General features: G+C 35.5%; 5 protein-coding genes and 3 long non-coding RNA genes across 11 annotated transcripts in view; 3 read left to right on the plus strand and 5 right to left on the minus strand.

Moving 5' to 3' along the window:
- The first annotated feature begins 10,132 nt into the window (after positions 1–10,132).
- On the plus strand, positions 10,133–13,182 carry LOC113723955 (uncharacterized). The gene is made up of 2 exons (XM_072079104.1): positions 10,133–10,760; positions 11,412–13,182. The coding sequence occupies exons 1-2, from the start codon at positions 10,376–10,378 to the stop codon at positions 12,308–12,310; spliced, it is 1,284 nt and encodes a 427-aa protein (XP_071935205.1). The 5' UTR covers positions 10,133–10,375; the 3' UTR covers positions 12,311–13,182.
- A 3,639-nt stretch (positions 13,183–16,821) lies between these two features.
- On the minus strand, positions 16,822–19,426 carry LOC113726193 (receptor-like protein 51). Of its 2 annotated transcripts, none has more exons than XM_027249772.2 (2): positions 17,956–19,426; positions 16,822–17,277 (listed from the first exon to the last, which is right to left on the minus strand). In XM_027249772.2, exons 1-2 carry the CDS (start codon positions 19,303–19,305, stop codon positions 17,143–17,145), a joined length of 1,485 nt encoding a protein of 494 aa, XP_027105573.1. In that variant the 5' UTR covers positions 19,306–19,426; the 3' UTR covers positions 16,822–17,142. The 2 variants fall into 2 exon arrangements, with proteins under 2 accessions (XP_027105573.1, XP_027105575.1); XM_027249774.2 differs by having other exon boundaries at positions 16,822–17,173; positions 17,956–19,425.
- A 4,752-nt stretch (positions 19,427–24,178) lies between these two features.
- On the minus strand, positions 24,179–40,136 carry LOC140036115 (cellulose synthase A catalytic subunit 8 [UDP-forming]-like). Its single transcript, XM_072077400.1, has 25 exons — positions 39,979–40,136; positions 39,727–39,826; positions 38,550–38,611; positions 38,207–38,263; positions 37,158–37,217; positions 35,748–35,804; positions 35,354–35,396; positions 33,966–34,043; positions 33,401–33,731; positions 33,162–33,315; positions 32,986–33,066; positions 30,915–30,999; positions 30,620–30,802; positions 30,045–30,124; positions 29,833–29,887; positions 29,589–29,736; positions 28,732–28,998; positions 27,949–28,294; positions 27,661–27,798; positions 27,206–27,331; positions 26,905–27,117; positions 26,324–26,576; positions 25,972–26,171; positions 25,253–25,606; positions 24,179–25,157 (listed from the first exon to the last, which is right to left on the minus strand). Exons 1-25 carry the CDS (start codon positions 40,072–40,074, stop codon positions 24,570–24,572), a joined length of 4,155 nt encoding a protein of 1,384 aa, XP_071933501.1. The 5' UTR covers positions 40,075–40,136; the 3' UTR covers positions 24,179–24,569.
- A 5,643-nt stretch (positions 40,137–45,779) lies between these two features.
- On the minus strand, positions 45,780–46,535 carry LOC113726194 (uncharacterized). Its single transcript, XM_027249775.2, has one exon. The coding sequence runs from the start codon at positions 46,533–46,535 to the stop codon at positions 45,780–45,782; it is 756 nt and encodes a 251-aa protein (XP_027105576.1).
- A 7,041-nt stretch (positions 46,536–53,576) lies between these two features.
- LOC140037197 (uncharacterized) lies at positions 53,577–57,248 on the minus strand. Its single transcript, XR_011841123.1, has 2 exons — positions 57,036–57,248; positions 53,577–56,590 (listed from the first exon to the last, which is right to left on the minus strand). It is a non-coding gene; the product is annotated as an uncharacterized lncRNA (long non-coding RNA).
- Positions 57,249–60,780: 3,532 nt separating this feature from the next.
- On the plus strand, positions 60,781–62,697 carry LOC140036684 (uncharacterized). The gene is made up of 2 exons (XR_011840237.1): positions 60,781–60,973; positions 62,090–62,697. It is a non-coding gene; the product is annotated as an uncharacterized lncRNA (long non-coding RNA).
- Positions 62,698–67,672: 4,975 nt separating this feature from the next.
- Positions 67,673–71,906, plus strand: part of LOC140036685 (uncharacterized) — a 4,626-nt gene continuing 392 nt past the window's right edge. The window contains exons 1-2 of the long non-coding RNA XR_011840238.1: positions 67,673–70,911; positions 71,363–71,906. The exon at positions 71,363–71,906 is cut by the window's right edge and continues 392 nt beyond it. This is a non-coding gene — a long non-coding RNA (uncharacterized lncRNA). The remainder of the gene's footprint in view (positions 70,912–71,362) is intronic.
- The window catches only part of LOC113726198 (uncharacterized), a 1,866-nt gene continuing 1,197 nt past the window's right edge, over positions 71,238–71,906 (minus strand). For all 3 annotated transcript variants that reach the window (XM_027249777.2, XM_072079105.1, XM_027249778.2), the window contains one exon: positions 71,238–71,906. This exon is cut by the window's right edge and continues 227 nt beyond it. In XM_027249777.2, coding sequence (XP_027105578.1) covers positions 71,344–71,906 — 563 coding nt within the window. In that variant the 3' untranslated portion in view covers positions 71,238–71,343.

Here is a 71,906-nt window from a genome sequence, read left to right on the forward strand (position 1 = left end):
TAGATACCACTTACATTCACCATTCAATGTCTAACATGAAACTAACATAGGTATAGTGGAGGGATTCCCTCCCTTAAACAGGCCTTTTTTCAATTATTTTCTTGGCTTCTCTATTCTGTTACCCTCCATCCACTTTGATTTTGATGACTGAAAACAAGGTCATAATCATTCATGATAAGCATTTTGTTACAATTTTTGAGAAAAATAATAAGAGAAGAAAATGATAAGAGTTTATTATTTTGTAAAACTTACACAACTTATAACATGATTTTACTCTATTTATAGAGTTCAAAACAACTCTACTAATTATCCCACTAACTCCACTAACTATCCCACTAATTCTACTAACTTCACTAATTTCACTAGTTACTCCACTAACTCCACTAATTCCACTAACTAGGTGGAACAAAATAAACAAACATGGTCAACTAAAAAATAATTGAATATATTTCTAATAATCCCTCCCTTAAACTGAAAGTTTTCCAAACATTCAATTTAATAGGATTTATCAACTGCACAGACTCCAAGTAGCTTCCTTAATTTGTGAAACGTGGATAACTTCAGTGGTTTGGTCATTTTGTCAGCAATTTGATCTTTACTTTTACAGTAGAGAAAATTAATTATTCCATCCCTTATAAACTCCCTTAGAAGTAAAATTTCACATGTATTTGGTTCTTCTATGGAGAACTTGATTTTTTGAGAGTTTGATAGCAGAACTATTGTCACGGTAAATTGCAGTAGCTCATTCTTACTGAAAATGCAACTCTTTAAAAATATTCCTATTGTCACGGTAAATTGTAGTAGCTCATTCTTACTGAAAATACAACTATTTAAAAATATATCTTAGCCACATTGCTTGACAGGCACATGTCATTGCAGTTACATACTTTGTTTCAGTTGTTGATAAAGTAATAATTGGTTGCTTCTTTGAATACCATGAAATAGCTGCTGAACTCATCATGAATATATAGCCAAACATACTCTTTCTATCATCAAGATTGCCTGCATAGTCACTATCAGTAAAACCAAATAAATATGATTTTTTACTATTCTTGTAGAACAACTCATATTTAATGGTTCCCTGCAAGTATCGAAGAATTCTCTTGGCAGTTAGAAGATGTGTCTCCCTTGGATTTTTCATGTATCTACTAATAAAACTTACAGTATGCATGATATCAGGTCTTGTGTCTATCAAATACATGAGACTTCTCACAATTTGCTTGTAAAGGGTGCTATCAACCCTTTTTCCTTCAAATTCTTTGATGAGTTTTAAATCCACTTCAATTGATGTATTAACAGAATTACAATTCTTCATTTGAAACCCGTTCAAAATTTCTTGTACATATTTCCTTTGAAAGATAAAAATTCCAGCAGCAGATTGCACCACTTCAATGCCCAAAAAATAATGTATCTTTTTAAGATTAGACATATCAAATTCAGCCATCATAGATTTTTTTAAATTTCTCAAACATGGCACTATCATTTTCAGTAAAAATAAGACCGTCAACCTATAAACAAACAATGAGTAATTTACCTCCATCTCCAATTTTTATAAAAAAGTGTATGTTCATATGGACATTTTTTAAATCCCTCTTTAGAAAAATATACGATTATACCAAACACGTGAGACTTGTTTTAATCTATATAATACCTTTTTGAGTTTGTATATCTTATGTTCACTTCCAACCTTCACATAACCAGGAGGTTGATCAATAAATACCTGTTCCTGTAAATCACCATGTAAAAATGCTAATTTCACATCCAACTGGAAGACAGGCCATTAATGTTGTGCTGCCAATGCATTCACTATCCTGATCGTGTCATGCCTTACGACTGGAACAAAAATTTCTTCATAATCCACACCAAATTCTTGCTTATAGTCTTTAGCTACTAAACGTGCTTTGTACTTGTCAACTTCTCCATTCTCCTTCAATTTCATCTTCTACACCCACTTGACACCAATTGATTTTTATCTTTCTAGAAGATCAGTTAACTCCCATGTGTTGTTCGTTCAATAGTTGCAACTTTTTCATCCATTGTCTTCTGCCACTTTGAATCTTTGATAGTCTCTTCAAAAACTATAGGATCACAATTAAAAAATAGAGCAAAAAATGTAAGTGGATCCTTAGATTGGTCAATTTCAATTATCTCATAATCGATTGTCCATGTAGATCTTTTTCTAATACGTTGAAGTCGTCCTTCATTTTCTGCTACTGTTTGGGAACTTGGAACATCATTTAAACCATCTGATGGAATTTGTTCTGTCAGCTGTTGCCTGTTTTCTTCATCAATTTCATCAAAATCAGCAGGTATTTCTTGTTTAATACATTGCTACTTCATGGCCAAAAATTTTTCTCATCAAAAATTACATCCCGACTGATGACAATTTTCTTAGTGATGAAATTGTAAAGCTTGTAATCCTTTGATTGATCACTAACACAAAAAAAAAAATACATTTTTCTGCCTTATTATCTAAATTTGTCCTCTTTTGGTTTGAAATATGAGTATAGGCATTACATCCAAAAATTTTGATATGATCCACTGTTGGTTTCTGTCTGCTCCACGTTTCCTCAGGTGTCATATTTTTAACATTAAGTATGGGACTTCTGTTCAATATATGAATGCTCCAATTGACAGCTTTAGGCCAAAAAAATTTTGAAACACCACTTCTTGTCAAAAAAGTTCTTATCATGTTCAAGATTGAACGATTCTTCCTCTCCGAAATATCATTCTGTGGTAACGTATAGGCTGCTGTAAGTTGCTTCTAGATTCTATACTCCTCACAAAATTTTATAAATTTTTGTGACTTATATTCTCCACCATGATCACTGCGAAAAATCTTTATAGACTTGTCTGTTTCCTTTTCGACAAGAGTCATGAAATTTTTGAAACTTGAAAATGTTTCAGATTTTTTCTGCAAAAAATAGATCCCAGTTTTTCTACTATAATCATCAATAAACATCATAAAATAATGTTTTCCACCATTAGATGGTTGATTTATGGGTCTACATAAATCAGAGTGAACCAACTCCAATGCGTTTTTTGCTCTCCATGATTTTCTTTTGAAAAGTTATCTTGATGTTGTTTACTAACGACACACTCTTTACAAAATTCTGAAAAAATTGTAATCTAAGGTAGACCAGCCACCATATTTTTCTGCTACAAAGTCTTTAATCCACTAAAGTTTAGGTGTCCATAACAAAAATGTCATAACCATACCATATCTTTCAATTTTGCTGAGAAATATGAATTAGTCGAGTTTTGCAAATACAGTGAAAACATACAATTTGCCATCATCTTAACTTGACCAATTAATCCCAACTTTACATTTCAAACTCGACATACTCCATTTTTGATAGAAATCTCGCACCTCTTTTCTAACAACTGACCCACACTAAATAAGTTTATCTTTAAGTTGGGAACAAAAAGAATATCAGTGATAGTGTGAGTAGAATTTTATTTAATTTGGATAGTTACCCTTCCTTTTCTCGTAACAGAAATTGTAAAGTTATTACCAAACTTGACAATATTACGGAATGACTCGTCCAACTCAGAGAATGTCTTCTTATCTCCACACATATGGCTACCGCAACTGGTATCTAAATACCATATGTCTTGTTGAGTTTCTTCACTCATGTGACACATCATCAAAAGAAACACTTCTTTTTCTTTTTCTGCAAAGTTAGGTTTTTTTTCTATTTTATCTATTCAAATTAGTTCAACATTCTGACTGATAATGGTCATATCTATGACATTTGTAACATTCAACATTAGACTTGTCTGCTGACTTTGGCCTTTGAATTGTTTATTGATGGCCTTCTCATCCTCTTTTTCTTTCTTGAAATTGATTTTTTTGATGCTGGTATTGATGTTGTTGGTTGCCACAATAATTACTTCATCTATCTCTACCTCTGCCTCTGCCTCTGCCTCCTCTTCATGTTAAGTGACTTTTTGTTAAAGCTTTCAATACTTGCTCCTCTTTCTTTTGCTGGTTAATTTTTTTCTTATGAATAAGCAAAGAGCTCTGCAACTCATCAATTGAAAGTGTATTAATATCTTTCGATTCATCTATAGAGCATGTAACAAAATTAAATTTTGCTGTCATCGATCGAAGGATCTTCTCAACAATGGTGATGTCCTCCAAATTCTCTCCATGGATCCTCATCTTGTTAGCAATTGCCATTGTTCTTGCGAAATAATCTGTGATTGACTCACTTGACTTTATGCATAAATTCTCAAATTCGGTCCGAAGAGTTTGAAGCTACACCCATTTTGCTTTCACATTTCCTTGATACTTATTCTTCATGGAGTCCCAAATCTTTTGGAGGTATCTTTGCTAACAATTGTTTTCAAGATGACTCGATCAATAGCTTGAAAAAAGTAATTCTTGACTTTAAGATCTTTCAGTTTTAATGCTTTCAACTTCGTTTTCTACACCTCTGACAATACTACTCCGACTGTTGGCTCTAGTACTCCAAATTTGATAACCTGCCAATGCTCCTTTGATCTCAAGAAGTTCTTCATTAGCATGCTCCAATAACTATAGTGACCATCAAAATGAGGAATTGTTGGCTGCACAAAGTTGTCGGTGGCCATCGTGACTCACTAACACAATTTTCACAACTCATTTTTGTTTTCACTTACAAATCTGGCTCTGATGCCATTGTTACAATTATTGAGAAAAATAATAAAGATAAGCAAAGGACAAAAGTTTATTTCTTTGTAAAACTCACACAACTCATAACATGAATCTGTTTTATTTATTGCATTCAAAACAACTCCACTAACTATTCCACTAATCCCACTAATTTCACTAACTCAACTATCTACTCCACTAAGTCTACAAATTCCACTAACTAGGTGGAACAAAATAAACAAACATGGTCAACTAAAAAACAATTGAATATGCTTGTAACACATTTTGCGATTTGTTCAAACAGCTATCTCTATATCTGCATTATGAATTTAATGTTATGATTTCTGACCATAGACATGGAGGGGAATATATAACCTGGTTTTTGTTAGAGGAATGAATAAATGCTAAAAATTTCTTGGCTATGTTTTGGAGTTGCTCGATAAACTGCCACAGGGTCTTTGGTTCCCCCCCCCCCCCCCCCCCCCCCCAACGCAGTTGAAATTGCATACCAGAATTCCTTGCTTCTTGTGATTTCCTTGATGTATCATATACCCAACAAGCATTTATGAATTATTCGAGTTCGGATTTGAGAACTCGGAATGCATGTCCCTCACTATTCTGCACAAGACAGGTAAGCTAAAGGCCAAAAAAAAAAAAAAAAGGCAACCAGCTTTTTATGGGCCCAAAGCATATGACAGAGAAATAGGGTGACACAAATCTTTTTTTTCATTTTTGTTTTTAATTTATTGGAGATCTTAATTTTGCTGTTGTTAGAAGTTCACCAAAATCCTGACTCCAAACTTCCCGTGTTTCCTTCCTCAACACATATTTTTTCATTTAGCAGTCTATATAACCAGTCGTGCTACTGATCTATGCAACGGGGAACTGTTGTTGCTACTCTCGTATTCATTAAAAGCATTTCCCTCTTTTTTCATGCATGTGAAGTGAAAAGATAAGTGTTTTGGGTTCAAATTTGACTGTTATTCATAATTTGATTTTTGATCAAAATTATTAAGGTTAAAAGATGAATTAAATTATTCAATGTTCGATTGAATTTGGCTCATGAAGAGCTTGTTTGAATTTGATTCGCCAACTAATTAAATCAAATTTAAATAGTAATTTGTGTTTGATAAATTTTTAAGATCAACTCGAACTCAATTGGATTAGTATATTAGTAAAGTTTGAATATAAAAAGTTTAAACTATTTAAACTCAACTCGAATTCAGCTCACTAAAAACTTGTTCGAGTTTGACTCAAGAAATAAATAAGTCAAATTTGAACAAAATTTCAAACTCGTCAAAATGATAAAACAAGTGTAAACATTTGGATGTTCGCCTTTTTTAATCTCATTTACATCCTTAATAATGATAGGAATACTTGTCTTACTATTATTGTTGTTGCACAATAATAGGGGAGGTAAACGTATGTATTTAGCAAATTGCACCCTTATCCTCAATGTCATTCCTTGAAACCTCTAAAATACGTCTATCTTGTTGCCAAAAAAGTACAGAAAAGCCAGGGAGTTTTGTTTACTTCTCTTCTTGCTTATGTGGTTAGTTTGTCAGCGAACCATCCCATAATTTTTGTGTCCCGCACAATTTGCAGGACATTTTTAGGAATGAGCTAGTTAAACGCGAAATTTTGTGTGGGTCCAAAGTAATTTGTTTGGACTGTCGTTATTAACCAAAAAATTTTTATTATTTTGCATGAACATATTTTCTAATTATTTTTTTATTTCACATACATGTAATCATATCACCCATGTAGGTAGATTATCAACAACCACTAATGAATTCCTATTTCAGGTAATTAGGTAGACTCATCATGTGTACATATTAGTAGCAGGAGTATTCCTTTCAGGGAATCCCTCTATTCCACATTCTCCTGCATTATTATTATTTGCCTTAAGGTCGTTTCGCCCCTTACTTTTGTGCCAAGTAGATTTAATCATGTCTGTGGGTACATTATCTTCCCTTATCTCTCCCATTAAATGATTGATAATTTTACCAAGAATACTTTCACACTTATCATGAAGAAGAAGTTTTGTCATCTTCTAAACCCATGTTTTAATGATTGTACGTTTCGTAGTAGAAGTAGAATTTTTGTCAGTCTTCTAAATCATGTTTCTGTATCTTGTCGTTAGATAGATATGTAAATCACAATTCAATTGTGTTGAATCTTTCAAATTCGCCCGTTAATAACCAGTTCAAATCCGTTCAAATCCATTAATGACCCTTCGAAATCCAAATCCGTTCATTAATTTTGAATGAATTTATAGGTACCAATACTAATATAAGTGACTCATAAATTTTTACACCTGTCTATAAGTTACCATTTAAAATTTTTACACCTGTATATAAGTTTTACAGGCGTAGTCGTATCACTAGCTTCACCATCCAGCCACTCAATACTATTGTTTCTGACTTCCTTCCATGGCTGCTCTTCCCAAAAGCTCCACAGCTGATCGCTCCCCTCACTCACAACCAAACACCAATGGCAGCCCACTGCCACCGCCAAACACCTCTATCCCCTACTCCACAACACCACCATCACCACCACCCAATCGCCACAACCAACCTCGTAAAGCTGTGAGAATCGTACCAGACAACGCCCTTTACCTCGTCACTTTTGCTGTTTGCGCTATTTTTTTGGTCCCCATCGCCCTCATCTTTACATCCTTGATTATTCTCAACCCTCCCACGTTCCAAGTCGACTCCCTGGCTATCTCCAACTTCAATCTCTCCTCCACCACCCCTACCTTTCTCTCCGGCAATTTCGAAGTCATGTTCACTACTCGAAACCCGAAAAATTTCTCTCTCTCTTGTATCGATCTCGTGGCTGGAATCTACATCGGGAACGAGCAACTTTTGGTAACAACTCTTCCGCCGTTTACTCTGCCGGGGAAGAAAGAAACCTCTATCAAGGCGGATTTCGCTGCTGTCCGGTCTTATATTGACGACAGTGGCAAAAGTGGGAACTTGGTTTTCGAAGTTCGAATTGAAATGCTTGTGAGTTATGAGGTTGCTTTGCCGGGGCATGATAAGTACATGGAGGCCCGTTGCCCGGATTTATCCGTTGCGTTTCCAGCAAATGCATCATCAGCTGCTACTGAAGTTGGGTATTTAGTCGGAGGACCTAGACATTGCAAGGTCAAATGAAGACAACCAACTGATCTGTGGGATTTCATGTAGAGAAAAACTTGAAGTTTCGAAAGTTATTACAGTAGTTTGTAGCAGAATGAAATGGTAGGATATACTTATGAGCAATGTAAATATTTAAACATGTTTGCTGATGGGTACATGAACTTGAATTAGGGGATTATTGATCAAACGGTGAATTGATGACTGGGTGTAGCATGTAGTTTAACTTCTGATACATATGAAACCGAGTTTCCAAGGCATATAACATATTAGTAATATATCTTGGTGCTGATATTTTGACCTTTTGGTTGATGTTGAATTCTTTTCTTCTTCTTCTTCTTCTTCATTTTTTCCATGGTGCCAGTGATGATGTTGTATTGTAGGTTGGTCATGCGTTAGTGTTCGAGTTTTAAGATTTACTTGTTCTGCAGCTATTCTTCTCTCTTGCTTTACTGAACAGGGCGGGTGAAGTGCATATGCTTTCTGCCGCTATGAAGCTGTCAAATACGGTATTTGTGCATGACCCTTTCATTCATGACTCTCTGCGGGGCCGCAAGATGTAATTTGATGTCAATGATTTCGGTTAGAAGTGCGCAGCCTTACCTAGATTTGTGATGTTACAACGCTGGATTTTTCCCCACTTCATATTATGCTAGAATTCATGATGATATCAGTAATTATCGTACTGCAATTAATCATTTGTGATGGTTGGGTAGATACATGCATTTTCGAGTTTTACCTTTCTGGCAATACAGGAATCATGCGGATTATGCTCTTGGAATAATCAGTGTTCAGCCGTACTCTCTGGAATCTGTTCTATTTACAAGCATGGTGATCTACTTTACAGGTAGCTGCTATCAGGGTTAGATGGTCAGGATCAGTGCAGTAGTTGAAGTAAATTCCTAGGGCGATTGGGTGAGGACTTGGTTCTGGATTGTTTGGATTATCTCCAAAATTTTATTTGCTTGCATCGCTAACACATTTTTCAACCACTTTTTTATCCCGCATATATCAAATAAAAAAAAATGTGCTACAGTATTTTTTAAAAAAAGAAATTATCTCAAATAATCTACTATCGAAACTAAGATCTACAACATATAGGAAGCAGATTATGACTTTCGATCCATACGATATTTGTTTGTTCGACAGTGATTACTCTTTGCTCAATCGTTTATGGTATCAAAATAATGTCCCAAGTGACAAAGGGATGATGATATAATATAAGTCAACTTGTGTAATGCAAGGCAGAGTTGGACAGTGCAGACTGCAGAGCAGCAGATTCATGGTCTTAAAGGTAACAATGGCATAAAAGCGATGATATGCTGTTGATCTGGAGAACATATGGCTTTCTTTGCACTTGGCACTAAAGCAATGTACATATGAGTTATGACCAGAAGCCGTATCATTGGCTTGCGAGTTTTCGTTTCATGTTTGGCAATATCTATACAACCAATTAGATTTATTTGGTGGTGCTCTTCTGCTAAATTTTCAGGGTTTGAACCTGCTTCCAATCAGTAAATCCGATATCTGCATTATCAGTTGTTATTGTGATTTTTGGCCATGGACATTGAGAGGGTACAAGAATCTGGTTTTGGTAAGGAGAAGTAACAAATACTAGTATCATGCTCTGGGAGTGCCTTGATGAACAATAGAATGTTCTGCTTCCCATTTGATTTTGGTTCCTTCACAGAAATAGAATCTGGTTGGAAGACCACGTCAGACAAAAAAATTGCTTCTATAAGTATAAGGTATGTTAAAAAAAAAAATTCTAACAAAGGAGGAGTTGAACTTCAAAAGCAGAGAGGAGGTTGGAGAATTTGAATTTAGAACCTATAATGTCATTACGTTTTGATCAATCAGCGAAAATTAAGACTTTTCCCTGGATCCAAATCTCCCTTCTTTCTCACTCTGCTTCTCAAATTTCACATCTTCTCTATTTAATTTCTTTTTTTTTTTTTTTAAAAGAATGATAGGAACATAAATCCTATTATGTGTTTTTTTTTTTAATGACGGATGTTAAGTTTTAGCATTATTACAAGTTCATCAAATTCGACTGGAAAGCTCTTTAATCCATGCTCACCTATTTTTTCATAAATGCTTACATGTGTCTATGGAAATGTAATTAACATTGAGCCTCCCATATCCATTAATAGCATTTTCCTTGATTTTTCTATTTTTCACGTTTAGTGCAACTTCACAAACAAATAATCATTTTTAAATGCCATGAAAAATAGAAGTTCTTTTTTTTTTTTTTTTTTTGCTCTGATTCATATAACCCAAAAATCAAGAAAAATGCCATTTACAAACAAAATGCTTGAAAATGACAATTTCTCAAAAAGAAATACGTTTTAGATTTGGACTTCGGATGCAAAAGCCCATTACATTTCGGTCCTTGCGACGAAGTAGCATTGGAGATTTGGAGTCAAGGGCTACCTACACTACGTCGTTTCACAGGATGGCCTGCTATTCACGGTATAATTAGCTGTCGCCATTTGCCCACCGCCGGCCCCCATTCCACCACCGCCGTCGGAGGGAGAGAGAGCAGCCTCCTCCATTCAGGGACCCAATAAAAGAAAGAAGATTTCTTGGGCGTCGCAATATGAAGAAGACTATGATGGTGAAGATCAATAGAAGAGCTTCTGCTGTTGTTTCCATTGCTCACTTTCAGAAAGCACGAGCTCCACCAGGTATCTCAACTTCTGCTCGAACTTTTCTCCCTCCAAACCCCAACCCTAACCCTAAATTGAAGTCCCAATTTCGATCGCATTCTGCTGCTTCTGTTACAACAATTGCTAGTAGTAGCCATCAGCCTTCTAGTAGTAGCCATCAGCCTTCTAGGAGTTCCGATATCAGCCATGAATCTTTCAAGAAGAAAATTGATGATATTAATGAGCTGGAAAATGCTCTGAGCTTGTACAATGAGATGGTCCAGATGAGGCCTCTGCCTAAAGTTATTCACTTCAATCAACTGCTGAACCGTATTGGTAAGATGAAGCATTATTCCTCTGCTGTTTCTGTTTTCAAAGATATGTGTGCTTCGGGCAACATTCTGGTTACCGAGTATGCCATAGGTATCACCAGTAACTGTTACTGCCTCTTGGGTCGTGTAGATTTTGGCTTTTCTCTGTTAGGCTCCTGCTTCAAGCGTGGTTTGGTACCCAGTTCAGCACTTTATGGCACTCTACTCGAGGGCCTCTTTAAACAAAATAGGATTTCCCAGGCCCAAGAATTGTTCAAGAAAATAATAGACGAAAAACTTTGCCAAACCGATGTGGTCATGTTTGGAACAGTAATTGATGGGCTTTGTAAGGTGGGGAACACTAGCACTGCCATTAAATTTCTCAGGGTAATGGGAAATGGCCGAGATGCTAATGTTCAACCCAACAATGTTATCTACACCACTATTATCGATAGCCTTTGCAAAGATAAAAAGGTCGATGATGCTCTTGCCCTTTTACATGAGATGATTGAAAGGGGTGTTGCCCCCGGTATTGTCACCTACAATTGTTTGTTTCATGGCCTCTGTAATTTGGGAAGAATTAAAGATGTCACAAATCTTGTGAATCAGATGGCTGATTTTTGTATTGCTCCTGATGTTTTTACTTATAATACTTTGATTGCTGCATTCTCTACAGAAGGTTCTATGCAAGATGTAGAAGATATATTCCAGATCATGATTCAGAAAGGTGAAAATCCTGATATTGTTACGTACAATGCAATGATGGATGGATACTGTTTGCATGGTCAAATGGATAAAGCAAGGAATGTTTTTGAGACCATGCTTAGTAGGGGCATTGGTCCTAATATTCTGAGCTACAGTATACTAATGAATGGGTATTTCAAAAAGAATGAAAACGACGAGGCTATGCATCTCCTCAGAGAAATTCCACAAAGAGGTTTGAGGCCTAATATCAGTATCTATAATATTGTCTTGCAGGGTTTATTTAGGATGGGAAGGTATGGTTCTGCAAGGAAAGTACTCATTGAGATGCAAGCTGCTGATGTAAATCCTGATTTTCATACGCGCTGTATAATGCTGGATGGCTTATGCAAGGGTGGAAATATGGACGAAGCACTGCAATTCTTGCATGACATGGAAGTTGATGGATCTGCACTTCATGTGTGCATGTACAACATCATTCTTCGAGGATTGGGCAAAAGTGGGTGCCTTGACTGTGCTCGGGATCTTTTCAATATTCTTCCTCTGAAAGGGATCGAACCTAATGTTGCAACATATAATACAATGATAACTACTCTTTGTCTAAAAGGTAGGCTAGAGGAAGCTAAAGAGATTTTTGTGAAAATGGAAGAGAATGGTTGTTCGGCTGATGGAATAACGTTCAATTTTATTGCTCAAGGACTTCTTAGGAGAGGTGATTATGAAGATGCACTGAGATTTCTTGAGGAAATGGATACAAGGGGATTTTCAATGGTTCCATATACTTTGTCAATTATAATAGGTTTGCTGCAAGTGAAAGAAAAAGATCCTTGTCTTTTGAAGATAATTCAAAAGTTTGGACCTGATGGGTTGTAGTTGAAGTCATAGAGTCCTTGGTGCAGTTCTCTTCTGGGTACTGGCACAGGAGAGTGATACCAGATTCTTCCCCAACTGGGCGGTATAGCCATGAAATCAAACCCATCTTCATTGTCAGGTCCACAGTTGAGAACTTGATCTGCAACTTCTTTGCATACTCAAAGGCATTGTTATAAGCAGCCGGTGACCACAGACACTCTGGAGGACATCTGAAATTCTCGTCAGCACTGGCAGGGGCTGAAGCAGACAAATAAATCTGCTTCAGCAAGCCACTCACTTTGACTTGGCCGAGCTGTGAAATTGCAAGAGCATAGGTTGCAGGCACCTCAAAGGGAGCCAGCAACCTAGGCTTGACTTGCGCATGTCAAGATAATATCTTGACAGAGCGTAATTTCGGATAAGCCATCACAGCAACGCCATTGGCCAACTGATTAGACGCCACTGGTGTGGATTGAGCATCCGTTTGTGTTTGGCATTGCAGGCGGATGATGATCTGTTTCTGCTGTTCAAGGACTTGGGGAAGTAAGTACAGAGCTGCAGTACGAAATGCTGCAAAATCAAGCTCGACGATGGTTGGAACCCCTGTGGTGTTTCGACTATCATGAAATATACTAAGATGACCCTCCAACTTCAGCGGCAGATATGAATCCGCAGACGTCATATGACAATGTTGGTTAGCCATCCCCTCCGGTGAAATCAAAAGGTCGTCATGAAAATGACGGCTCCGCCGGACGTTAGTTCTCAGAGCTCCAATGCTTGGAGGGAGCAGACGTATTTATTGGCTTTATGGCCCAATTTTTTTTCCTCTTTTGTTGTTGAAAGTCGTCTTTGTATATGTTATCTGTGATTAATTAACAGGAGTAATTACATAACCTGACAACTGCCAGAGGATCATCAGATATAAATTAACATCACCAAAAAGACTGGCTAAAAAGCTGGATATCATCAACTACAACTACAGCATCTAAGGGAGAAGTACCCGTATGTCCAGAATAGCAATTATGGATTAGAATTGGCGCCAACTGTTCCTCTACTGCCTTGATCAAAGCTTCTCTAATTACTACACGGCCCAATAACAAGAGGTAGATAAATCAACGATCTGTTTTCTGTTCCTTTTGTTTTTTCCATGTGGTTTTGGACTTGGGAGTTGGAAGGCTGTATTGCTCGAACTTGAAGATGTAGGACTAAAGTTGTATGATTTCTAGATATGATGAAACTTTCACCATTACTAACTTTTGCTTAGAATTTTTGTTTCCAAGAAAAAAAATTTGGTATTATAACAAATAATAGACATCATATTTTAGGATAAAGTATGAGAATTAATCTTTTATACATAACCAGTGTAAGAATTTATTGTGCTTGCAAATTTAGACGTATCCTATACATATATAAAAAGTAGTTTGCTTCTGACTCTTGGGAATTTTTCATCTGTCTTGTGGAGGAGTATTTTAGGGAGTGAAGAAATGACATGGCAGATTTTGTGCAAAGAGTACAAGGTAGTTGATGTTGTAATAATAGTGTGTTCTCTATATTGCCCTCTTTTGGCTTAGTTTGTGACGGACGGTTGGGAAATGAGCATTATTCTCTGTAGGGGTATTTTGGGTAGAGGCAAGTAGGGAGAAATGGTGAGACCTAACATACAACATGATAATACTTTTGCCAATGTTGGTTGCCTATAATGCCCTCTTAAGCGGGCACATAGCTTTTAAATAATGAACTTAATGGCTGAAATCTGACATAAGAGCGATAAAGCTTTGATGGAGAGAGCTTTAAAGGAGGGTACTTGGAAAAATCGTTTGTGTAACCGATGAATAGAGTAAGTGTGTTTGAATTGGTGAATTATCCCAAAAATATTTTGTTTATAACATAAACACATTTTTCAATTCACCTTTTTATATTTCCAACTACTTTTTTATCTTACATATATCACATCATAAAAAATGTTACAGTAATTATTTCAAATAATACTCTATCCAAACACACTTACTGTGTAACGCAACAAGTGAGTCATTTTTGTTTGGATTGTAAATTATTTGAGATATTTTTACTGTAACACTTTTTGTGATGTGATGTATGTGAGATAAAAAGGTAATTGGGAAGATAAAAAGGTGTATTGGAAAGTGTAATGATGATGTAAGCAAATATATTTGGCCAAATAATCTGCTGTCCAAACAAACTTAATTTGCAGTCAATACAAATAATATTGCAATATTTTTGAGCTACCATAACCGATGAATGGTGTCACCGGAGCGAGTGAAGCATTTATTGCAGTACTTTTGAGCTACCGGCCAGTAATGGAAATTCTATACATATTAAACAATCTTGGCTCACATATTTGTGGTTAGAAAGGTATAGTCATTTCATGCTGCAATTTCACCATTTTTAATGTGTAGGAAGTAGATTAGATACACGTTAATATGCGTGGGGAATTTTTTAATATATGCTAACTATATTTGTGAATTGTCAATTTTACTTTTTTAGGCGGCAAAGTGGTTTGCATATATAGGGATTTCTGGTGAAGGTAAGCTCTGAATCTTCGCTCCACAAATGGTGCATGCCAATTGTATATTTATGTATAGGATTCTTTACCCAATGGTGTGACTATTTGTGTAAATATCTCTGCTTATTGTGCTTTATATATTAATTTAAATGCTTTGTTTAGCCTACTTGACAAAGGTGTTGCTTTCAGCATTTAATTTATTTATCATTGTTTTGCAGTTGCTCTTATGATGTAAACTTTTGGGCATCCCTATATTTGCCACCGCTGTGATGGCATATGCAAAATTGACCTCATTTGCACTGCACTGATATTTAGGATGGTTGGATGTAATGATAAATTTATTGCTAAAAAACAAATTCGTAATGAAAGATCAAGGCAGAGATATGGTTCGTCATCCATTGAACAAAGAGAAAAAATTCGTGAAAAACAACCGCAAGATTATAAGAGACGTAAAGCAGTTGAGAAAATTGTTGGACCTCCATTTCAACCCATGATGGGGAAATTTGCTGGTGTCCTTATTGTGAGTGTTGGAAATTTGCTGGTTCTTTTGTTGCAACTACACTTATTGCAATTTTTCTCATTGTAATACCAAGCTCATTCTTCCGCTTTCATGGTTAAAAATTATAATTTCCTACGATTCCTTTCACAATCATACGTCGTAATGCATTACAAATTACATCGGATACAACTACACTTATAGCCACCAACATCTACAAGTTAATACACCAAAACCAACCCACAAGTCAAAACACCTGCGCCATGCGCCGACAGACCCCTAGTGTTACATTATAAATTTACCTTTTTCACATATGTAGCATGCATCTACAAGCACTAGTATAATAGAGAATAAAAAGTTAATCTGAATTATTTTTGCAAGCTGAAGTTAGCCTTTGATGCTCTTTCTTGCTTCCCCTTCCCTTTCCTAGTTGATTCAAGAGACAGACAAAGATGAGGATTGAATAATTTGCATGCATAAAACTTCTTTGAATGTTGAATATAATTGGATTGGTAGCCGATGCATTGGAGGAAAATCTCAGGTCAGCAATACTTGATCATGTGCTGCTCAATTATAATCCTATAGGATGATGATTATCTACCATTAGTGGCAGCTAGTAGCACTCCATTCATACTACTGTTCATGTGCAATATTAATGTACTTGGTCAACCTAGTTAGTTGGATCCAAATTTGAAAAATGTTTTTCTAATTTTATAGCACCAATAAAAATTAACTTGTTCAAAGAAAAAAAATGAAAATCGATCTTTAATTTTAAGGGATCTAAGCATGCGTTGTAGCAAAAATCTTTGTTTGGAAATCTTCTGTGATATAGCACAGACCACTGTTTACCATCTTTGCTTTTCCATCATAAATTACTCTAATCCTTCCTGCAAGTCAAATTGTTATCCATAAATAAACATCGATCATATTTTCTTTTCTTGGTAAAATACAGAACTTGGTACATCAATTAAACATCTTCGTTATTCAATAAAATATACATCATATTTTATGTATAAATTGATACGTTGACAAGCATAAAAAAGCAAAAAAATCTTGCATCTTAAGGCAATTCTAGGCATCAAGATGCCCACATATGTACTCTTTCTTTGTCCAGATTTCTAGTCATATATACGCCACTATTCCCCACAATGCCTAAGAGAAAATATTTTACTTCTTCCTGAAGAAGTCATCATTGCATTTCATTGACAATTTTGCAGAACGTGACTTCAACAATATATTGAAAAAAATATGTGGAACTGAGAACACTTTGACCCCATGTCCTGGGATAATAGTTGAAACCAACCTACTTTAGAAGAATATTAGTTAAGACTAATCATTAGTACTTAAAACATAGTGAAGACTGATTTCTTCTTCTTAAATAAAGAAGCCAACATTTGACATAAAAGAGCTTGGAAACTGATACCTTGTTGACCTAAGATAAGTGGACCAGTTATGAGTTATCCACTCTGTCAAAGACAAATACTCTGATAGACATCATCCAATGAGGGCCAAAAATAAAAATAAAATGACACGGAAACTGGAATATATATATATAAGCCATATACAATGTCAGAAATCTCAGCAGAACGTGTCCTCGTACTGCAGAGATAACAAAATAGGGTGATGGTATCGAAATTAATGGCATCAGCAGCTTTAGTTTAGCTAGCAGATCATAGAAAATTGATTTGCAAATTTCCTGTTAGGAGTCAGGATGAGCAAGATCATATTAGTGAGTCGTGATAATGAAAAAGCTAAATCTAACATTATCAGCAGCAGCAGGGGATATGCCTAGTTCTGGGACTTGATTTTCCTTTCTCTGATGTTATACATTAGAATTCACAGCGCATATGTTTCCTTTGAATTCCTCCTGCAATACTTGTGGAGCAATAGTATCATCTTTTCCCTCATATCCATGTAAAAGACAATCAAGATTTGCCACAAATAGGTACAAAAAGTGCAGTAAAGCTCTTCCTGTGTAAAAGAAGTGGACTATAATAGTAAGTAGAACAGAAGAAATGGATGAAAGCATATCAGCGAAAGCAAAGTTACACCTTTGATGGTTTCCCTGACATCAAGAATAGAATATAAGCTATACAAAAAGAGCATCCTTGTTAACCAATTGAAACAATTGTTCAAGGGGTTTCCATGTCCATAGTTTTACACAATCAGATGCATTTAGGATGTATATTACTCCACAAAAGCACTTCATAAGCATAACATTTCTGTAAAAACAATGCTGAAAAGACATGACCATGAGGCTGATATTATGGAAAATTTTCAAAAGGCAAAACCTCACACTTCAAGAAAACAGCCATTAAGAAATAAAGAATCGTGCACTTTTGTCTTTTGATCATTATCTCACACCCCAAAATCAACCATGGCTCAATAGAAAGCACAAAACTAGAGCTTTCTGCTGCGATAAAAGTTGTAAAGGGAATCGCCATACACAAAATTAGATCTTTCTCTCTTTGTGAATGTAACTATATGGTAAATTAAACAAATCCCACCTCCCATAATTAGCAAACTTTTCCCTAATCTAAAATGAACCATTTAAACTGCTTACTCTCATTTACAACATTTTGACAATAAAACCAAGAAGATAATCAAGAATACAATTGAAGATAGCCCAATTGCAACACCAAGAACAACCTTACTAGTGCCACCATGATGGTCCCGGTTGGGGCTGGCATTATCACCACTATTGTCATTATCATCAGAGCTATCACTTGAACTTTCTAGAGATGAATCCTTAGCTGGAGGAGGGGACATAGGCAATCCATGTTTATCACAAGGAGCAATCCCCATCTTCACTTTCACAGCAAAACTTGAATGATTATAACATAAATTATCATTGCTACCAATCTTGAAAACCTCCAATTTCTTCAGGAAAGAAGCATTAAAAGGCAAAACCCCATGAAAACTGTTATTCTCAAGATTCAAGTACTTCAACTTCTTCAGGTCGGAAACGAACTTGGGAACTGTTCCATTTAGCTGGTTAGACCCCAGATCAAGATGGACCAAGTCCGGCATTGCTGCTATCGAATCCGGGATCGACCCTGATAGTGAATTTGAGGCCAACGACAGATTCTGCAGCGAAGTCAAGTCCCCAATACCAGGAGGGATTTCTCCATCAAGCGAATTGGATGACAAATTCAGGACCAAAAGATTCTCCATAACATTTAAGGAAGAGGGTATTTTCCCTTTTAGCTGATTGCCAGACAAATCTAAATGCGTGAGATTCGGATGCCAATGTTTTTGGAGAAATCCAGTGAGATTTGTGTGTGAAATTGTAACAGAACGCAAGTTTTTCATGCTGCCAAGGATTATAGCAGGGCCACTAGCAATAACAGTCACATGGGAAACAGTTAAATCAGTTACATTTAGTAACCTACTTAGCCAAACTCCAGTGAGTTTCTTGAGGCTATTGATGCATGTGAAAGAGTGAAGATTTGAGGTGAGCTCAGAGGGGAAGCGAATGGGAGAAATGGGGCAGTCAATAAACTTAAAAGAAGTTAAAGTTGAGAGGGTTTTCAGAGCTGTAAGAGACAGAGCAACATCATCTGAGCAATTGGCTAAGGTGAGAGAAACGAGGTGCCTAAAGGGCTTGGAGGAATCGCAAATCATGGTGGAGTTGTGGAGGGGAGAACAGGGGTTTTTGCCAGTTGGGATGTTGAGGGATTGGAGGGCTCTTACTTGTTTTGGGTCCAGTAAAGAGGCGGAGGTGGGAGTTGGAGTGGAAGGTGTGGGTTTTGCTGGGGTTGGGGAGGATGCTGGGGTTGGGGAGGTGGAAGGGCGGGGTGCAGTGGGAGCTTTAGTTGGAGAGATGGTGGTGGGAGGGTGGAGGGAAGTGGAAGGGCTGGGTGCAGTAGGAGCTTTAGTGGGCGAGATGGTGGCGGGAGGGTGGAGGGAGGCGGAGAGAGCGATGGAGGAAAACTGGAGGAGGAGGAAGAAGATGAGGGGGCCAAGGATGAAGAACGGTGGAGCATCTGATGATGCCATTTTTTTGTGTTTTCTTGGAAGAATGTGTTGGAGAAGATTGTGTAATGGCAGTGAAGAGTGAGGAGGGTCAAGTGAAGTGCTGGAAAGTGAGTGTACTGAGAAGTGAGGAGAGATTAGAATCATTATATTCGCATTCGGTGGATGGGGTGACAGTTGTGATGACTCTTTATACAGCCTTGGATTTGCACGTAATTACAAAACTTGCACTGGAAAGAGAGGGACAGACAAGGAGGCCGTGGCCTGTGGTGTGGGGCATATCCGTTTCGTTTTCGTTTTCGTTTTGAATAGTATGTTTTTGTTCTAATCCTGCAGACACAACCTCTTTTGTTTTTTTTTTCCAATCGATCGTCAACTTCTACGTCTTCCACCAAGGAAGGATTCAATTGGACCAAGAGAGCTTGAGGAATAGAATCTCACCTCTAGATCAATCAAAGTGGTACATTACTGTACAATCTTTAAATTTTATTATACTTTATTACAAATGCAGATGTTTGAACTCCTGTCGGGCCTATAATTTGTTGCTTCATTTCATCTGATGGTAACTATTTTAAGGAGAATTGATTGCAAACAGAACATCTGGTGGTGGAATTATGTAGTCACCGACTAGAACATTTTGATCCTAGCACGTAAATCACAAGTCAACTTCAAGTCTTTGAGCATTAGGCTAAGTACGTTAAGGAGGAGAGTAACTAACTCTCTATCACCTGTAAAATTGGTTCACGATTGAGCTTTCTTTTCCTTAAATTTGATAACGCATCCAAGCCGCTGGAATGGTGACACACAATCTTGGAAATTCCTTTGATCAATGACATGAGAAGTAGAAAATAATTGGGAAATTTGCCAAATTGGTCCCTAACATTTACCAAAAACACTTTTTTAGTCCTTAACATAAAAAATCAGCCAAAATGATCCTTCACATTTAAATTATGAGCCAATTTGGTCATATTGCTCGTTTTTGCTCATTTCTCCGGCTAAAAATAGCACCCCCCCTCACGTGGTCATATTTTTAGGGGCAAAACCGGAAAACACATTTCATTACCGGTCAAAAGAAGCCATCTTTCCTTCATCTAATCACCGCCGGAGTTTGAATTAGGTACATAGGAGGAGGCTCGGTTCCCCCAACCCCAACTCCAACTCCAACTCCAACCCCAGCTGGAAAAGGCCCTTGTCTTTCCTGCCAATACGGCGCCGGAGTTGTCACCGGCGCAACCTGCTCCGCCTGAGGAGCCTGGGGTGGAGGTTTTTGCTGGTAAAACTCATCGACTTTCCTCCTGTACATATCTTGATCATGGCCTGAAATTTGCATCTTCTGCAACTCATGCATCTGCCGTTGAATCTCCGCCGCAGGAGGAACCACGGGCTCGCCTATCACCTGCCGAACCATAACCGTAGGGGCCACCGGCGGAGGATCCTGCAACTTCGCCGGCGTGGGATGACCCTTTTCCAAACCAAACAAAAAATCAGGGCTCCTCGCCGGCTCCTCCACCCCAGAAACCGCCACAGACTGCGGAGAAGAGCCCTCCAAATTCTGATTAATCTGCGCAGCATTCAACGCGTCAACAAACCACTGCCTCTCAGCCTTGGAATCATCCGACTCAAAACTACTCACGGACGGCGGTGGGTTGGCATTCAACAGAAATATAAACAGCCTCAGCCTCGTCGGCTTAGCTGAAGACCGATGAAGACGGTCATATTCAATGAAATGTGTTTTCCGGTTTTGCCCCTAAAAATATGACCACGTGAGGGGGGTGCTATTTTTAGCCGGAGAAATGAGCAAAAACGAGCAATAGGACCAAATTGGCTCATAATTTAAATGTGAAGGATCATTTTGGCTGATTTTTTATGTTAAGGACTAAAAAAGTGTTTTTGGTAAATGTTAGGGACCAATTTGGCAAATTTCCCTTTTAAATTTATATATGAAAAAAATGTTAGGGATTCAAAATTTTTGGATTAAATTTTTATATTAACTTTTATAGTACTTAGTTCAAATTTTTATATTCTTATTATTCAATTGTTAAATAATATGTAATTTTGTGAAATAGAGTATAAATGAAAAAAATTGGTAATTAGGCTTATTGAACATTATAAGTAAATATTTAAAACTAATGATGGGTACAAAGAGTGGTATAAATTGATAACTTAGTTTGCAAAAATAAATTTAAATGAATTTACAAAAAATTAAAATAAATGGGTTATAAATGAGTAATTGGGTTACCCAATTCATTTTTTGACTTACCCATTTATACCCATCTAATTAAATGGGTATAGATGGGTTGACTCACTTATACCCATTATCCATTTTACCCAACCCAAACCCGTCCAAGTCACCCATTTTGACACCTCTACTTAAAACGTACGAATCAACCTACGATACTCGTGCGTGCCCGATTAATTATATGAATTATTTTGGAGTCATACTTTTTTTTTTTTTTTTTTAAATTTATGACTCATTTACCGTTCTTTTCATGCATGTAAGAAAAGACCATCTCAACAATCAGATAAACAAATCAGGAATGCATGCCGGCAAATGTAAAAAAATTTTGTAAGTAGATTCAGTTGGTAAGAACAAATTATTTACTTACAAAAGGTGATATGTTCGAATCTTACTATTAATGTGAGAGTTGTATTGGTAGATGATTTATAGAAATTCTTGTAAACGACTTATGATTTCAAAAATTTGCCCTAATTCGTGACGGTGAGCGAAACTGAATTCATTTAAACTTTTATTCTAAAAAAAAAAAGAAAAAAAAGAAAACAAATGTCAAAAGAGTCAAAGGAGTCCAAGCAGTCAAATTTAAGTTCCCCATGTCGGGCAAAGTTACAATGACAATTGAATAATAATTAATCCTACGTTCCCAAGGCAGTTATCCGTTACGGGTATAAATCCCAAAAATTTAGCTGGAAGCAGGTGGGTGCTAACTTTAATATTTCTAACTTTCTTTCTTTTCTTTTTTTTGGTGGGTGCTAAATCCTTTTCAAACTAATGTATCAGGAAATTAACCTAAATCCTTTTCTTGCTTTTTTTTTTTTCAAATATTTCCTTCTCTGCTTTGTTTTCCTTCATCTGTCAGTCTTCCCTATCCATTTCAACTCTTTACAACAATTGACTTCATTCATTATCATCACAATCTACAACCAAATGATTGTTCACCAGCCAAGACTCCCTTCCCTTTTTCTTTACTTTTTTTTCCCTTCTTTTCCTTCACAAAAGTCTCATAAAAGGAAAAATAAAAATAAGAAGAAATAAAGACAACATTTCTCAACCATAATGTGTCATTTTGATGGAGCAGTGTGAAGCACCCATTGAAAAATTTTCAGGGCTGTAATATGGATTATATTAAAAAGGGTATACTGGATTGATTATTCAGATTGAGTAATGGTAGGGTAATTTTTACATTCTGCCTTGCAAATTTCAACAAGTGAAATATAGAATTGTTGTATAATTTAAAATATTTGTGACAAATTATTAGTACTTAATAGTATCATTATAACTTTCGGATCAAATTCTCATAAATTGAAAGTGGGGTTGTGAGGTGCCACAAGCACAATAATTTGGAGGTGGGATTTAGCCCAAACATAATTAACTCGCCATCAGTGTTCTGTTAAAAAAGAAAGGGTAATGATTGTGTCAATTTCAAGTAGCACTGAAAGATAAGTTCTTCTTCTTCAGCACACACCTTGAAAAAAGTAGAAATAATTCAGATCATGAATGAAGATTCTTTGTCCTTTTCACTAAAGAAAGACTATTTGTTTGCTGCCTCTATTCCTGCTTCCACTGAATGGAGACAAATTATCAACAATTTATTTGATGCAATTTTCAAATGAGTCAAAATCATAAGCCCTTCTTGAAGATCAAATTTTTGGGAACAGCTAGCATTAATTCTCATGGGTATTTGATGATTTTATAGCAATCAATAAGTAAAAATCAATTCGTGTTGAAGAAAAGGAAATCTAGGAAGTTGCTTCTATCTTTTTCTAAATCAAAGTGGTTGGTATTCTTAATTTGCATTCTTGTGATATTCCCACCTCTAATTCTAATGCTTTTGGTTATCAAATCAATGGCATGCTAAAATCTCACTTTGGTCTCATGCATGGCAGGAAAGAAAAAGCAAGATATATATATATATATATATATATATATATATATATATATATATATATAAAAGAAACAAGAAAGGAAAAATTATTGCTACGAGTTCTGATATTTGTCAACTGATGTAACTCAAAGATCACACAACTTGCATACAAATTGGTTATTCATACATAAAATCAAAATTTTTAATAACTCACAATACTTGTTGCTAAGATGAGTGGGTGGTCTACTAAGTAGCATTAAAGTACCTGAGTTGAAAATCTTTGAATAGACATTGAAATACTACTTCAGTTGCTTGACCTTTAACAGCTAGTTTGGGAGTTTGGAATAGAAAAGAAAAGGGGAGAAAGCTTAAGTTATGAAAAAAGAAAAAGAAAAGAAAAGAAGAGATTTAGTTTTGACGTTGTTTAAAAGGTTAGGAAAGAGATGAAATGATATTAGATATATTTATTGATAAAGTAGCATCTTAAAAAATTTCGCAAAGTTTGTTTCAACTTTGTCTTGTTTTCCTTCCATATTTGGGTGAATTTTTTTTTTTTTTTCAATTGTAGCTGTTAGAACAATCCATCAAAAAAAAAAAAAAATCCATCAAAATCTTCCTATTTCCTTTCTTTTCCATCGCTCAACCACTCCCAAACATCAGAACAAAGATATCTTCTCTCACTTTTTTTTTTCTTTTCCCGTCAAATCTAAGCAAGCTCCCAAACTAAGCGTAAGAGTTGAATCAAGCATTGCAAACCTAATTTCCATGATGGTAAGAAGTATAAAAGCCAAGCAACATACATAATAATTTCTTTCTTTCTCCTTTACGTAGTGAAGAGACTAGTTCTCACCTAGCAACAACATGATGTTCAAAACCCTGTTCCTCAACAAACATTAACTTCATAATGAAGGCAGAACTTGTTTTCCATTTTCAGCCCAATACATTGAAACCATTTGATATTTTCATGTGCTACAGACATTTTGTACACTCAAAACAATTCTTACAAGTAGAGTCTTCCTGTTACCTTCACCTGCTTCTCTGGAGCTCAAAATTGAAGCCAAAAATCTATATAAGCTGCTGAAGATTTGAGGTTCGCATGTGATATGATTGATGAACACAAAGCTCCCACTTAAACTGAAGCGACAGCTAAAATACTCTTTAACTTGCATTGCAAGAAGCATGTCAAGCTTAACAGTCAATGGAAATGCAGCCCTGAGAAAGGTTAGAAGGATCCTGTTTGCTGACGAATGGATCAATCTTTACCCAGATAAGAGAGAAGACAGAGGCTAATAGCACAGACCACAATACCACGATGGTTGGAGTTCGGTTTTGGCGGCCCATCATGCCCTTGAGGAAAGGATAGAGATGAAGAATCACCCAAAATGCAAAGAAGATTTTACCAAATAAAGGTCCCCATGATTCATATCCACTGTTGAGAGCATCAGAAAATCCAGCAACAACACCAACCAGGTTGATTATGAGAATGGTGGTTGGAGGGATCAATACTGTTGTCCACTTGATAATGTAGAGCTCTCCAAACTCTGTATCATCTGCTGCTTTGGCTGTAACTGTGAAGTTTGTGTCGATACCTGCAAGCATTTTGAGGAATCCCTGGAAGACAGCAAAGAGATGGGCAGATACTCCTCCAATAACCCAAAACTGCTCGTTACGCCACAATGCTTCGATGCTTACACCACTCCATCTCAGTTCAAGTACACTAGTTGCAATGATGGAAAGGAAGAGGCCAAGAAACAGAACACTTGCAAGATTTGACAACTGAAATCCAAGATATTGGAAAATGGTTCAGAGTTAGCTCTACGTTTTGTTATATTATGATTTTGTGCATTTTGATGTAACAACACACAAATTACCGTTGGTATGATGAATTTCCCTGTTAGGAGGCATATGGCAGGCAATATACAATATGCTACCAGAGGAAGAGATGTGAAGGGATAGACAATGGTGTTAATGTACGCAAGCCTTTGAAGCCATTTAAGACGGCCTCCTCCAAATCCATACCACAGAGGACAATGTCGACTCAAGAAAATCTCCACAGATCCTAAGGCCCATCTCAGGACCTGATGCAATCGATCAGACAAGTTAATTGGGGCTGATCCCTTGAATGCAGGCCTTAAGGGCATGCAGTATATTGATCGCCATCCACGGCAGTGCATCTTGAAACCAGTCAAGATATCCTCAGTCACTGAACCATAAATCCAGCCAATCTAAGAGAAGAAGAGAGAGTGAGAGCTCCAAAAAGCATAAGCATTTCTAATGGATGATTGAACAAAAGTTGGAAGTGTAACTGTATGAACAAGAACTCTGGCTTCAGGGAGAGCAAAGCTCACAGTAAGGCGTTTAAAGAGCGTGATGAAAAACGGGAAAATCATATCTTATGATGAAGATTGTCAATGAGTACAGTTCTAATTTGTCATCCAATAGGGACAATGATTGACACCAAAAAATAAAATAAAATAATAAGAAGAAAAGATAACAGATACAGAAAATGTCTAGGTTCTCTAAATCAATTCGCCCATGGACTGAAAATGCAATACAAGAAGCAATCGAAGACAGGAAACAGCTTTCTAACCTCTTTACCCCATGCAGTCTTCTCTTCATAACTGCAACTGATAACCTGAATTGCTTCTTTGATCAGTATGGATGGATGTGCAGACTCAGCTACTCCTCCATTTTCCATTAGGGTTGACTCGATAAAAACAGAAGACATGCCGAAAGTTTTCTCAAAACTCACTTGGGAGATGAGTAATGACCTCTCATACTCGTCATAACCTGAATAAGTCATCACAGTTGCATCTCAATATCTGCTATTATTCTAAGACTACTACTTGAATCTGCATTCTCATAGATTCCACTATTGATTGACTGGAATAGTTTTTCAATGAGAGTTAAATTTTCTCTCTTAGGGTCAAAGAAAAACTTACTTTCAATTTCCCTAAGGTTAAAGATGGCAGCATTTAGATCTTCCCTCTTTGCATCACGATAAAGCTCTGAAGGATCTTTCTCTTTTGCTTGCTTCTTACGAGGGCAACAACAGCAACAGCTTGAAGATGAAGAAGCCTTAGGTAAACTAGTCAAAGATGATGGTCCATAACCATAAAGTGCTTGCCTGTTGAAAACACAACCAGTACCCACATATACAGGTCCTTGAATGCCATCCAACCCTTTCATGTTAACCTGTTATCCAATTTACCGCAAGGTATTAAAACATTAATAGTAATCCCAATTGGAGTACTTTTAACTAAAACTAGCCATAATATGATCCAATGGTAAACTCACTGATGCAGTAACAATGATGTCAAGGCATCTTGATTTGACAATTTTAAGAAATATAATGAGGTCAATATATCTCAATTACCTTACACTAAGGAAGACAAGGTCAGAAATGTATGTAAATAGAAGGAGTAAGTGTTCCATTCATAAAGGAAAGGTACTTTTTGACAGGCTGCATATTTTTTACATTAGTTCTTTAACAGAACTGGATTAACAGCAAAAGGGATCTTACATCAAAGAAAACTGTGTTTCGGTTAGCATATCTGTCACTCTTATCAATGCCATCAAACCTCTGAGGGAACTGGACATAACACACATCCCTGCCAACTTGTGGATCCATCAAGAAACACATTGCCTCTCGAATGGCCTTGCTATTGTTGACATAGTGATCACAATCAAGATTGAGAATGTATGGCGCATTTGTGAGAACTGCAGACACCCTTACCTGTAAGCGATCAATGATATGGAGTCAGTTGAACAAGATATACTGAGATATACACAGTCACCAATCTTATTTGATAAAATACTTGTACCAGAGCATTTTCAGCACCAGCCTTCTTGTGGTGCTGATAACCAGGTCTCTTCTCTCTTGAAACATAAACCAGTCGAGGAAGTTCATTCCCTTCTATGTCTTGGGCACCAGTATTTCCTAAGAAAACCTGAAAATAAGATTGAACAATTGGTTGAGTAACCAGACTGGTCAGATTGTGATGCTGCAGACCTTTGGAACAGAACTTTACCACAAAATTTGATGCAACTAAATATTTTCTAATAGTTGATAATTATTGAGACTTCCAACATATTAAAGAAGTAAAAGTTCCGGCAAATTATACACATTAGAATATACAGTAGGTTGAACTATGAATAACTCGTATCAGGTGCCTTAGCTGCTTACAGTAACAACCATGCAATTGATCAATGTAGTCAATCAAAAGGGACTTTTCCATCAGCATTATACCAAAACAAATGATCATTTAAGATAACCAACCTGAATCATGCCAGGGTGGTCACGTGTGTTATTTCCTGGCCAAGGCGTTCCATCCTGCATTGTCCAGCCCTCCTCTGGAGTTTTTTGAGTTTTGGCTACCAAAGCATTTATTCTTACTTTGAACTCTTCATAATCTCTCTGCAGTTGAAAAACAACAGAAAAAGAAAAAAGAAGACAATCCTTAGACTGTATCTAGAAAATATATCTCAAGCAGTGAGAGATATAGTCTACAATACATGGATGAAATTGCATTCTAGACTTTAAAAGGAACTTGCTGCATATGCTTACTTTCATTGCTCTCCGTTCCTTGACAAAAGAAGGCTGCACTTTATCCTTCAAGTAATCAAACTTCTGCGAGAAGTAAAATTCTGGTGCTCGTGGTTCAATTTGAAACTTATTGCAAAATGGAACCCACTTCCTTGCAAAGTCAGAAGTTTCAACAAGGGATTCGAATGTTAGCATTGCAGCACCATCATCAGAAACATAACAGGAGACTTTATCCACTGGATAGTCCACAGCAAGGATTGAAAGAACAGTATTGGCAGTTATCAGGGGAGGTTCTTTCAGAGGATCAACAGTACTAACAAAGAAATCCACTCCAGCAAGCTGAGGTGGTTCTCCCTCTCTCTCATACCTGTCATTGTATGAAGACAATCATCTTCCATGCCAACTCAAGATTAAAAAGTGCATTTATGCAGATTAATCCACCATCAAAGAAACTTCATTTTTGCAGCATATTCAGGTTGTTCCACTGTTCTGATAGGTGTTCTCTTTCTATTAGTTTAGATGGAACATGAGAACAAGTGATAAAATATGATTCAGTGATAAGTGTTAGAGAAATAAACAGCTTTACTGGTTAGTTATTTTTTTAAAACACTGACTGTGAGCTTTTAGATGCTACTTGAAATTAAAAGCACAAGAATTACTGATTATGACACATATGATAGTAATCATCTGTTCCTGTCAATTAAAAGTAGATTGGCAAACAAAAATTAAGTCTGTATAGGAAAGAGGATCAGGAGATTCTAGTTTAACAATATGTGTTGCATGGATTCATGTCTAAATCTATACCTCATAGATAGCCTGTCAATGAATGTTTCCCTGTTTATTGGGGACCATTTAGGGAACTGATCCAACACCCAAGAAAAAGCAAACCAGATCTCACAAATAACTGAAGTAAGCCAAAGACCGTACGCACTATCCACTGAATGCGTCAGTCTATATTGGAAGAAAAGGCCCAGAATGACCAGCCGCATTATAATTACAATTCTGTACGAGGTCAGTTGAGTTTTAGGTATTGGAACAACTTGAGAAAGTGGCTGTGAAGCGTCTGCCAATCTGCACAAGTATCACATTTTGGTTACAGATACGTATTACAAACCAAGCAATTATATGGGTGGCTTAAATGTAGGAATTATCAGGGATTTGTGGAAGGCACAAATAATGGGATGATACCATATTCTACCAATGAAATGAGGCCAAAAATCAGATATCTCTTTGGTGGCAATACCCTAAAAGCCTTCCCTTTTTCTACTTCTGTGATACTCGAGATATACTGTGGAATACTCGGAGATTGAGAAAGCTATTGTACAATCACATTCAAAAGTTTGCTACCATATCAGTAGCATTCTACTGTTATATGCAGTGTTGCCTTTCAAAGTAAACCATCCCAAATGTTGCCTGGACCTGTGTGTAGTCTGATGTCTATTTTTGTAAGCTTGAATGTTCTATTTTTGTTGTTGATAGAACTTCCAGGAATTGTTGGCTCTCTCCGATAAGAAGAATGTCTTTAGTTGATAATAAATAATATACCCTCCAATGAAAAGTTTAGACATCATAACAGCACTGTACATCCTTCCACGCACCTTTTTTTGTTTGGTTTTACCTTTTGGGAAATCAATCACGGGTTTAAGTTTTTAAATACTTACTGTTGTTCTTTTTCTTCCATCTGCTGCTCTACGGGAATTTGAACTTCTTTTACGGGCTTGCTTGTGGCTTTTTTCTTCTTGCTCTTCTTTTCCTTCCAGCTTTCTACCCTATTTTTCCAGATTGGATTGCCAGATTCATCATGGTATTCTTCAATTGGCAATAGAAACAGCACGCAAGTCAGTTTCCAGCAAGCTACAAGAGAATAGACATGTAAATTAAGTTTTGAAACTTCAGCTTACTCACCACTGTCAACCGTGGAAACACTACTAATATTTCTTGCGTGAAGTCTAACATCCTGCTGCAGCCACAGATCAGCCACAAACTCAGCATTGGGGTTATCGTTTTTTGTGTTGTTATCGTGTCAAAAAATATTCCAAATTTAACCACAATGTTTCATCAAAAGCTATCATTAATTATTCAGATTCATAATTTTGACAGAGTACAGATGTCCAGACCTGATCATTACTGAGACGAGAAGCCATAGTAGTATGCTTTCCAGACTCTTCAGTATTTTCATCTGCCATCAGTGAGCTATCTGTACCATCCACATGCAAAGAAGTTTAATTTAAAATTAGTAAGTAAATCATATCCACTTTTCTAGTAAGAACATATCTAAGGAAGAAAAACTTAGTTTAATTATCGGATCATTTGAGCTTTGAACTAGATTGGCATATTCTTTGAGTATGAGCACCTTCATAAAGATTACCATTAATGTTCCTTAAACAAAATGTCTAAAAAGCTTAAAAAACTGCAGGCAAAACCTCCGATTCTTTCATACACATGAGAATAAGAAAGCTGCAGGCAAAATTGTCGGACGTTGCTATAAGAAAAGGGACAGTCTATGGTAATTTTTCTCCAAAGCTCTACAATTTTGCAGCATGCAAGGTTTCAGAACATGTACTCAGTCTAACAGCTTAAAAAACCTTCCTGGAAAAAGTTCATTTCCGGATACGTTCCAACTTCCAAGTCCCAAAGGCTTTATTTTCAAATGAAAATGCAGAGTAATTAAAGAAGTTCACAGCATGGATACCATCATAGGGAGTGCCGCAGCGCAAACACGAAGCTCTTCCTTCCTTGATTTCATACTCAAAACAAGATTTGCAAACTGGATAGTGGCATTCATGGCAAGCCACAAACACTTCACCATCTGAATTCAGTCCAAGTTGCTCACCACAAGTGTTGCATATTGGCACCCCAGACTCCATCATCTTCGCTTAACTGTTTCCAATTGTCCCGAACCCCTAAGCCCCCTCAGTAGTCCTTCCACTTCTTCTTCTTCTTCTTTATATGAATGAAAAGACACAATACTGAAGGGAACTACTAACAACTGTTGCTTTCTACACTGAAGGGTTCTGGTGGATTAAGCAATTTAGTGGTGGTGAAGGAAGGTGGGGGCGTTTGATTGGGTGGCTGGCATGTAGGTTGTGGTGTTGGTGTCAGATACATGTGTTTTGATCAGGAGAGAAAGATGGGAAGCAAAGTCTTTTTCTTTGGTTGATCAGAGGAATTTGAAAAATTGCGGGAGTTTGAAGTAAGGCTATTTGCTGTTGGGCTTGGCACATCTCCAACCAACTGGACAGCCTTTAGAAATACGGCCACAATCAATGAAGCTGACAGACTTTTAGAAAGGGGTTAATTTCATTTTGCACCCTTCAACTATACCCAAAATTGCATTTTGGTCCCTAAACTTTAAAACGGTACACTTTAATCCTTAAATTGTAAAATTTGTCTCACTTTAGCAAAATCATGAAGGAAGTGAGATAGTTTTTATGCTTAAGCGGATATCCTTTAGGGACTAAATTGGGGTAAATTTTATACTTTAAGGACTAAATGGACAAGTACTGTATTTTAGGAATTAAAGTATGGCAAATTTTATGATATAGGGACGAGAGTGTCCTATTTTAAAGTTTAGAAATCAAATTGAGATTTCGAATATAGTAAAAGGATATAAAATGAAACTAATTCACTATGTAGCCTCGATCCCAAGTTTAGTGTAATTAGCCATTCTTGAATTCATGGTATTAGTACTCTTATGGGACGTTCAATCTAATCTACAACATTTACAAGGGTTTCCCTTTCACGAATTCAATACGAGGGGGAGGGGGGGAGAGAATCTCATCCTAGCCTTATTGGTAGTATAAAGCTTCATACATACTCCATGAAGCTCAATGTATTAACTGTAAATTTGTAACATGAAGATGTTATAAAGCCTTTTTTCCTAGGTGATTGTACTTGTAGTTTAACAAGCATCCTCGCGCGAAAGAGAACTCTCACAATTGTAAGAGCAATTGCACGGTACAATGGATGGTTCAGATGAATGTATTTGAATAGAGAATGAATTTATTGTATGACAACTTTTGATGAGTGAAAGGCATTTTTTACCATTGCAAAAATAATTGCATCACACCATTGATGGTTCATATGGGATGAATTTGAAATTGGATGAATGTTATTTGATTATATGACAACTGAAAAGCCCCAATAGGTAGCTCGGCTGGTTCCGGTCGTCTGTCTTCACAGTAAGGTCCCATGTTCGACACCCACTTGCTACCGTTGTTGGGCATCTTTGGGGCGAGCTCTGCGCAGCCTGGGGGATTAGTCCGGGTGATTCCGAGATATCTCTCCAGACCGTAAAAAAAAAAAAAGGACAACTGAAAAACTTTTTGAGTCTTTTTTTTTTTTATATATGTTATTCCCTTGATGTCTTACATCTATTATATTAGTGCTTGCATTACATCATAACTTTCCGAATCTATCGTTGTTTATGAAACTCATAGTACATAACCTACAAATGGCCTTTTTTAGATTTATTATTTTTATGGGCTAGCTTGGGCGAGGGAAGAGTTAAAATTTGTTGAATTTGCCTCTATACTAACATATCAATTTTCTCAATTGAATCAATAGGGCCACATGATTTTCCATTTTCCCATTTTTATTGGACGCTTTGGGATTTTCCACCTTCTCTCTAGCCTCTACCGAAAAAAAATACAAGCATAAATGCAAGATTACCCTGAACTCATCACCAATACAGAAGGTTATAGCCGTGCAGAGCCAAAAAAATAAAAAGAAACAGGAAAGTTCCAAGATTACTCTTTAACTCGAAATTAAGCAAGACAACCAGAGGATAAGGGAAAAAAAGAAAAGAACTACTACGAATTCATATAAGCATAAAATAAAGAAACACTTTTGCACTCTACAAAATGCCACATCCTTGAGTATAGGTCCCAACATAGAAGGTTACAGCCGTGCAGAGCCAATCTGAAGGCGGAAGAAGCGCCAAATGCAAATGGATAAAAGCAGATCCATTGCCTTGTACAAGCATCAGTGGAAGAAGGAGACTCTTCTTACTTTGAGGACCCAGAAAAAGGTCAGAGGTGTTCTCGTAATTTATGTAACAGAATAAACCTTGACCACTCTGGATGTGTCACAAACAACTAGGTTCTCTGAATCCATCGGCGTAGTACAGAGCCAGTTAACCTGAGAAAAATACCCCCTCTGTTAGGAGAAGAGAATATCCGAGGAGGAATAAGGACTGAATTGAAACACGGGGCGAGAAATGAGTAAGGACTCACTTTTCTGCTCAAGCTGAAATTACTACATAGAAGATCACTACTGCCGCTGCCTGGACGAACATCAAAAGATTTGGACCAATCCCATAACTTTACTGATTTATCATTGCCCCCTGAAATTACAAATTTACCTTTCTCCCCAAACATTGAAAACGTCCTAATACAGCTAACATTAAGTCAGTGATGTTTTCGTGGAACTATATTTGCTGCAGAACTTTTTTAGATTGATATGAAAAACTTACACACAGGAAACAGCAGCAGTATGCCCTCCCAAAGAGTGATCCAAATGCAACCTCCTTTCATTTTCAAGATTTGGAGGATTAGCAGGAGCAGGAGAAGCACTGCTTCCTGACACTGACTTTGTACCTTTCTTAGGTTTAGATGAATTTTTGGACTTCGCTGCAGCAAGTTCCGATTCAATATTTATCACATCTACAACACCATCACCTCTAGCCACAACACAGATCTTGCCCAACTTATCTACCATATCAATATCAGGAACTGCCAGGCAATGGACAAAAGCAGGATTCAAGCATTGTCCAACATTACCTCCATCAGCGATGTCAGGTGCTCCTACAGCCAAATAGAAAAAAATTCTTAATTCAGCATAAAAAGCTGGTACCGGATAATTTTTCAAATTAAAATAGTTCTGAATTAAAATGACTTTAGAACTGGATAAGAGAGTAAAAGCTTCAACAGAAGTGATCTCCACTTGTAAAATTTGTCATTCAACTCAGAAAAGTATTTTCGTATATTGACAAAAGTGTAAAACAGTTGAATGATAAGAGTATGAGAAGGTGTAGATACCAAAGTCTATCACTTTCTGAGGGCGCCCCTTTGAGAAGTCCCACAACACAAGCTTTGAATCAAGACCACCAGTAATTACTACAAAAGCAAAACCACAAGACAGTGGATGGTAATTATGGTTTCAGGCTAGTTATGCAATTACTGAAAGATAGTAAAAACTGTTGAAGAAACATCATATCGTACAACTTGGAAATGATAAATTTTCATGACACCCAAAGTCAGGAAATCTGGAGCAGTAACTATTTTGGAAAGAGCTAGCACGTCAGGAGAAGAATGTACATCAATCTCCCAAATACCCCAGACACATTTTGCAAGATGATGCATTTGCGTGAAGCAACAATAATATCAAACTCTAAGACAATACAAAGGGAAATAGACTTTAAGTGTTATTAATTCTAAAAAAGCAAGTTGCACATAATGTCACAGCTGTATGCTTGTGGATGCAAAAACTAAGTCTTGCACCAAAATCAGTAATGACCACACAAGATGACTCAAAAAGTCCAATCTCAAGTCTTCAGTTGATTCTGTTACACAATTTGCAAATGAGAGGAGTGAGAGAAGTATGGAGCTAATGCAATAAGCTTAAGTCGAAGGAAAAAAACTAAGAAAATATTAGCTATAACCTAACATTCAACGTGATAATGTTAGGCACTTGAAAACTTATAAAAATACTCACTTTCTAGCTATAAGAACACTGAAAAACCCTTAAAGTCAAGTAACTGTTTGGGCATATCTTCCTCTCAGGCAGTGTACCACACCTAGAGTCCACTTATATGCTATTCTGCAAAAAGTTCCTAATAGACGCATTCTCATCCTAGGAATCACAAGGACACAGCAAACATCTACAGAAATTTGTGTAGACAATTCTTATCTCCTTATACCAGGAAACCTTCTTTCATGCAACCTGCACATGACATATGTAACATTTCATTATTTTATATTTCATAGATCATGCAACATCCACCCTCTGTATCACTTGCTAGCTTTCTGATTTTATTGGTGAGAAATCACATTACAACAGTTAAATAAAAAAAAAAAAAATCAGCATATAGTGTTACTTTTTGTTCAATACCAATATATCGAAGGCCAAACTACTCTTCTAGTGAGCATCTGATAGTAAAGATTTGACAAAGAGAAACTTTCAAAATTGGCCAGTATATCATATATGTACAAATGCTATTAGCACAAGCATGTGTTCATATAGTTGTAGCATATATAAAAAGACAATAATACTTGAAGACAAAAGCAGTTGAGTCATATAGCAGTTTATCAGGTATTTAATGAGAAGGTGAGCCTCATATCCAGGCATGTAGCCAAGTAAGGGAAATCATCTATTGGACTTGAGAGCGCAAGTCATGAGCACAACAAAAGAAAATTATTAAAATTACCTTCCCAGGGTCTCCAAGAAAGGAACTGAACACTGCTACAAATCTGAAGGTAATAAGGAAGGAAATAGTGTGTGTACACTTTCTTAAAACAACCACTAAATCGGCAATTGGTAAAGGGAGTGCTTAGATGCCATTAGAGATTAAGCATGAAAGTCAGGTCTGCAATCCCTCGCAACAGAAATTACATCCAGAACAACAACTAAAAGTTACATACATAAATACACACACACATACATACATACACACACACGTACATACATATACATATATATATATATATATACATATATATATTAAAAGTTTCCATGTTATTTTGAAATAAATAAGATTACTGAAATGTGGAAAACACATTCTTCTTAGACAAACTGACCAGTGTCTTTATTTAGAAGGATACGCTTGAGTGGCCAGCTCTTAAAGTTTTATAAAGGCAATGCTGCCTGATGTCAATTATCTGTAATAGGGACAGAATATAAGAATCAATTGTGAAAGCAACAGAGGTTCATAATAAAGAAAGGATTTGCTGCAGTCAAAGTTTTCTAAAGATGATCAACTACAGAAACTTAAAAGTTTTCGCCATATCTGCATCTATGTGTTAAGGAAAGAGTCTGTGGTCTGGGAGGATGGGGAGAATGAGATGTTCAAACTATTAATATAAAACAAGGAAATCAAGAAAAGCATAGACCAAAATCACCAAGATTACACAATGGGCAAAGATGCACTCCATAGCATTTATTAGTTGTCCTTGGGACAGAAGCATGTAAAAATATAAGTACAAAAATAAAAATTAAAAAAGATGATAAATGAGAGAGGCAAACGGAGTGAAACTTTCTGAACTCTTTCTACCTACACCATCTAAAGCACACAAACAATTGTTTGGCACTCAGTTTTTATTAAGTTGTTTTCCATGATAAACAGTATTAATATACTTGATGCTTCAAAATTAACTCTTTCTTATGGCTTTCCCTTTGCTCCAGCTCTTTTGCTCTGCATTTCTCACTTACTCTCGTATTTCTGCATAGAGGAGAAGTTATAAAAATAACTAAATTCCTCTCTATCAGCTTTTCTCTTCTTCTAGTTCAGTTTTTCTCCTCACTGAGCAAAAAGCAAGGTGGCATTTGCTAGGATTTTATGTAGACATTGTGCTTGACCATTACTCACTGCCTCTTTTTCTACCTCATCTTCATTACTAATCAATTATGGAATCACTATATAGTCCACAAATAGTCCTTTATGTGAAGGCATACTGACAGATGTTTAATTACTTCTCCTAGGCTTGAGCCAGGGCAAGTGACTTGATGAACCATCAAATGAAAGCAAGTATTCCCCTACCTCTGGTCTTTGAGGGATGAAATGAGGTTAGCAAAATCCTGTATTTACTTTACGTAGGCACATGCACAAAAAAAATTTCTATTAAGTACCTCTTGTCCAGTTTGTATGTGATTCATTTTCTTAAAATGTCATTTTAGAATCCTAAATCAGATTCCCAAGATGATTGAAAGATGTACACATACTCAGATGCACAAATACATGCATACAAGCAAAAAATAGTCACAGAAAGGCAAAACTTTGGAATCTAAAAGGTAAATTTTACATTTGTATCTAATGTCTTTCATTCCTGCTACCAATTTAAGAGTTACAGAATCCCAGCACATTCTATGTCCAGTCATTGAAATCTTGCAACCATCAGAAGTCCATTACAAACAAAAATTATTAATCATACAGCATAGCACATATAAGAAATCCAGATTTACACACATTCCACAAAACATTCAGGATAGAAACTAGCTTAACCACCAGCCAGTACCTTCACATCACCACAATCATCCGCTGCAGCTAGGAAAGATGACTTTGAGTTGCAGGCAATCTAAAAATCCAGAAGGAACGATATGAGCAAAGAGATTTTGATTTTACAATGACAATAAGATGAACTGGTGAAAGAACCCCCCCCCCCCCCCCTCAAGTATGAAATAAGGAACGAAAAATAATGAAAAATTGAAATCAAAGGGTGAAAAACAGAACTGGACAATGTTGGTCACATAGAGAGGGACCTATCTCCTATCAACTATAATACTGAAGTAGATTTTCACATTTTAAGAAGACCAAATGTACTGTACAATAACAAGTTGTGTAGCAAACAAATGCAGCGATCAGAATTCTTTGCATGTCTTCTCAAACATGCTAATGAATCCTGAATTTTCTGAAACGAGTAAATAAGGCCAACTCTCATTATATCAATGGTCAAAACTTGAAAATGCACATGGGACTTCTGCAGATATATTTCAGTCTTATATCACCGCCATAACCCTCAAGCAACAGAACATTTCTATGCCCAATCAATAACTATTATCCACAGGTGCCGTCAAATGCAGGAAATATGCAGAAGAATAGCAAATCTTCAGAAAGACACAACAACTTGCAATGGATATCACATGGAAAATGATGAGGTTATTTGTTGAGATGAGAATCCAGGCATTAATGGAGTGAAACAATGCTAAACTAGAACTAGATTTGAGGAATTTGCTCAGGTTCTTACAGCTGAACTAACATACCAAAATACCAACCAGAACAAGACCAAAATGCCAAATGCAAAACCAAGCAGTAGTCCTACTAATTAAGAGGCCTATTTTTCGTCACTCCAGGAAAGTATATTAATAATTATATGCTGTATAAACAGAAGCTGAATGCATGCGGGAGCTCTTAACATCAAATCATACAATGGAAATATAAGACAATACAGAGAATGCATTGAAGAAGAAAATCTTTCTCTAGCCATGTTGCTTTTAAGAACAGATAAAAAAAGGAGCAGCATCAACCCATACGAAAAACAAGAACCATAAGCAAAAAAACATGCACCTGATTTATCTCATCCTTGTTATAAGAGTAACTCTCCAATGGCTTCCATGAACCAGCCTTCAACAAATAGAAAGCATAATGTGTCAGTCCGCTGATACAGGTAAATGAATCAGAAGAAACAAGATAAAAAAGTTCATCATTCCGAAGCAAAGATAAGCAAAAGCTTCCGCATATTTGTTTTATCAGGTAATTAGTCAATGTGGAACAAAAGAAAACACTTGGAGTAGGCTGGCAATTGAACCACCAAAAAGAAATGATGCACAATGCTATCATACTCAAACAACAGATATTTTCATCCGATACAGAAGAACGTCTTATACTAATCTAGAACAATCGACTTTACCATATGAACATCAAAACACTTGACTTCACTTCCAATGGAAACATAAACCAGGTCTTCATTCCCTGCATGTAGAGATACTCACTTTCAGTTTGTCAACATCATATCCATTTCTCTATCTCTCTCTCTTCCAACATTCCCTATCACATCAGTGTGTAGGTTCTGCAACTAAAAGTTAGTGCCCTCACAAGAGCTTCCATTGTAGGATTCAAGAGCCTAACAGAAGAATCTTCAAATTTGTAACATTGTACATGCTGTCAATATTTAAACTGAAAGTTTGATAAATTTGAGGAGAATGAATATCCAAACTACGATATCTGTTGTTGGTCTGTCTAACATTCACTACATGCCTACCAAAATGGAAAGCTGAAAGCTATTTTTCTACAGACAACCATATCGAGTTAGAGCTCTTACTCTATTTCAAATTGGTTTTGCTTTTCTCTGAAGGATCTCATTAAACACATAATCTGTTAGTTAAACATGTTATTGCTAATAAATTGATATGCATTCTCTCAGTTTTATGCAGAAGTCCCAGAAGGCAATCTACTATTCTCATTTCACGACACTAGTTGGGCCTAGCTAGCAATCAGGTGTAATAAATACACAACTAGATACTACCAGTCTATTAGCTCCTTCAGCAATCGGGATTTCTGTTGGCACATATCAATGAAAATATCAAACACTATAATATCCACAATTCAGAATCTTCAGGCTAAAAATCGATTCACTATGCAAATGCAGAAATTAAACAAGAAGTGAAAAACTCATTGTCATGCCCCTACACCCAAATGGAAAGAATGATCGACAGCTCTAAACAGATACCAAATCCTCATTGATACAACGCCCAAAGAATTAGGAAAAGGTTAAAAAGAAAGAAAAACTAAATTCCTGTATGAAGAGCGGCAAATTTAGAAGCAAGCCGACAACTTTATCCACAAGAAGCATACAAGTCCCTTAGAAAGGGGGAAAAAAATCAAAATTTCACGTGCCAACTAAACTAAGTGCTAACATTAGCTCCCAACAAAAAAAAGCCTATACATTTATCCAAAATACACCGTTCCTTATCCATTTAACTATTCTTCACAAAATAAGCCGACAAACAATCCAATTATGATTACCACTGGCAAGAAAAATAACTAAAATGCAACCAAAAAAGAAACAAGAAGAAAGAAAAACTAACCTGGCTTGAAACAGAGAGATGAAATGGGGTTATGGTTGCCTACATCCATCACAAATAAAACATCTTTGCACCTCATATCAAACCAGCACACACAACCATCCTACAATTTTTCCATAAAAATGAAATTAGTTAAAACTATGCAATAAATCAATATCGTGTTAATAATCAAAGTCAGCAGAATTGTGTATAACAGTTAGTAAACAAGAAAGTCCACAACTTTAGTGACCCTTTTCTCTGAGGATAAGAAGGTACCTCGCCGGCGGTGGCAACGAGGCCGGGGCGGTCCCGGGAAGCAATACAGCAGGTGGCGGTGGCTTTATGGCCTTTTAGCCGTCTCGAAGGCTCCATCAGCTTCTCTCTCAAGTGTTTTCCTGTGTCTCGGAAAACTGGCTGTGCACGGGGTTTAGGGGTATTTAGTATTTACAACAATATTGTTGTCCTAATTTGAAATTTAAAAGAATTATGACCCATGCATTTTGGGGAAATTTTATTAAAACCAATGATATCTATTTCAATTACAAATAAGACCAGTGGACCACTATATTTTAGTGAAGATAACACCTATGCTGTTATGGGTTTTTTTTTCAGTTTTAATCCATCTACAAAATTGCTATACTTTGCTCATCATTGATTTATTTTTCCTTTCTTGGGTTCATCAATTAAATTCCTAAATTGCACATTGTTGATTTTTTATTTGTTCTTTTAATTGTAGCACATTAATCCCTAAACTTTTATCTAGTTGAATATTTGTATGTCTTGTACTCCTCCAGCTCATTTTTTGTCACCTTAAAAGTCGTGTGGTCAACTTTGCTAATTTCCAAGATTTTAACATACATATTATATACATATTGATAGTTTGGACAGTGTATTATTTGGAATAATTACTGTAGCACTTTTTGTGATGTGATGTATGTGAGATAAAAAGGTGATTGGGAATATAAAAAGGTGGGTTGGGAAATGTGTTTATGATGCAAGCGAAATATTATTTGAGATAAAAGCACTATCCAAACAAACCCTGTACAGTATTTTTTCAACAGATGCCCCAACCTTTGTACACGTAAATTACACTTAACTTACTACATAAATATATATAATCACAATTATTGCACTCTATGCAATTAAGCACTTTTTTGAATAAAACTAACACATATATCTTTTAAAGTTTCATGTTTCCAAGTTGATGATGGGATATTTAGTAATGTTTAATAATATTTTTAAAACAATAAGCTGCATATATTAGTTTGACCAGAAATACACAAAGATGACAATAACAGTTCTATGCACATCGAAAAAGAAAAAAGAGTACTGTGCACATAGCAAAGCCATCCTTATACATTTTTTTAAAAATTAATCAGCCTTAAATTTTGAAAAGAAAATACTACATGCACACTGACGTTAACATCCTTCAAAAATAGATATGGGATTCTTGTTTCCATAGCAGTTATAATTTTGCCTTTCCTCAATTTTGTCTTGGTGATAAAGGAGCCTACCAAGAATAAAAAGGGTTCGACCCCAATGAGTAGTTCGGTTGGGACTGGTCGTCTGTCTTTATAGTAAAGTCCCAGGTTCGACCTTCACTTACTATCGTTGTTGGACATTTTTGGAATAAAAAAAAAAGAGTAAAAAGGGTTCATGTCATTTAGGCTCTACTAGCTTTAGGAAGAAATGCAAAACAAGAGGCATTTTCAATAACATTTTCACCTAAAATAACTCAAAGAAACACGACAAAATATTGTGGCTATATGTGTAAAATCACGAAATTAATTACTAGCGGTATCATTTTGAAGCTAAATTGTGGATAAAAACTACCTCAGTTTGAGTGCTACACTTCATGTACCTAGTAGATCAAGATGTGAGAAGCCAAACTAATTTCCATTCATTTTATCTATGGGTCATGTTGAAAGGAAATGACAATTCTTAAAGAAAAATAAGAAGGCATAGACACAATTATAACTTGTAAAGTATAAAGGTTTTGAGCTAATGAAGCGAAAAGCGTGGGTCTATATAAATTTATTAGGCAATTCAACATAGTTTTTGAAATGATAAGAAACTTGTATAAAATGAATTTCTTGATAGTTTACAATTTGCATCGTTCAGTGGGATGGAGAAACAAATTCAACAATTTTAACTCAAGATTGGTCGTGATTATTTGTTTCTATGAGACAAATAACCCCCAAAAAAAAGGAAGTTTATTTTATGCATAGAACTATTATAATTTTGGCCATGCGAGGTTGTACTTAAACCAATGAAAACTAAAGGGTTTAATGTCATATTAAGGATGAGGACGTAAATTTAGCACATTGACACATCCTTAATTTTCCTTCAGTCTTAAATTCTAGATATCCAGCCCTAACTCATGTATACTTACTTTACTACTATAATAATAAAGACGTGAATGAGTGGAATTGGATTGCTGAATTGCCAAATTGATTGAATGTTATTCGGCTTCTAATTGGTCCGATTTTTGGGTGGCAATTGCTGTAATTTTGAGCAGTATTAGTGGCAACTTCATAATGTCAATGGTGGTGACTGCTGTAATTTTGAGCAACCTTCGTGGCATTTTGATAACTTCAACGTACGACCCTGTCGCCTCAGGTTCCGGTTCATCATCACACCGCCTCTCCTACATTCTCGAATTTGTCAAACAATCCCTCACCTTAACCACCATTTAAAAAAAAAAAAAAAAAAACCACCATTTTAAATTTGACAAAAAAAAAAAAAAAAAAAAAACATCATTCTAGTCGTCTCCTTGTAGGGATGATTTCTGGCCCTTTTTCATCCCTGAAGTGGTAATTTTCCGGCATTTTTTTGGTCATTCAATTTGTTAGTAATTTCTTAATTCAGTCAAGTGAGGGCGTTCATTCAATTTGTTCCTGTTTTCCTAATTTAGCCAAGTGAGGGTGTCCATCAAAGTTATCCCATGAGGTGAGATTTATAAATATTTTCGGTTTTCTGCCCCCTCCCTGTTTACCGTATTTTCCCAAAATTTTTGCAATTCTTTGGTCTAGAAAATTCGAGTAACCCCTTTCTTGATTTTGTTTGAGTTGTTTAGTTTCCATGGTTTTGTAGGAGTTCAATTTTAGATTGTCTGAGCAAATGTTTGGAACCAACATATGTTATATCATTAGAACATGTTAATTATGGTTAAATAACTGTCTCCGTTTTTGTCTTAGAACATGTGTTAAACTTTTCTACAGGCGCCTAACACCTTTCATGATATGTTTGGACAAAACTAACCACATCATCTTGATTATTTTCATTTTTCTGTTTTACCTATTATATCTTTCTTCCTTTTCCTTCTCTATCTTCTTTTCTACATATATTATATGCATGGAATAAGACTATTAATTTTGTTTAATTCAGTCTTTAAAATGGTGGTAGCTTGTTATTGTTAATTTCCACTTTTAATAAAATCATAAGAAACTTTATATCATAACAACATTTCTCTAAATGTATTTGATATAAGAATTGAATTAATTAAACACACACACACATATATATATAAAGCTTTCAATTAATCAGTTGGTTATTCTAATGCCTAACAAATAAACATATCAACTACCTTTTTTTATGTTTTATTACTGATAACTTGTTAATCCTTTATATCTTAAATGATAGATTAATCTATTGCTTTTGCTATAAATATCTGAGTAATTATGACTCTAATATGCTTTTGATGTAAGGTACATTTAATTTTGTTGCAGTATAGAGTTTATGATGAATTCTTAATAGTGAAAGAAAACAAATAAATACATTGCAATAAAATAAAAGGATGAGTTAAAAAAATTAAATGATTCAATGTAAATATTCAAATAATAGAGTAAAAAAAATTGACAAGTGGCATGACAGAAGGGAAAAAAGGAAAAGAGAAAAGGATAGAGAAAAGAAAAAAGTTGCAATAGAATAGTACAAAAAAGGAACAAAAATAATTAAATAGTAGGATAGTTTTGTCCAAACATATCATTACAGGGGATTAAGTGGCAATAACATGAGGGATAATTTCACAAACCTCCTTGAGATTTGCCTCAATATTACTTAGCACCCTAATGGTTTAAAAAATCTCTCTTATATTCCTGTCAGATTTACTAGACAAGATGTCTCCATCATGGGTGGTAAATTAACAATATTATCATACTCAAAAACCCTAATTGATTAACTAAAATTGGCACCCAAAAAAAAAGAATTTGAAAGAAAAAAAATTACAATAACAATTAACAAAACTTCTATTTATAATGGTGCCCTTTTTTTTTTGTATTAATAAAAGGCAGAGAACTTCTGACACAATTATTACTTAATATATCAGAAGCACATCAACGGATACTAGGAGCAAATATAACTTATTTAGATTCTTTTTGCTCTCTAAAATCCTGATTGTCGCCTTCCTATTGGAACCATAATATCAATTTTTTGTGTTAGATGATGATGATGAATTATAAGACTACTTTCCAATGTTAGATTTTGTTATGATTTGCGACAATATTTTCTACTAATTTTCTCTTTAAGTTGCTCATTTTGTTGCTAAACTTGTATTTCTTTTTATTGTTGTCTTGCCACCTTTATAATCCCAGAGTTAAAGTAGCAGCAACAATTCTACTTGTCTACTACCACTTCTTTTTATTGCACTTATATCTCTCCCAATTTGTCTTTTGCCTATCAGGTTTATTTTGGTCTTAATTGCTCCACAAATATTTATATAAAGGGCAACAAAAGGGTACAAATTGAAGTAAAATATTATCCTTCCTCTTGTATGAATTTTTTAATGCACAAAGGGTGATAATGTTAAAAACATTTCAATCAAGGGGAGGTCAGAGAGATTTTTGAAATCACAATGGTGTTAAGTGATGTTAAGGCAAATTTCAAGAGAGGTTTGTAAAATTATTCCCGTAATACAAATTGCAACTTGGATAACAGTTGAGGGGGGTTTAGCACAATTTATCCGATTTGAAAATAGAGCATCTTGTTCAGTTGGCTCGGCTGAAGATATGCAAAGTGCAAAAGCATCATATAATTCTTTGACAAAACTAGAAAGTTTACATTTTGCACTTTTGTCCTACCATTTGAGGAGCCCTGTTACATTGGTTCAGACTACATTTTCAGATTGCCCTCTCCTTTCATTCACCCCTGGTTGATGCACATTTGGACACTACTAAACGGAAGTAGTGAAATGCTCAGAAAGCGAAAGAGAGAGAGATGTGCATTTCCTTTTCAATATACTAGTACCATTTACAACATGTGAATCTTGTTTGCTTCCATGAATCTGCAATAGAATGCTTTCACACCTGGTTCTCAAATTAATGTATAGATTAAATAGTCAATTTCTTCACCTGTACAATTTAAGAAGCAAGATATTTTTCTACCCCTGTTGCAAGGCAAGACAAACAATAGTTAATGTCGAAATTTCTATTAAACTTCCATCTAAGTTGACCATTCTTCTTTCAGATGTTTCATTGCTATTTGCTAATAGTTGTACGTCTAAATATTCTTGTAATATGCTAAAAAAAAGGGAATTTCTTCATTTCTTAGAAGTTTCTTCTTGTTTGGTTGGCCCTTGTGGCTCCTTTTCATGGTAAGGCAGTGTTCATTTTACAAAATTCGGTATCAAGCCTGGAAATACAAAGTGAACGAGTTAATTAAACTAAAGTGATTATGGAACCAAGATCATCAATTTGTGAAAATTTTTGGTTTCATCTCGCTAACTTGTCTCTTCTTGAGTCAAGAACAATCCAATGCCTAGTACCATAACATCATAAATTGGCCAAAGAAGATACAATTTCTAGCCATCGGAAAAAGATCTTCTACATATGTTTTTTTGGTTTATTGTATACAAAATGCAACTATATACAAGTTGTTGAAGTTGTAATACAAAAAAATGGACTACAGATGCTATTATACAACGTCTACAAGCCTCTTTATTTATTCATTTTGGTTGCTTTTTTGGGTTCTTTTGATGAGGCCACAAGAGTTGCTAAAAAGGCCAAAACAAAAAGCACAAAAAAAAAAAGAAAAGAAATGAAAAAGATGACGAAGTGATAAACCAGAGAGTAAAGGCCTTATCATCTAACAGTTGAAGCAACAACATGTGCCCACCATTTGAGACTGTTTTTCATGCCAGTTTCATTGCTCACAGCAGGAACTTTCCAATTCATCAAAGGGTTCTCTCTATTTCTCCTATCCAAAACTTCCCAGGCTTCAGAAAGGTAAGGCCTTGTAACTGAAGATTCTTCGGGAGCAGAATTTCTTCTTTGTTCTCCAACATCTTTTTCTCTGCCTAACCTTTGCAAGCCAGGAATAATCTCGACCAGACTTGAATCGTTTTTGTCTTCTTCGGAAAACACAAAACCAAGGTCCATAAAGCCCTTGAGCTCTTCAAACTCAAGCTCTGATAAGCTCTTGCTCAAACCTTTCTTTAGTTTTTCGTTGCTCTTCCTTCTCTTCTTCTTCTTCTTCTTCTTCTCGTTATCATCGGTTTTAACTTTTCTTGATTCTGGCGTTCCTGGAAATTCAGCTTTCCCTTCTGTTTCTGATAGAACTATTTCCAGCTGAGATGCAGAAAGAACATAAAGAACTGAATCTGGAGAGAATAAACCAGAGTTCGTGCTTGTTTTGGAGCTCATCATGTAGTCACTATTTGACCTTGGATGGATTGATAATAATTGGCTCGAAAACTCAGCTTTTGGTGAATCTTCTCCAATTTGGTGATCAGGGCTTTTCTTAAGGCTTGATGAAGTTGGTGAACTTGAACTTTTCTTGAAGATTTCTTGATTAAACCAGCAAAAATCGAACAGGGCTATAACCTCCTCTCCCTCCATAAAAGGCTGCTCAAGAAATATGATGAGCTGAATAATTTGTGCAACAAGTTTAGGCTTCTGAGAGTTATACTACCGTATATTGACTTGGGTTGAGGAAATTGCCCTTCAAATTGAGTAAAATTACCAAACTGCTTCAAACTTGCTAGTTTTACACGTTTTGCACCGGGGATTTGGTTGGTTCATTCTTTTTTTTTTTTTTTTTTTATAAATCTACAACACTACAAAAGTACTAGTGCCATATGGTGGGTTTCAAGGTCAAGGAATTACTTGCGTGTTACACGAATAAATAGTTGATGTCACTGGATCCTACTAGGTCCGTGCGCTTGATGCTTTTCTGAGCATGGTTAGGATAAGATCAAGCGTCAAAGTGTCAAACCACAAGCTGTGAAAGTTGCATGATTGATCAAAGCTAATGCAATGATGCTATTTTGTTACTTCTTAATAGCAATGATTAATTTTGCCATCTAAACTTTATAAAGTGGCAATCATGCTATAAATGGCTTGATTTACTCTAATTGCAAGTTCCCACTTGCATTAAAAAAAAACCAGATTCAGGGCATCTCAAGTGTTACAACTTGTTGGATCTCTTCTTGATACCGTAATTAGTAAATGAATCCACAGTTTCTTCTTGAGGAAATATGTCACTCACTTACTTTGAAGAGAAAAAGGTGAAAGATGATCACTCGCTATCCTTTAGTGATGTCCTTGAGAATGAGATGATGTAATTGGTCATCCTTGAATATTGTTGGCAAGGATCCACAGTTTTTATTTTATTTCTTTGTCCAAAAACATTTGGACAAAGATCCATCCAAGATCATAACATTTGGTCAATGAAGAGATTTAGTTACAAAAACAAGCGTGAGTGTCAATAAAGATGAGTGTAGCTAAGTAAGATTAAGAGCAAACTACCCACTTATTTCTTAACAGCCCCAAAACTTATATCTGTACAACTTTGTAACACCACTAAATGGATAAAGAAGTTTCTTCAGTAACTCAATAGTTGTTTAATTAGAAAGGAAGGCAGAGAAAAGGTTTCATTTCTCCATTTAGGGCATGTTCAGTAAGTATACTACAGAGATTTCTTCATAAGTAGTTCACATTATAGCCTAAATGTTGCATCTAATATGGCACAAAATGAAGCATTACTGTTAGTAACGAGATCTTCCAAGATAAGATGTGGTATCTAGACAAGGAAGTTGCTACATCATAGATGTTTAAAAAGTGTTGCCATTACAGATTAGAAGAGAAACTTAGTTACCATAACATGAAATTTCCACATTAATATCTAAAACAAATGTAATTGCTTCAGCGAGAATGGATTGTTTTCAGTAATGTACAATAGATCAAGAAAGAAAGATCAATGCGATCAATACAATTGCATGTTTGCAAGTCCTTCTTTGCACGTTTGTATAGTGCAATATAATAAAGCATGCATATGTTTAAAGGTTCACTACTTCTTGAAAACAACAAATGATGATCATATTTCTTTTAAGAAATCATTTGGGATATCTACTATTCAAAGTCAAGCATAGCATGTGCCCGTATTTGCTCTAAGCTGATGTATCATAATATTGGTATCTCTAACCGCAATTATTAACAACATGGCACTTAAGGACTAAGGCACAAATTCTGATTAAAGGTAATATAACTATTCAAGTTTTGGACAATATTCAAGCAATTAGCATTTATTGGTCAACAAGCATTATTAGATTTGAATTGGGAGAAAAAAAGAAGATCAACCTGACTCATCATTGATAGCTAGAATCATATGTACAAGGGCACAAAAGAATTACTACTTCTTGGTAGACGATCTTCCAAGTTTATGGCATACCATGATCAGATGAGCTGTTCAAACATGGAAGTTACTATATCATGGATGCTTAAAAAATGGTGCCATTATAGCTTAGAAGAGAGGATAGCATGGAATTTTCTTCTTAATATCTAAAACAAATGAAACTAATTATTGCTGCAGTGGGATCGGAATGTTTCAGCAATATACAGTAGATCATGAAAGAACGACCGACAGAATTGCATGTTTGCAAGTCCTTTGCACAGTAAGTTAGGTAAAGTAAGCCTCATTAGCATAATGCCCATTGAATAAAGTATGCATAAGTTTAGAGGTACCTTTCCTCTTGAAGACATCACAAAGTGATCCTATTTCTCTTGAGAAATCATTTGAGATATCCACTATTCAAAGTTAAACATAGCATGTGCACTGGTTGTGCTCTAAAGCTGTTGAGCTATATTTTTCATATGATGATATTGATATCCCTATGTGCATTTATTAACAATATAGCATTAAGCACAAAGACAAAGTCATATGATAAAAAGAAATGCTCAAGGTAATATAACTGTACAAGTTTTGGATAATATTCAAGCAATTCATTCACATTCATTGGTCAACCTGCATTTTCAGGGTTCAATGGAAAGTGAAATATGGAGAGGAAAAGATCAACCTGACTCATCATTGATAGCTACAATCATAATAACATTAATTGATTCATCCTAAATCTTTGGTACAAAAATCCGATCAAAGTTGGCCCATGAGGAGGCTTACTTTCAATTGACAAGCTTAATTCCAAGAGTTGATGTCTGAATTTTGGTTACAGGTAACCGTAGATAAGAACAAGATGAATACCTATGTCCTATTTTCTTGATGGGATCGGATTGATTTTTCTAACACCACTAAAGATAAGATTGGATCTTTTCACGACGGAACAGTAATAAATATGGGCAACAGGCCACAGGGGTCTTATTAGGTCCACATTATGGCTTAATGTTCCAAGAAGAATATCAGAAAAAGCTATGAGTGGTAGAGACAGCAGGATGCACCCATTATACACACGCAGCAGAGAATATTGTCAAGGGATGTCAATCAACGAAGCAATACTTCATTTATGCAAGATCAATGAAGTTCTGCAGCTCGGTTAGATTCTCAACCTTTTTTAATTTGACAAGACTGATTCTCAATTTATTAACATACTGTCATGAAGTGAGGTTATCATACATGAAGCATTGAAGTTTCTGTCTAATACTATATAGATGGTTCAAACGGTGCCATTACAACTTCAGCGAAAATTAGATTTTTACTTAGCATATTAAGGAATTTTCCCGGTGACATTTAAAGCAAATCAAACCTCAGCAAGAATTCTTTTCACCAAATGCGTTACATATGACAGCAGAATGACTAGCATCAATTAAATACTCACAAGTCTTTCCTTAAGAGGAATTCAGGTAAAATAAGGACCATTATAAAAATCACTTATTGTTTAAACCATGATAAGTCTGAAGGATACTTACTTCTGGAGAACAACAAAGGTAGATTTTTCTTTCGAGACATTATTTGGAGGTTAGACAAAGCATGTGCACAAGTTGTCTTCTTTGGATATAATTAATATTATCATGATAATGATATTTACGTACAATTATGTTAACACTTAAACGCAAAGACAAGTTATGATAATTTTAGAATAGGAATCCGAAAGTCATGTCAACTGGACAAGGTTTGCAGAATCTTCAAGTAACAAAAAGTACTTGCTTGTTCACAGTTCAGTATGCAATAAGTAACTCATCCAATTGAGACTCTTCATAAATATCCTATTCCAGAACAATACCACAGAAAAGTCAAGTAACAATCTAAATGCTGTCCAAAGCAAAAACGCAAAGAAAGAAAAGGTAGAATTGAAACAAAACTGAAGGTACTATAACTTGAGATTTGGGATGAGCACGAACACCTGCCATATTAATATTAACTTATTCGTGATTTTGGAAGTCCTTTATCTAGGTTGACAATCAGATTGGCCAACTGGGTTGCTTTTAGGACTCGAGAGTATGTTTTCGGGCATTTGAGGATGAGGAAGTTCTTCAGCTGCAAGCTCCAAATCAAAGGGCATGGCTTCTCTAGTACGTTGAGTAGTTTCTGAATTTTGTTGATTACTGTCAACGGGATCACTTGTTAGCTTCCTAGTAGGACTGCTTTCATTGTTTCCTGAAACTATGACTTTTGGCTCTAACCGAGTAGCTTTTTCATCATTGCTTTTTGGAGAATTTACCTTTTGCACCGTGAATATCCCTGGTTGATCAGAAATGACCTCAGGAGGCAGATAATGATGGTTTCCAGCCACCAAATCTCGAAGAATTCCAAAATTCTGGTTCTCTAAATCGAATTGAGCCAACTTCCTTGGTTCAACTTCAGCTTCTCTACTTTCAGAATTGAAAACAGATTGCATCTCATTATTTGTCCTTGTAGGTTGATTATCAATTGGATCACTTGGCATAGTTTTAGACTCCACAGCTGGATGGTCTCGGTGGAGAAAATGAGCTTGAGGAACTGAACCATGGATTTCAGAGTCAATCAACTCAGTCCTCCGAAGCTGAGCCTCCAGATTTTGATTTTCCAATGGGACAGATGGAGTTTGAGCAACTATAGGAGTTTCATGGAGCTCAAAGTTTCTGATTTCAGATTCACTGTGGACTGATTCTCTAGGCTGAAATCCACTATGTATAACTGACGGCTCTCCAGGAAAAGCTTGAAATTGAGAAATCATTGATGACTGACTAAAGTCATGACATGGATGCTTCAATTCATTGCATGCCAACTGATTCTGTTTCACCTCAGAATCCACAGTTAGAGTTTCTTGGGGCACAGATTGAGGTTCAATGCAGACAAGATTCTCAGTACCTGAAAACTTGTGTGAATCGTTCACTGGAGCAGTTGGCTCAGGCCAAAATCCCATGTCTTGGTTCTGATACCGTGGAACTTGATCCATAATCTCCTTATGAGGCAAGGCAATATTGGCTCCTGGTTTAATTGATGATTCTAACTTCCAGTCTTTCAATGATCCAGCATCTGCAGTTAGTGTTTCTGATTGGACTGATACTTCATATACCTGCATGATCTCATCCTGTTCGACCATTCTAAGATTCTCTGCACCAGGAATAGACTGACATTCGTTCTGATAATCAAAATTTGGATTCTGCTGAATCACAATTTTCTCTACTGTAGATGAGCTGGTGTTGTTCCTTGGCAAATTAACTGCAGGAAGCGTAGAAGAGGTAGGTTCCTTGTGATATACATATGAGGCACTAGACTGTGGCTTAGAAGGTAAAGTCTGGCTACAAACAATAGGCTGCTGCATATCCCACTGGGGGACAATTCCATTACCTTGATTTTGCTGCTTAGGAGCAGGCATTGGCAATTCTGTCCTTTGATACAACTTAGCTTGTGGGGCAACATCATTTTCTGACGAAATAGGCATGATTTTCCCTGGTTCAAAGATAACACCGCGTAGGGGAGGAACATTGTTGCCTATCCTAACAGAAAGAAAATAGCCAGCATCAAAACAACCGTCAATTACACCAGAAACTACCCTTCCAACCATGCTTCTATCATTTGATTTTGTTTCAATTTGCTCAACTCCTCCGATTCCATCAGAAATTGGAGTTGAAGATGGTCGCAGGCTCCCTTGTCCCTTTCTAATAACGATCCCATCCTTACGTGGACGACCACGCTTTCTCTTTGCAGGAAGAACAACTGGAGTAGGTGTCATTGTAGGGTTATTCTGCTCATTCATTCTGACTAAACTGCTATGCCAACCTCACACTCTGCAAAAGAATACTCCTGTTATTGTTTCTCTTGATACTAATATCATCTACTACCTAATAATGATCAAGAAAGTGACCAAAATAGAATTTTCATCGGGATCATTAACTATGAATCTGTTAGTCTACTAATGTAAAATATCTAACCATAATTCATGACAGAATGCTGAAAGACACATCCAATGAATCTTCAGATTTGGCCTAAGCAGTTACGCATACTCTGCAGTATTCAGCCATAACCGTGCAAGACAATGTAGAATGTAATAATTGTGTATAAACTCAAAATAAACAACGGTGATTCCCCCAAAATGATTCTACAACAAAATTCAATACCAAGAGGGATTAATCCAATATGATTATCTGCTGTATAAAGGATCAAGAAATTAAGATCTATACCCCTTATTCATCGTGTGCATGTGTTTCTTGAATGTATAGTTCTACATGCATATCAGATTCATATACAGATGCTACGAATGAAAGACACGTAAAGCTTCTAAAAACTTACACAATAGAATAGAGCAAGGGAAAAATCCGAGCATATGACTATTTCAATCAGAGATCCAGCTACCAATCAATTTTTTCCCTTTTGTGCGTTTCTCTCTTGACTTTCTCTCTCCCCCTTTTTAATGGGCTTATTATATCTATTTTTTCCTTTTCTCTTGGAATTTTTTTTGGGATCATGCATTCTTTCAATGGGCTTATAATATACTCCATAAAATTTCTCCCTCCCTACTTTTAATGGGCTTATTATATCTATTTTTTTGGTTTGTGAGGATTATAAAAATAATTAATAGAAACATTGGTGACGCTAATTAGTAATTACTACTAGTTGTTGCCTTTTCTATTTTCTTTTGGCGTGACCATATGATCAATTGGTTTTAAATTGAATCTCTAGGCATTTTGTAAATATGGTATTGGAGTTAAGTTTTAGAAATTGTTTTTGGTCTTTTCTTTTGTAAAGTAATTTAGGAGTTTAGTTCAAGAGAAATCTCTATTTTTTATTTAACGAGAAACTCCAAACCTTTCAAACCGAAAAGGGAAAGTTTGAGACTTGCCCCAAAAATCATACGAGACGAGGGCTTAGGGTCCATCACATCACTCGAGTCCTTTTGAACTCTTTAACCATTGATTATACCAAACAAATATATAAAGAAGAATGAATATTTTATTTAACTTGTGTACCAAACACTCGAATGGTAAATTTTTTTTTGTGTGACCATTTAGGGTAGAAAATACTTTCCATTCGTACCAAACTTGGGGATAAAATAAAGTAAAGAAGGAAAGAAAAAACAATACATATTTGTTTGACAAGAAAATTTTTGAAATAAAATAAGTAACTAGTGGCAATTATTGAGAATACCGAATGTAACAAATGATCATTTTTTCCCGAAACCCTGCAAGTTTTGTAGGACACCAAATGTTGCAAAGTGAGAGAAAGTGTAGGAAAATATTATAACTTTCTTGTTAAATAAACACACACATGTAGAAAAATGACTAATTTTCTTCCCTTTCTCATACTCAACTTATTTTGAAGGAAGAATAAAAAGCCTCCTCTCCTTCCCTGGGAATTCTCCTCTTGGACTGGGAATATCCAAATGATTGTCAGGACCAACTCCCACACCCGTGATGTCAAGGAACCTTTGCGAAATACTTCTAGTGCAAATACCTTTGCGAAAACACTAACGTTATGGGAGTCTAAATATGATCCTCGACTTCGTATTGTGGCTTCAGGACTTCCTTAGGGCACCTAATAATATTGCAAAAAAAAAAAAAAAAAAAAGCAAAAATTCTTTGTTGCTTTATGAATAATCCCCGTTAAAATTCATTGATTTTATACACTTTTTTTTTTAAACCTCTCACCCAGGGACGGAGCCAGAAATTTATTTTTGGGGGGGCTGAAGTGTATTAAAAATTTTTTTTTGTGACGAAATAAATATATTTAATAAGTAAAATTTAGAATCAATAATTATAAAAATAATAAAAACATATAATTATACATACCCAAAAATTTGTTATTGATTAACACTTGAAGTATTGGTAGTTGTTGCACTCGAATAACGAAGAGGAGGCAATTGCATTCTGCGAGTCTTCATCCGTTGAAAACGCTGCAATATTTGCTCATTTTCAATTGTTGCAAAAATATCCTTCTCGATGTATACAACCAGACAGTCATTCATCCACTCGTCTCCCATTTTGTTGCGCAAATCAGTCTTGACAATATTCAAAGTTAAGCCTTCAAGAGTTCTTTTGATATGCCAACTTTACTTTATGCAATGTTAGATGGAAAGATAACGTAATATGCAATAATTTTATGATCATTATATTTCTTGTGTGAAGCATCAAACAATGTAAAAAACAAATTTATAATTATAGCTATCCTCTCATAAAGTAAGCGATGCGGGCGATGATAAGTGGTCATTACGACCGGATCATGAAGTATACGTACGAAACAAATCCAGTAGGAAGACTCTCCTCCTTCGCTTGCAGTTTTGCAGCTTGATGATAACAAATTCAGAGTCACAGAGGGCTTCAAACCACAAGAAGAAATGGTTACGCAGATAGACCGCAGATTTCATCACTCCACCCAGGGACGGAGCCAGAAATCAATCCCCTATATATAGGGGGTTTTCCGGCGGCTTGGGGGGGGGCTTAAGCCCCCACCAGCCCCCCTTAAATCCGTGGCTGCTCTCACCTCTTCGCACATCATTTCCACCCATGACTGTCGAGTTCAAAATTTGAATCTTGAATATGATAGTGAAAGAACTCTTAGAACTAATTCAAAATATGATATTAGAATCACACTTTGTTTGGCTTTTTCACTATGAAAATTAATAAGCTTCCACAGTCAGCTTGATATTATTCTCCTATACGCATCATTTTTCATTATGCAAAAGACAGCTGTTGTGAAAGAACCAAGACGCAAGAGCCATCCAATAATCACCGAAGGTTAGCAGAGAATTTGATTACCGGGTCAAAGTAGAATCTGAATTCATGCTAGTCCTTAAAATGAAATTTCAGGACTACATGGAGGGTGTTACCGTAATACTAAATGTACTTTTTAGCCATCTCTGGAATGTTCTGATTTTGGCGGCGAATTATGCAAAGTCAAGTCTACCCTCTTCGCCGTACACGGACGTACACGGCCTCCTTGACACAATTTCCACGTGTAATGCGCTTGAGGGACGTCCATAGCGTACATCTACAAGCCTAGCTGGCCGACTTTCTCTAAATTATGATTTTCTCTAAACCAAAGGATAATTTCACAAACTTCCCTTATGATTTTTGACAACCGTAGAGAGCTGCCTTCAAGTTTTAAAAATTATATCTATCTGCTCAATTTTTAGGAACAATCGTTCAAAATATTTCTTATATTTTTTAAAATAATTTTTTTCATCTTTTATTTTTAAAAATATAATTTTACATCCCTTATAAATTTACATTGATCAAATTTGGTTACTTTCTAAGTTTTCAACTAAATTTTGGCCGGAATCCACTATTTGCCTTGCACGTGATCTTTTTTAGAGATGAAAAATTTTCATTTTGTGCCTGTCTTTAGTAACCAGATGTAGTAGTTTATTGTTTTAAGCTCAAACATAAGAAATATCAAATCTAACGAATAAATTTGAAAAAACTTAGATGTAACAAGGAAAATAGAACAAAACAAACAAACAAAATAAAAATCCTACAAAAAAAAAAAATCCTAAGAGCAGAGAAAACTCACACTATAAAAATCTTACAAGGCAAGAAATTCTCACTACAAAATTCTCAGAGAAAAAAACTCTCATTAGAAAAGTCTAAGAAAGAGAATCTATTATAAAATCAAAATGAGAGAATTATGCATTGGGAGAGGGAACCCATGGCGAGAATTTTTAATGGTCTAAGGAGTTAACAAGGAAGAATACAATAAAAGTGGAGAGAATTTTTTGGATGGGAGAGGGGTGTCACTATCCTATTATTAAAAATCAAGTTCTGATACAAAGTTATACATCTATTTTTTCATAACTCGCTTTTAGTTATAAAATCAATAGCCTTTTCACGTACTTTTGAAAGAAAAAAAAAGATTAGTTTATTTGTTAAGTGTACTTCTTGTAATGTGCTGAATACCATTTTCTTGACTAATTATGATGGAATCGCCTGCCATATGCAGTTGCTTAGTTTCATAGCTAATATCTATAACTATACTACGTTCAAAAACCAAGTTTGACTTTTCTTTCTTTCCAATAGACACTTACTAGAAAGTTAAATGACTTTGTTGATCCTACAAGTGTGAGTGAAGCTTTGTTCTAGGGATAGGTGGCCATTAACATTTTTTTTCCTTGTAGAATGTCCTTGCGATTCTTCATTCGCTTATTTCTTGTTTCTAGGACAAATGTACCCAAGCTCAGTGAAAGTTCTTTGCTGTAAGAGTGAGGACGAAGGAGAGGAAGCTTGGCTTTATACATCCCACCACTTACCTGGAGTATTAGGAAAAGAAGAAGAAGAAGAAGAAAATATCATGAAAATACATGAGTTTCTGTATCTATTTTTATTTGTTTTGAAATTTTATGCGTGTACACTACATAGAGTAGTAATAAAAAAGGCAAAAGAGAAAGAAAAATAATGAGGTATAAAGGCAAAAGGGTGGGGCTGCCTTGTTTTCTTTCCATTTTTTTCCTCATGGAAAATTAGATATAATTTTTAATATTAGAGAATAAAGAGGAAATAGAAGAATATATGGTTAATTTTTAAAAGATGCTGTTGAAGACAAAATGACTAACATTAATTGAAGTTCTAAAAACAAAAATCAATTCAAGTTGCTAAAAGAAATTTATAAGAATATTATGATCACGAATAATCAAAGTCATAACAATTTACAAAATTCCATGTGAAGCAAATTCTTATAAATCAAGAAATTCTCACCATGCTTTAATTAATTTTGGATCAATGATTGGTTGATACGCTATCTCTGCATAGCTGAATTGCCGGGCAAATCTCCTTTGGCAGTTAGCTTATGATTGTGGCTGACTTAGTAGCCAGCCTGTAAGCTGTAATTAGCTCAAGCATCAAGAAAATGTAGCCAAATTATAAGCTCCTACCAGAGGAGTAGTTGCCCTGTAATTCGGCTCCACACTTCCAACTCCATTGCTGCATTGAGCAAGTTTTAGGTTGGAAATATATTTATAGGCCATGCCAAAAAAGAAAAAGAAAAAGGCCAGCTGTTTGTTCCATGCAAATAGTATATTCTGCAAACATTCGTATTCTGGAAGTTTTAAAGAGAAAGCTAGGTTGAATTTCTTCTTCCATATTACCTCAACCCAAAAAAAAAAGTAGGAAATTTTCAGGAATTTCCCAACAAAATTAAAATTAGAAAAAAGAAAAAGATTTGCATAATGGGATATTCTTGGCATTTTCGGGCTGTGCTGTTCCATTCCATCAATCCATCCTGGGCGGTCCAAGGTACTGATGAAGAAAACCTCTCTTCCCAAATCAAAGACACAAACAACCAGCTCTTTTCCGGTCAAAGATATTAGGATAGGCTGTGGTTGTTGTATAGTGCCTTTGGTGTACGGTTAAGTTTTATGCATTACAAGTATCACAAGTATCGGATAGCAAATCAGTAATAGACCAGATACATAGAAGCAATGAGCATGAAGTTAACATTGCAACTATTCTGGAAGATGTGCAGGATTTGACAACACATTTTGAAAGTTGTAGGTTTGTGTTTATATCTAGAACAGAAAATGAAATCAGCCATGTTCTAGCTCAATTTGCTGTCCAGCTAGTGCATGATATTGAATGGGAACAAGATTTCCCAGTTTGGCTGGTGGATTTAGTGAGGAAGGAAATGAGGGTAGTAGCCCCTTTTTGTAATTAAATCTTGTATTATCAAGGGATTATCATATATATAACTGTTAACGTTTGTGGAAAAAAAAAGTATCAATATAGACCCATGCATGTGTGTCAAATTTGGATAAATTCATGAAAAAAATGAGATTAAAGTTAAAATAATTTTTTTTTCTAAAAATAAAAAAGGAGAAGGAAGTTTTGAAAAGTTAATAATGTAGACTTTGTTGATACTAATTATTAGTCGTAGTAAAAATCTTTAAGTGGATAAGGGTAGGGGCTATTTGATGGAAAAAACAATTAGTCCGTTTGGTTAACGTAATTTGTAAAAAAAAAAAATTGAAATATTATTCAATTTGCATCATAAACACAATTTTCAATCATCTTTTTATTTCACATATATCATATCATAAAAAATACTACATTTTATTCTAAATATTTTTTTTTAATAATCTCCAATCCAAACACACCAATTATTTCTGTGAAGTAATAAAAGAAGAACTACATGTGTTCTTCTTTCATCTCTCAGGAGTCTCTTTAAAGTTTTTATCATGGCTGCGAAGTGGTATGGAAGAGCTATTAATTACCAAATACAAGTCTTTTTAGAAATCATTTGAATACGAAATATAAGAGAAGGTGGAACCTTGTTCTTCTTTTGGCTAAAAGTGATGGGGGTCAAAACAGTAATGAAAATTTTGGCGTGCGCTTCTTTATTAATAACCAAGGTTACTGATACAGACCTTAAAATATTTCGTACTTTGTGCATTAAAGTTTTGAGAATTGCAGGAATAGTCCTCGGAATTTATAACTCATATTATTTTAGCTGCTTTATGCATAAAATGATGTAATTTGGTCCTCAAAATTTTGAAATTGTAAGAGTTTGCTCCCAAATTCTACTCCTAGTTCTTTTTTCCTTTTTTAAGCCTAAAAAGTTCACGCACGCATTCATGTTCAGGTAAATTGATGCATAAATACAAAACTAAACAACTTTTTTCAGTAGAATATATATGAGCTCATGTATTTTCTTTTTGGAAAGTATTGGAGGGGAAGTTCGTGGAAGGTGCATGAGAATATGCTGTGCGCATGTGCCATTCTTTTTGGAAGAACATTACGGATTTACATTTATTTCCCATTAATCATTGAGCAAATGTTGTTGTTTAAAGCAAAAATTACGTTGAAAAATGAATTTGAGGTCATTTGAAACCGAATGTGTCTTAGAAGAATTTCTTCATCTAGTGGAGGAAAACTAAACGGAGACTGATAAGAAAGAGAAAAAAAGGAGCAAATTAAGCAAAGGAAATCGAAAAATATGTCAGGTTCTTTTGCTAGATACTGATGCCCTCCAAACGCGTTCACCCGAGTTTAGAACAGTGGAAAACAAAGATTTTTTCTGTAGCTTAAGCCTATAATCCATGCAATACTAATTTAGTTAATTACCCCAACCACTTACATTACCCTGCAAAATAAGAAGGGTCATTTTCCATGGCCCTCTGATCTTCAAAGAGGCAGATAAACTTAGTTGAAAGATCAAATGAACTGGAAAGTGAGAGAACTATCTACAACAGCTTTTCACTTTATACTAGATGATGATTATTGACAACTGAGAGAAGAAAATATTATTATAAGAAAAAAAAAAAGATATGAAACAGCACATTCCTAAGATTCAATAGCATTTTCTCTTTGGTCCACTCATTGCTTGTCTGTTCTAACTTTGTGGCATTGAAGAACAAATTCACCTCAGTTAATTGCCTTAAAAGTCACTTAAGATTTTATCACGACATTGTTTAGTCCTGAAACTGTTGAACCTATAAATTCCATTAACTAGTATATTAGGAAAATCAAATTGGTCTATAAAAGCCATATTTACATTTTAACCTACATTTTGGAACTTATGTCATGACTTCTCCAAAGAAATTCCTAAAAGCAATTCTATGATGAGAAATGGTAATTGTCAAAAATTATGCCACTTGTGAGTTTCTTCTAATTAAGTTGAGATGAACTTATTTGGACTGTGGTTTGGTGCAAAATCCATAGTTTTTCTAATCATTTCTTTACAACTACAATTACTTGTTAGCTATATTGCTCTAAATTTTAATTATATTTCGTATGTGTCATTAATTCTCTTTAAGATCACATAATGAAATTTTTTTAAAGCACTAAAGTCAACTTCAAACAATGATCGTTCTTTTGTGTCAAAAACTCGTGTTTGAGTTGTCAAAAAAATTTTAATGACTCGATTGGATCCACAAAGATTGGAAGATTAAGCACTAAAAATTGATGAACCAGTGAAAGAGAACTTAAGATCAAAATGTAGGGACTTTGAACGTAATTTACCCTTCAATTCAATTCGGGTGACCTAGTGGATTCCATAATCCTTATGCATGCACGGATGCATGTTGAAATTTGCCGAATGTACGGAAAGAATTATACTTCGATTTGTAAAGTCATCAAATGAAAGCCAGGAAGTATCAATTGACAATTTCTGCATAAAATCTATATCGCTTTCATTAGATTAAACAAGAAGAAGCTCCCCTTCAAGGCTAGGAAGATCACACATAATAAATCCTGCTACAAGTGGAGACATCCATGATATTTCTTCAATCTTCGTCAAGAGAATCTGAATCACAAAAAAAAGAAATAAAGTCAATAGACGTGAAAAGTCTTCCACAAAGGTATTGCTGGTAATGGTGGGAATCGGGACCATATATATACTAATGGAATTGTCCCAGCATATGCCATTTCTTTCTTTGGCATATCCAAATTGAAGGTCCGGATATTGTTTCTATAAAAGGGGTTTAGCAATCTCGAGCTTTTGTCTGAATCACGGAGGCAAATTGTGGTGTTAAGAATAACAGTGCAATTCTCCTTTGGCACATGAAGATGTATCGATGCATAAAATTGCATATGCAAGTTACTCCATGCCAAAGGAGAATTGCCCTGCCATTCGCTCTCACAGTTCATTTCAACGTGTTAAAATCATGTAGCATTCCAATCTGTGGGATTTAACTGAGCAGGTTTGGTTTTTAATTTTTGTTCCTTTTGCGATTCAACAAATATTTATTACTCAAATTGAAAATGCATCTTGATTCGACTTTTTTTTTCTTACATACTCAATTTGTGAATTACAAAAGTGCGGTAGGTGTTATAGTACTTGACTTAGAACCAGATTTTTGCATGTCGGAAATTAGTCCTCTGAGCTTCCATTTGAATGGACAGTAGTTCCATCATCTTCACTCTACAATTTTTTTTGATAGATTGAATATCTTCATGCTTAATTTTTTTATGTAGTTTACGCAGCAAATCTTTTTTCTTGATTAAAAGAACTTAATTTTATTATTGGGAGAACAATAATATCACTTTGTTTGTTCGTTTCCAACCTCATGTTGTCCTCTCTAAAGTGTTTCATTTCCTTTAACTATGGGGGAAAATACAGTGGAAATTAATTAGAGTTCAGCAATATTGTTAGCATGAGAAAATGAATAGCTTTTCGCTTTTGATAAAAGATTTCCTTCTAAGATTATGCATGTCCGGGCATTCTTTGCTTGTGTAGAATTGTGATCAGCTTCATATAGTATACTTATTCCACATAGAAGAATAAGGTTTTCGGAAATATATTTCCACACTGAAGAATGCCACATAAGTCGTTCTTAACAGTGAATTTTACCTACTAAATCTGAAAATATTGTCGCCACAAAGGATGTTCTAATAGTCTGTATACAAATTGTGGAAGTGGAATGTATGCAACATATAAGCATATTTTATTTTATTAATATAATTTTCTTTTTTACATGTGAGGTTATTTCTTTGCCAAAACAAATAAATATAACTGGAAATTTAAGGTCCCTATCATTAATAATACTCAAACAAGGCTAAGGAAATTTTAAGGAACAAAGCTGAACTTCTATGATTGCAACCATGGGATCCATCTCGAAAGGATACTGATATGTTTCAAAACCTGAAAAGTCAAAAAGAATAGATTATAATTTAAGAACTTAATTACTGGCATGGCCAGTGAATTCTTTAAAGGCCATGCCATCATCCAAGAAAGTGGTAAGTGGAATATATAGTCTCCTCTCCTTTGCTTCATAATACTTGATATTCTTGCGTCTTCATCAATCCCTCTCTTTCAGTATGTCTAAGCAAACAGATTCCGAAGGAGGACATGTTTTTTCGAAGAGGGCTCTAGTCTCAAGCAGCAGATGAAGCTTCTCTGGTGAAACCTAGTGGAAATCGTCCCACCCGGTTGGGATCCTCAGGCGCTACTTGCTGAAATCACCTTTGCATTTGTCTTCCATTGGAAACTCTACAAACCTGAAAACAAAGAGCAGAGTGAAGAAGTCCCGGGGAATCTGTACCCCAAGGATTCTCCGACGCTCAAGTCAATTAAGTATTTAGCGGACGGGTATGAAGCCATGGAATTATCCTAAAAGAAATTCATAGAAAGTTACAATCCCCACCGCGGAATAGTGTACCTACATGCCTTCATCGACATTGTTTTCCGACCGGAAGATTGAGAGCTAATTATCGAGACCTTGGACCATCCGGACATGTATTGTGTGAAATGATTCATGTAGCTTTGTTGCTAGGAGCAAGATAAATAAGTTTTCATGTGATAGTCTATAACATGTATCTAATTTTATGGATCCTACATTTTGTGTGCTTTTTTTCTTTATACAGTTAACTATATTCAAAAGTAATCTTACGATTTAGTTGTAATAAAAACCAAAGATTTTTTTAATTTTAATTTAATTTTTTAGTATTATTATGTTCTTTACAAATAGACGTAAATACAAAGATAAAGATCTGTTACAGAATACTTTGTGTTAGTAAGAAGCAAAATTTTTTCCTTCTTTATATTTATTAATTTTTAAGAAGGGAAACTTAATCAGCGAGAGCTACTGAGTTTTTACTTACAATAATAAGCTAAATGTTTGGAGAATATATGCATACAAACAACACGTGTAACTCAATAATTTAAGGAAGAGAGGAGCAAAAATGACCAAGTATCTTTATGGTGACTGATAGGAAACATTTTTCAAATGCTTGAAAAGGAAAGTGGACAAAAATCATAAAAAGTATATTATAGTAAGAAGCAAAAATTTGATATACACTGTAATTGTGCTATATTATCCATTGCTTAATTACCACATGCCTATTTTGCATTGGGTTACTCCAATTCTTTTATTGATTCCATTAACCATATTCGATCTCATTCCCAGTGCATGTTACCAATTTGATCTAAAATGTTGGTACCCTTGTTCTGTTATTTCAACAATTAAATTGTTGATAACTTGCTTGAAACTTCATTTCCTCCTAATCCACAACAATTTTTACCTTTATTGGGAAACAATCCTACATTTTCCTTTCCAACCCCAAATGAAAATCGATCACTCTGTTGGGTCGTTGCCTATTATATCATTTTTGTGTTTTCCTACCTTGTGATGAAATACATGACCAAAACAGTGGTACACCATCAATAACTCGACCTAATAGATCTTTCTACCAGCGCAGTTGGGAATTATCAATTATGTTTTCATTAACTTACGATAGCTTTACTTACTAAAAAAAAAAAAAACTTAGGATGGGTCAACAGGAGTTGTACATTTTACAGCAACTGGACGAATAATTGAGTCAACATCTACAAAATAAATAGTTTATTTTCTCAATCTCTAGACAAAATAAATTGTCTTTCTATAAAATGAAACAGCAATTCATAAACATTGTACTCAAAAATCAGCAAGGGGTGATCAGTAAAACATATAGCTTAACAACTATTGATTTAGGAACGTTTGCCGTCGACAAAATCAATTTTATGGCAAGATAATCATGTATCTACCTTTTACGAAGCAGCAAACATGATTACTCATGAACATTAAATTGATGTAAAATTGCTATGTATTAGTGTGTGTATATATATATCAGTTTGTTTTCACTTAAAAGAAATTTTATAGCACTCCATTATATAACTCATAAATTTAAAAAAATAAATTATTAAAAGTTTACTATTATGAGGAAATAAATGGACGGTTACCAGTAGAGCTGGCAAAAAAACCCAAAACCCAACAACCCGCCCAACCCGCCCATTAATTTTAAAGGATGGGTTGGGTCAATTGGGTTATGGGTTTTGTTGGGTTGGGTAAGAACAACCCAACTTTTTTATTGGGCGGGTTGGATTTTTTATTTGGATACCCAATACCCAACTTGTTTAAAAATAATTCAAAATAATAAATACAATATTCAATACACATATTCCCAACTATTTGTATTTGGACATGTGTTAATAATTCATTGATTAATTTGTATTCAAAATTCTCATATATATATATATATATTTTTCAATAAAGTTTTTTAATTTTTATTTAAAAGAAAAAAGAAATTTAAAATAAAAACTCATGCTTATTTTACTTTTATAATAGTAGTTAAACTTGTTCAACTTCTATAATATTTTATTATGCCTTTTAAGAGTATGTTATAACCTATTTAAGTGAAAACCCAATATTAATCCACCAAAAACCCGCCCAACTTGTCCAATTGCCAGCTATAGTTACCACTTACCAGTATAATTTACCGTATTTCGAAAAGATATGCTACTTGTTTGAAGTAAAATCTGGAATAAAAAACATGTTCTTTTAACAATACTTAGGAATGTTTCTTTCTGAACTAATGCATTCCTTACTCGTCGCCTTTTTTCTTTAAGCTAGAAAATTCACATTATTCATTCCTGCTCATATGACAAGCGTGCAACTTAATCAGAAGTATGAAAGATAGTTAAAATGGAAAATTTTTTGAGCAAGTCGCGACCAAAATTGTGTTAAAAATTGCTATATATAATGACCAGTTGGAGAATTTTATATTTAAAACCTTTTCTCTTGTAAAAGAATAATTATTTTCCATTGGTCATTTGTTGGCCTACCCTCTTGCTAAGGACCGCCATGGAATTTCCATTTACCTGGACCACAAACAACAAACATCCAAATATCTTAACACTCCACCTCTCACGTATTGAAACCAAACCAAAAATATTGCTGTTGCTTAGCATCAAGCAATAGAACTTATCTTTATTCAGAAAACTAAGGAGATGCAGGTATTTTTAACTTTTTCTGTGCAAACATCGAACTTTTATTGATATAGGACACCCGTATTTCACGAGAGGAAAATAAATTAAACCTCATATGCCTGATCACAAATTACTAGACACAAATAAAAAGCACCAGCGTTTTCAAAATTCTAAGAGCATACCTAAAGACTTGCAAGTCCTTAATGACTTAGCTGAGATAAAAGTCAGGTGAACATTCTCGTTAGCTGCATTGCAATCTGATTACTGTTAGAAGATGCAGTGGAGACAAAGTTGACAAACATTGCAAGTTGGTAAAAGAAGTAGTATTATGAAATTGAACGATAACAGTTTAAGACAAAGCTGACCAACAGGATCACGGATTCACGAATCCATGTACTCCATAGACAGAACCAGAAAAAATTTCTTGAAATGGCGAATTTAATATACCTGAACTTAAATGTATAACTTAAAATTTTTTAGGTTTTTATGGGGGGCAAGTTATAATTTATAAAGAGTGTTTTTGAAAATTTTTAATTTTGTAACGGGGGGAAATTGAAATTTTGTAACGGGTTATTCTCTGCCAACATACTAGATGACTGATGTACTAGTTATCCTTTAGACTTTGATGCTTCATTGTTTGTTTTTATTTTTATTTTATTTTAAATGAACGTAATCCGTGGGTTTGAGAAAATGAGTATTAGCTTTATTATTGTTGGGATACTTCTATGGTCATAAAATCGCGCGCAAAACTCTTAAAAAAATATATTAAGATTAAGGATTTAAATTTATTAATGCTTAAATTTGTCATTTATGACTTTATTGCTTAAGTTTGCAATTTTATATTTGAATATGACTATGTAAACCGAGTTTGTTTGAAACATTGAAGGTTATATTTTTTGCGTTATGATTTTGCTTTTTAGGTAAGAGTAATTTTTTAATAATGTTTCTTAATTTTATTTAAATATTTTTCTCTAATACATATATATATTTTGTAACTTTTACCATATTATTTTACTTTATTGTATTTTTAAATATTTAAAAATTAAAATTTGCGAGGCAATGCCTCGAGGTTTTCGTTCCGTTTGGACAGATATAAAACGTCGACCCATACCTTGGCCTTGTAAAACGTTGATCATATTTGAGCACTCAAAGCATAAGGTGCTGTCTGCTAAGAAAATTAAGTTCTCCTTATGGGCTGTCTGTGGATGGCTTTCTACTCTTCAAAGAGGCGAATCTTGTTAGAGGCCAGAGTGAGCTGGAAAGGGAGAAAAGGTATCTTAAATATAGAGCTGTTAAACGAACCGAACTGTTCGTTAGCTCGGTTCGTTTCGGCTCGTTCGTGTTCGTGAAAGGTTCGTTCGAAATTTTAAACGAACCGAATTCGAACGAATTTTTTTGTTCGATTAATAATCGAGCGAACACGAGCATGTTCGCGAGTTTTAATGAACATTCGCGAGCATGCTAAACGAACGTTCGCGAACACGAGTATGTTCGCGAGTTTTAACGAACGTTCGTGAATATAGACATAATTATCATTTGACAAATTTTAGGGTTAATTTTATGGCTGGACTTTTATTTTGGAGGGCAAATTTCTTTGTTTTATTTGTTGTTTTTATGTTAATGTTAGTTATATAGTTAATGAATAATAGAATTTAGTCACTTAGTGCTTTAATTATTTTTTAGAATGATTAATAATTTGCATGGCATATTTAAAGTATAAAATAATTTGGATTCGAGCATTTCGAACATGTTCGCGAACGGCTCGTTTATGTTAAACTAGCCGAACACGAACTCGAACTCGAACACGAATTTTACTTAACGAACCGAACACGAACACAGGTTTGGAGTTCGAAAATTAACGAACGAACACGAACGTTGTTCGAACTGCTTAACGAACAGAGCTCAAACATGAAATACTCGGTTCGATTCGGTTCGTTTACAGCTCTACTTAAATATGCATTTGACTTTATATATACCAGCTTGATCTGTACTGGCAAAATCAAAAGATAAGAAGGTAAATCTTTTGGTAATAAACAACAAGATCAAAAGAAAAGAAAGTAAATCTTATGGTGATAAACAACAGGTGCAGGAGCACATGCACTCTTATCATGGTACCATAGTTTGCATCCACTCATTTCTAGCTTCAATTTCAGCCCCCGAACTTTCAAGAACAACTGTCCATATACATGCATGCATGTCGACATTAAGGTAATGTACGGACAGAATTATGCATAGATTTGGAATATAATCGAAAGGAAGACAGCCCGGCATTAGCAACAAAGTAATTAATATTACAGAGACAAATCCTACTACAGGCATGCTTTTTTTTTTAATTATTATTATTAAAGAGAAGAATCTCTATCCATTTTTCCAAACAAAGATATATAATAAATCCTCGTAAAAATGAAGACACGATTTCAATTCTTTCAATGCTCGTCAAAAGGGGATCTAAATCACAAAAAAGCAAAAATGTGTAGACATACAAAAGTCTTGCACAAGGGATCGCTAGTGATGGAGGGAATCAAAACCAAGGATGAGTAAAAGAATTGTCCTGGCATATGCTAACTCTTTCTGTGGCATATCCAAATTAAGGTGCGGACCTTCTTTCTATAAGAAGCAGTCTCCAATTTCTGTGGCATTTCGAGCTCAAGTTTTTCTTTGAAGTTAAGGGAAAATGTGGTGTACGAATAACAGTGCAATCCTCCCTGTGGCATGAGGTCAATGCAAATGCATACTTCATCATGCCTAAGGAGAATTGCCCTGCTATTCACTACCACAAGTCAGTTGCATACACATTGTGTTCATTTTCCTTGAAAAATTTTCTTGAAAAAGAGAAGTATAATTATTTTGAGACGCCATCGCGACATTCATTACCATGTTTTCCATTCCATTAAAAGAGTTCATACTACATATTCGAATTGCAAGTAAAAAATGAGCAAAAATTTTACTTCACTTGACTTTTCTTGTGCACTGTGAGTCCCAATGCTTCTTCTATATCTAAATCTTCAGTAAATATTCCTTCACGAAGTGACCAATTAAATAGAGCCAGAAGATTAGCAACGGCAAGCTCAATGACTGGGACAGAAAAATCAATTCCAGGACAACTCCTCCCTGTCCCGTACCGGATCAGCTCAAAATTTTGCCCTCTGGAATCCACAGAGCTATTCAAGAATCTTTCTGGCTTGAAGTCATTTCGCTTTTCCCAGAATGTAGGGTCAGTAGCAATTGAAGCTCTTGTTTTGACCCGAATTTGGAACCCTCCTATCATGCAACTCTCAAGAGTTTCTGGAGGAACAAGTAAAGGGGCGGGTGGATGCAGTCTCAATGACACTTTTACTACCAGATTTAGGTAGGTGAGTTTTGAAAGATCAGTTTCTTCCACCTTTCTTTTTTCCTTGATGACTTCTTTGACTTGCTGTTGAGCTTTTCTTTTCACCACTGGATTCCTAATTGTTTCCTCCCTTGGCTATGACCAAGTTGCAGCAGAACTATCACTTCCAGCTACAAGAATGTCTTGTAATGCTCAACTTAATTAATGGTTGGCTAGTTCAAATATATCTATGTGCATGTATGTGTGTGTGTATGTATAAGCTCTAGACGTATAGGTTAAACATGAGGTGAACTATAATATTTCTAGTTAGGTAAAAGGTAATTATAGATAGGGTCATAGATTAATCAAAATTTTACTATTAATGTGAGCTAACATGGATCTTTGCTAGATTAAAAATTAAGCAAAATATGCTCCATTTGAGGTGGTTATAATAAAATCTTATGCTAGCTTGGCTCCGATGATAGTCAAGTCAATCACGAATATAGATATTATAAATTATGTGTGCGTTCAGGCTATAAAGATCAAATCAAGCTCTTTTTTTTTTCTAAGAAAAATCATAGTTTCATTCATGAAATCTGCACCAGTGTTAGAATATACGAGATCAAATGAAGCTAGAAAAGTATAATGTTGGGTTTTAGTATTATAGACCAAGTCATGTGACTGAGAAATGTATTTTCAAATTATATCAAGATGTTTATTTGGATTAATCACTAAATTATGAATCATTTGAGATATGGAAGTATTATTTACTTGAAGAGTTGACCGAATCTGAGAACTCAATTGTTGAAAAATGGGTGGAACTGCACAGGAAAATCAATAATGTTACAGAGAAACAAAGGCTAAAGATTGCTCAGAGCTCGTTTCCACCCTATATAATTTACACGAATACAAATACTTCATGAAAAAAAGGAAATAAAAGAAGGGAGAAAATTAAGGATATGCATATTATAAGTATTCCTTTAATATTTTTATTTTGGTTAGACTGATTGCTTGGGCTGCATCTCCCTGGATTCGGAGCAATACATCAACAGGATCATCGTGGTCGGGTTTAATTCTCTGGGGATCGTGATGCTCCTGTATTAACTTGTCAAAGAAATCATCCAGCTCCCTGAAGTTCTTATCGAGCCTTGAATCCATGGCATTAAACTTGTTAAGCCATTCCATCGATTCAAAAAAATCAGCAATATTGGGTTCAACTAGCAAGTTTTGTGGTTCATGAAGAATTGCATGGAATCCGCTATTGCCACCATGACTACGACCAAAAGCAGGACGACAAATAACATTTTTGGAGAGGGTAAAAGACAGTTAGCTAATGTTGATAGGAATATTTGGTGAACAAGATAGTATTGTGTTGACCACTGAAGACACCTCTTCATCACAAATTGCCTTAAAAGATTGCACTCTTTTTGCACTTAGCAACTCCAAGACTATTATTTTTCTCATCTCCCCCCCCCCCCCCCAATATTCACCATAGCGTACGTGCAAATGATAGGGTTTCGACTGAGAAATGCTACGCAGACCAGTGCCTCTGTGGCATCATTTCCATGATGGGATGTTTGTCGTCTTTTGAATGAGCCTAGTCGAATGCAATAAGAAATTTATTTAGAGATACTTATTTGGCCGAAAGTAGTAAAATAGGATAGGCTTATAATTAATTAGGGAAAAGTACTAGTAACTCCTTGTAGTTTCGTGTATTATCATATGAATCTTCTAATGTTTCAAAATATCTACATAGAACAAGGTTTTAAACACTTTGTATAAAATCATAAGAAGATTACTTGAACATATGTAAAACCATAGACGTATATGCAAAAAAGCATATGAGTTAAAAAGGATATTATAATTTCATTGCACACATTTTTTAAGCACATTTGGTTCAAAGGCTGAAATCGGAGGTATATTTCATTCATTTTTCACTTTATACCAAAGGGGGATTATGTGCTTATTTTGAAACTTTATTGGGGTCTTATATCAATATTCAAAACTATATTGGGGTTATTAGTAATTTACCCTTATTATTATTATTATTATTATTATTTCTTTAGCATGATACAACTCATTCAGAATTCTTTTGGGGGAAATAGCTCACTCTGTATCACTCTAGAGTTGGTAAAGGGGTAATCACACCTCATCCAGGAAATTGATGGAGTCATTCCAAGCAGCAGGAATCAAGCACATCTACGCAGAGCGGCATAGACGTGCAGATTTTGGAGGGGGCCGAGCAAGAATCTTTTCTTTTGCTGGATTGTAATCCCACTATTTAGCTATTGGTTGGAAGATGACTGTCGAGGATTTTCCGCTTTTGTTATGAAAACAAGGGGCGCCCCCCTGGTGGGTTGGGGGGGGGGGGGGGGGGGGAAGAGGTTCACTATCAATGAGTGAAAACAGGGCCAAACGTCAAACGCAGCCTTCTTGGTCCCGCCGCCGCCGCCGTCTTCAACACTCATGTTTTTTGACGTGCTGTTACATTGGACCACCGACACATATAAATTAGCATATGACGACTGTTTGTGTATCAAAAAGTTACACATAATACAAGAAGAAAGGAAGAGGAAATAAATGCGGTGCGTGTTAATTTCATTTAAAAGTTTGTTAATTTTTCAGTTACTCTAAATAAAGAGGTATAGCTTTTTTATCATGTATTTTTTAAAAAAAAATTTTAATAAATAAGTCGAAATTTATGCCTAACCCCCACCATTTCTCGGTGATTTCCTTAAGAAAAAGGAGGTGGAAATAATTACACGAAGAAAGTAAAATAGAAAGAAAAGAAAAAACAATTATGCACACGGAGTCCTCGACTTGATCAACTTGAGAGGTCCTTGACCTCCTCGAGACACTGGGGCCATTTGGATACCATAATTTGGAAAAAAAAATTCAAATATTATCATACTTGCATCATAAATATAAATTTTTATTAATTCCCATATGAATCATTCACAAAAAGTGTTACAGGTGTTATTCCAAATAATCTCCTATCTTTCTACCAAGATGATTTATTAGTTGTCATGATGCCAGACCAATGCAGGATCAAGAAGAGTTGTGATGGAACCAAGATCTGCATGATTACGATCATCATGCGAAAGCCATCTTGGACAAGAGTTGGGAGAAAAATGGTTGGCCTCAGCCTCATCATTGGTCTCAATGTTGGTACCCTGTGCCACTCCCGCGGTCCCAACCTCATCATTGGTCTCACCGTTGGTACCCTCTGCTACTCTCTCGATAAATTCGTGTTCGAATCCCCCGAAATCCGTGTTGAGAAAATCCAAAAGGAACTTGTCCTCGATTTCGAAATCCATCATGAAGCCCGATAAGTAGCCTTCTTCTCCGGGAAAAATTGGTAGTGATTCCTTTACCCCACCTGAAGGTGGCTCCGGACCAACGGTGTTGTTATGACCAGTAGGAGTTTTGTTGAAGTTGTTTTTGGCATCACTGCTGGGCGGTGGAGCTTGAGCTTTCACCGCCATAATAATACCACCTTGTTCTGCACCTGCAGAAGCTTGCAAGTGTGCGTTGATGAAAACTTTAGTGCACCTCCTAGCTTTGGTTCGGATCACAGGAG

Source organism: Coffea arabica, chromosome 2e, assembly GCF_036785885.1.
Source record: "Coffea arabica cultivar ET-39 chromosome 2e, Coffea Arabica ET-39 HiFi, whole genome shotgun sequence".
NCBI classification, from domain to species: domain Eukaryota; kingdom Viridiplantae; phylum Streptophyta; class Magnoliopsida; order Gentianales; family Rubiaceae; genus Coffea; species Coffea arabica.

What these genes read in the sequence shown, in the direction of transcription:
- LOC113723955 (XM_072079104.1), top strand. Translation starts at nt 10,376, where the DNA reads ATGAAGAAGACTATGATGGTGAAGATCAATAGAAGAGCTTCTGCTGTT. An exon ending in TCAACTGCTGAACCGTATTG is followed by an intron (nt 10,761 to 11,411) that starts GTAAGATGAAGC and finishes CATTCTCTACAG; the next exon opens with AAGGTTCTATGCAAGATGTA.
- LOC113726193 (XM_027249772.2), bottom strand. Translation starts at nt 19,305, where the DNA reads ATGGCATCATCAGATGCTCCACCGTTCTTCATCCTTGGCCCCCTCATC. An exon ending in ATCATGGTGGCACTAGTAAG is followed by an intron (nt 17,278 to 17,955) that starts GTTGTTCTTGGT and finishes TCTTTTACACAG; the next exon opens with GAAGAGCTTTACTGCACTTT.
- LOC140036115 (XM_072077400.1), bottom strand. Translation starts at nt 40,074, where the DNA reads ATGGAGCCTTCGAGACGGCTAAAAGGCCATAAAGCCACCGCCACCTGC. An exon ending in TGTTTCCACGGTTGACAGTG is followed by an intron (nt 29,737 to 29,832) that starts GTGAGTAAGCTG and finishes TGCCAATTGAAG; the next exon opens with AATACCATGATGAATCTGGC. An exon ending in CTGGTGCTGAAAATGCTCTG is followed by an intron (nt 27,118 to 27,205) that starts GTACAAGTATTT and finishes GATCGCTTACAG; the next exon opens with GTAAGGGTGTCTGCAGTTCT.
- LOC113726194 (XM_027249775.2), bottom strand. Translation starts at nt 46,535, where the DNA reads ATGGAGGGAGAGGAGGTTATAGCCCTGTTCGATTTTTGCTGGTTTAAT.